Below are 72,089 nucleotides of genomic sequence, written 5' to 3' on the forward strand. Positions count from 1 at the left end.
TTCTTGCGAACATGAAGTCCATGAATGGCTGCAAATGGTCTTCAAGTAACCGAACATAGCCAGTCAATGATCGGTTCAGTTGGACTAGAGGACCTTTCCATTGGATGTAAACACGGCTCACACGTTACAGAGCCACCATTAGCTTGTACAGTGCCTTGTTGACAACTTGGGTCCATGGCTTCGTGGGGTCTGTGCCACACTTGAACGCTACCATCAGCTCTTACCAATTGAAATCGGTACTCATCTGGCCATGCCACGGTTTTACAGTCATCTAGGGTCCGACTGATGCGGTCACGAGCCCAGGATAGGCGCAACAGGCGATGACGTGTTGTTGGCAAAGGCACTCGCGTCGATCGTCTACTACCATAGCCCAGTAATGCCCCCTCGCCGAACTGTCTTAACGGATGTGTTTGTCGTATGTCTAACATTGATTTCTGCGGTTATTTTACACAGTGTTGCTTGTCTGTTAGGGCAGACAACTCCATGAAAACGCCGCTGCTCTCGGTCGTTACGTGAAGGCTATCATCGACTGCATTGTCTATGGTGAGACGTAATGCCTGAAATTTGGTAATTTCGACACACTCTTGACATTGAGAGTAACAGGGAGATGGTGGTGCTGGAACACTTTTGATATCAAATTGATGTGCAAATTAATAAAATTGATCAATTAATTACCCTTAATCACGCCCCCCTTCCCTCACCACCCCCCCCCCCTCAGATGACATTATGTGTTTTCCTCAGCGTGCACTTGGGTCCCCGCACCATCCCCCCTGCCCACCCTACCCGTCCCTCACCGCCACCTGCCCTAGTGGCGAGTATTTCGAATTTTGGAGGAAATTTCGAATTTTGCCGGGAATTTCGAATTTTGGTTGGAATTTCGAATTTTAGGTGGAATTTCGAATTTTGGTGGGAATTTCTTTGTCCCAGGGCTGTGTTAACATCCAGCCCCCCCCCCCCCCCCCTCATCCGGAAACCGGCGGGAAATTAAAAATGGAGATGCCCTTTCCGGGATTCGAACGCTGCTCCTCCTGGAAGGAAAGCCCAAATGAACACCCCTAACACAATTATATCTTCAAAGGCTCCCGAAACTGACAGTACCAATACTAACGCAGCATCCAACCACATCAGAACTATAAGGCAGGCCCAGTAGCTCTGAAACCTCAGTTGCAGTCAGTCAGCATGAAGCGCCAGCCTAGATCGTCCAGAGCCGCCCAGCTGCAGCAGCAACAGAATAGGAGGAAGCAACTGAGGAGTAAGTACCCCCTGCTTAATGTCTATGTTTTCTTTCATGTAAGGAAGATGAAGTCTTTGTGCTTCGGTCATCACTTATAAAAATTTTCTTCGTTGCTCATCAGTGGTGCGACGTCCTCCAGCCTGTCGGGATCTGCATCAGTGACGTGTCCCAGCTTATCAGGCAGTTTCAGTAATTTCTGAGTTTAGTGAGAGAGGTGTCATCGAATAAGTATGTAGACTGTAGGTCGAGAACTGCACAATCCTTTATGCAAAACATACCCTCAAAGATATGTCATGATTAAAGGTTTGGACACCTCTCTGGGGGACACCACCTTGACAAAGCACTGTCCATGTGGGTGGAGAGGCTTCCGTATCCGCGTGAAGCTGAGGGCTATGCTGAAGGTAGAGGACCTACTGTGGGAAAGGCTTCAGCCGATGGATCAGACTAAGAGTGTCCCACAACGTGCCATCTTCCCTTTCCACTCCTAGTCCTACCCAATTCCCTGACCCAACCCAAGGTGTGATGCGATCCGTGCCGAGGGCTGCATCGCACATGGGAAGATGCGTCGCAAACGGAGCCTCAGGGATACTGGGCGACCTCCCTGAGTAAGTAGCCTTACACTGCACAAGGCATTCGTGGTGTGGACCTTGTGGATCCCCAAATCTCGTGGAATCAATATGGATACGATTACAGAAAACATAGAAAAACAAACTGAGACCTCAGATTCCCAAACATTGGGGTCAGTACCAATGGAAGGCACTCCCACTACTGAATCAAGGTCTAGACCAGAACCAAAAGTGGGAACTGTAACCAAGAAGCTAGACCAGATTAAGAGCAAAGGCTTGTCTGGGGCCCAGAGGAGGAAACTGCTCAGGGAACAGAGGAAAAACGAAGGGAAAGCATGGCTTCCCCTAAAGACAAGAGGAGGGGATTAAAGGGAGTTGAACCTAAGACCCCCAGGAAGAAACTGTCTCAGGTTGAAGGGGATAAGCAGACCCCCACTATGTCAAAGACAGGTAGCAAGCGGCTAAGGGAGGAATCAAAGACTCCTTCCTCCCTGGATAAGAGGGTCCATAAAAAACCGAGGCAAGAAATGGGGAAACAGACATATAGTACTGCAGTCTCAATTTTTAGGATGGCAGTTATCCAGGAAGGCTATCCACTGGTGGCCATCACCTCACAGCAGGAGGAATTGGTACAGATGGCTCTCTTTGAAGAGATTAGGGGTGACGCTGGCCCAGGACCCAACTTCAGAGGGTCTATCTAGATCGTACTGCCCTCGTTTTTGTCTGTGAGGGGGTGCACACGGTAGAATGGCTCAAGGACAAGGTGCCCATGATATCCCCGTGGGAAGATGCGAAGCTACTGGTTAAGATGGCAGCGGAGCTTCTTAAGACTACAAAGATATCAATATGGGTACCAAAGATCCTTAAGGAAGTCTCTCCTAAGACACTGTTCGGGAAAATAGGGCCCAGAACCCAAAAGTCTCGACAGAAGATTGGAGAGTGATCAGCCAGAAGGTGGCACCAGAAGGACAAACCCTGGTAGTGGAGCTGGCCGCGGTGGTCTCGCGGTTCTAGGCGCGCAGTCCGGAACCGTGAGACTCCTACGGTCGCAGGTTCGAATCCTGCCTCGGGCATGGATGTGTGTGATGTCCTTAGGTTAGTTAGGTTTAAGTAGTTCTAAGTTCTAATGGACTGATGACCACAGCTGTTAAGTCCCATAGTGCTCAGAGCCATTTGAACCATTTGAACCTGGTAGTGGAGGTCAGAGAGAAGTCCCTGAAGCTGATGCAGGAGCAGGACCTGAAATTGTTTTTAGAGTTCTCGCAGGTCAGCATCAGGGTTCCCAAAGGCCTCAAAGATGGCAGCAAGACGGAGACTGGAGGTGCTGCAGATTAATCTGCAGCACAGCTGGAGACTAGAGGTGCTGCAGATTAATCTGCAGCACAGTAAAGGGGCCTCTGCTGCCCTGAGTCGCTGCCTGGGGAGGCAGGAAGTGGACGCGGCCCTGATACAGGAACCCTATGTATATAAAGGGGGTGTATCGGGCCTTGGTGGCACTGGAGGTAAGCTGATTTATGCTAGAAATCTAAGAAACTCCAGAACATGCATCTATGTCAGAAATGGGATTTCTATCATGCCAATGCCAGATTTCTGCTCTAGGGACTTAGTGACCACCAAATTGCAGCAATGTGTGGAAGGTATCACGAGGGAAATTGTTTTGGCCTCATCATACCTCCCTTATGAAGACAGCTCTCCTCCTCCCTTGCAGGTAATGAGATGTAGAGACTTGCCATTGACAAGGTGACCAACTGCTGGTGTTATGTGACACCGGTGCCCACAACCTAGTGTGGGGCAGCAAGGGCACCAATAGTAGAGGTGAGTACCTTCTAGAATTCTTTTTAGCTAGCAACGTAGAGGTCCTGAATAGGGGCAATGAACCTGCATTCAGGAATAGCAGAAGGCAAGAAATGATTGACATAAACTTTAGTTCCATGGTGATGGGCATCTATATCAAACAGTGGCATGTGGTGTTGGAGCCATCCTCATCGGACCACATGTACTTTAAATTCAAGGTTGAACTGGCAATCAGACAGACCATGACCTACAGATATTCCAAGAAATCGGACTGGGAGACATATAGGAGGGACCTTGATTTAGGCTTATCGGAAATTAAAACCTCAATAAAGAATCCAGTAGAATTTGAGGAAGCAGGAGATGCTGTTACCTCTGCCGTAGTGACCTCATATCAGGACAACTGCACAGTCACGAAGAAGTGCACAAATAGGAGTGTACCTTGGTGGAATAACAACTTAGAAATGCAAAGAAAACAGGTACTGAGACTGTTTAATATTGAGAAACGTAAAGGTCAATTGACTAAATATCATGAGGCCCTTGTCAACTACAATCTTGCAATCAGGCAAGCAAAGAAGGCATCCTGGAAAGTATTCTGTGAGGAAGTGGAGAGAATGGCTGCACAAGCCAGACTTCACAAGATTCTCACTAGAGTACCAACCAATCCAGGAGGTACGTTGAGGAAGGAGGATGGGGAATATACAAAAACAGCACATGAGACGCTGGAACTGCTCCTCAAAACTCACTTTCCTCAATATGCTTTGCTGGACAACACAGTCCAGAATGTGATCCCAGAGAGACAATGGTTCTCAGGGAAGGCGTGTGTGAACTTTAATAAAATCCAATGGGTGATGGGAACATTTCAATCGTTCAAGTCACCTAGCCTAGATGGAATTTTTCCAGCTCTCGTGCAACAGGCAGGAGAGAAGCCCATAAGAGTCCTATGCAGGTTATTCAGGGTTACCCTAGCCATAGGACTCATTCCCAATGCTTGGAGGGCAGTGATGTTTGTCTTCATTCCAAAGCCAGGGAGAGCTGATCATACCAAGGCTAAGGATATGAGGCCAATCAGTCTGTCCTCCTTAATTCTCAAAGCATTGGAAAAACTGGTTAATGTACATGTTGGGGAGAGGAGACGAAGTAGGGCCCCTCTGCATTCAAACCAACATGCATATCAACCATGTAAATCATGTGAGTCATCTCTCTGCCAACTCATTGGGAAGGTGGAGAAAACACTTCACTTCTAAGACATAACCCTCCGCATCTTCCTGGATATCGAGGGGGCCTTCAGTAACACAACCTTAAATTCCATGGTAAGGGCAGCAGAGGTGCATGGGCTGGGGACCGCTATATGCAGGTGGAACAGGGCCATGCTTAGTGAAAGGACAGTAGATGCTACCATGATGAATGAAAAAGATGGCAATTAACAGCACTAGAGGCTCCCCACAAGGAGGAGTTTTGTCCCCTCTATTGTGGAATCTGCTGGTGAACGAACTCATTGAGGAATTAAATTCCAGGCAATGGTTCTGCCATATGCAGATGACCTTGTCATAGTAATACTTGGCAAATTTACTGGCACAGTTAGAAATATGACACAAGGAAGTCTGGACATTGTACAAAATTAGTGCATCAAACAGGATCTGAGGGTTAATCCCAGTAAGACTGTTGCGGTGCCATTTATGAAGAAACATATTGAATACTCAAGTTGGAATCTAAAGCTCTTCGATGAAACTCTACCTGTGAAGGGGATAGTGAAGTATATAGGGGTAATCTTAGATGAGAAGCTAACATGGATCCCTCACATTAAGAGTATCTGCTCCAAGGCAAAAAGTACTCTAGTGGGTACTAGAAGGGCTTGTGGCCAAAACTGGGGTGTAGGCCCCAGGAGTATCCACTGGATATACACCACAGTGGTCAGATCCAGGATTTCCTATAGGGCCGTAGTGTGATGGAAGAAGGTAGAACAGCGGGTTGCAGCTAAGGAGCTTGCAAAGACGCAGAGATTGGCCTGCTTAGCCATAGCAGGCGGAATTAGCAGCACACCAACCGCTGGAATGGAAGCCATGCTGGACATGCCTCCACTACACCTTTGGGTCAAGATGGAGGCAGCAGCTGGGGCGCACAGCCTTAAAACTGGCAAAAACTTGGTCTCACTCGGACATCCAGGATCACACACTAACATAGTGAGTGAGGTCAATATAGGAATGGCTGGGGAAATGCCTGCCGACTATATAATAACTGCCAACCGCTTCGACAAGCCTTACAATATAATAATTTGAAGCAGGGAGCAGTGGGAAAAAACAGTAAGACACCATACCGGGTACATTGTTTGGTTCACTGATGAGTCGAAAATAGACCAATGCATTGGGGCAGGGGAGTACAGGGTTCAGCCAAGACTGGTGGGCGTCATCTCCCTAGAAAACTGGCCTCTGTATTCCAAGCTGAAATTACTGCAATCAGGGCATGAGTGGAGGAGAATATGCATAGCTGCTACAAGGACCATAGCATCTACTTGTGTTGAGACAGCCAGACAGCCCTGAAATCATTGGCAGCAACAAGATCTAAGATTGTCCCAGAATGCCACAGGGCTCTGGTGGAGCTAGGGGGAAGCAATAGGGTAAACCTAGTGTGCGTCCCTGGCCACTCCGGGATCTGTGGAAATGAACAAGCCGACAGATTGGCTAGGATGGGGGCAACAACTCCATTTATTGGACCGGAACCTGTCCTGACAATCGCCAAGGCTATGATCAAATTAGAACTATGGAACTGGCTTAGGAAACAGCACGTAGGATATTGGACCAAGGTCCATAAACAAAAACATGGTAAGGTAATGATGCCCAAGCGATGTTTTAAAAGAAGCTCTCTAATCCTGGGATTGAAAATGAACGAGATCAAACTAATGACTGGACTGATGACCAGTCATGGGAATTTCAAAGAACAGCTACACACAATGGGTATAACGGAAGAGGACCCTAAATGTAGAATCTGTGATGAGGGTGAAGAAATTGCATCACACCGGATCTTCGAATGCATGGCATTGAAGAGCAAAAGATACGGAATCTTCGGGACAACTAGACCTGAAGCAATTGTGTCTTACTTACACTATTTAAGGGCATTGGTTGGCTTTATTAGATATACAGGGAGCGATACTGAACAATAAACTTAGTTTCGGTGCGGGCAGTGGTGGGTTAGACATAAGCTGTTTTAGCTTCCCTGTTAAATCAAATCAAGTCAATCATCAAAAGGTTTGGACAACCTATGGAAGACGGACCTTGTCGACATGAGGGACTATTCGCGTGTGAATAACGGATTCAAATATATTTTAATGTTGATGCTTATTCTAAATATGGGGGAAGATGTCCTGCATGTGTTTGAGGGATTGCTGCAGACAGGGACGAATTGAAGATCAGACAACCTTCAAACAAATCACGGCAGTGAGTTTTGTAATAGATATTTCAAGACTATGATGGAGCGGTGTGGAGTACATCACTACTTGACATTCAACCACCTGAAGGCGAGTATTGTGGAATGTCTGAACAGAACAGTGAAAACCCAAATGTGGATGCGATTCAATCTTCATGGCCCACACAAATGGACCAATATCCTCCCGCAGAGTGCACAGTATAATCAAACCAAACATTACACAATAAAAATTAGACCAATTGATATTCGTGATAATAGACATCTGGATACAGTATACAATCCTGTTAAAATGTTAGATCCGAGTAAACAGCCATTTAATGTAGGTGATTTAGTACGTATTTCAAACACAAGACATCATATGAGAATTCACACATGCAAAACTGTTCAACCGAGATATTTACAATTTCCAAAGTGAAGATAATGAATTCTAGTACTTACTTCTTAAAGGACAGCAGTGGTACTGAAATTGCAGGATGCTTTTTCACAGAACAGTTACAGAAGAGCTCATACCCAGGTGTTTATCTCGTAGAGAGGGTCATACGGCGTCGAGGGAATAGAGCGTTAGTTAAATGGCTTGGTTTTCCCGCATCACAAAATAGCTGCATTTTGTTGCTATGCAACAGGGTGCGCAGACCACAACCACCTCAGTAGCATAACATACGTGATAGGAGACGCATTATAGGAGGAGGCGATATTCTCCTCAATCTACCAGTCGAATTACACATTGCTACATATAACTAATGTGGATCTGGAACAAAATTTCGAAAACGATTGGCACTCGGTGATAAGGGGGTAAATCTGCTCGACGTAGCGTGTATGGAACACAACATCGCATTCGCAGCAAATAAAGATCGTCACACCGCCGATGGAAGTTTAGATGATAAAACTAAGGCAATACGTGCGAGAAGTGATATTGGTACAGGTCAACACACTGCAGAATTTGCAGTTGAAAAAACTCTGCGTGGTAAAGTTAAGTTGGGCTTGGGTGTGAAGAAATTCAGTCAAATTATGGGCCCTGCACATAGGGCGCTAAGGAAGAAGATGACAACCAAAGTCACAAAGGGACAGATTCTGGAAACGGAACGCGGTAAGTTTTACAAATCTGATCACACAGTAGATATTCTCCTAGTAAGTACACTCAGTGTTGAGTGTAACATTGCTACGAACTCATATCTCAACGATATATTGATTCATTCAATTTGCGGATTCTTCCCATCAGTTGGAATCGAGTATACATACTTGAATATTTCTGGTATCTCAACTGCAGATTTTTCAGCGCTCATTTAACTTTAGGACTTTGTATCGCAGAATGAACAAAAATGGACTTGTACCGCTATTGAAATAAGCCCTTCATATACAGGCAATCAAATACACGAAGGACTTACAGATGAAATTATACTAGATAAAGGAATCAGGCTAGGAAACTCATTAAGCCTATGGTGACGATACTCACGACTCCAGAGAGTACCACACCACAATCGATAGCTGCGCTCGAAACACGCACAGCGCAGCAGCTGTACGAGTTGGCAGGACGAACTATACCGAGGTCCGCCGGGGGCCGCACCTGCCAAACCATGTGCACCAAGTGTATAGACAGCGATTAGTCGATGCCTCGTTAAATACCTGAGCACTGAGCTACGGCGGTCAGTTCTCTTTATTTCACCGAGTCGTGTACAGTCTCTAACTACCGCCGAGTCTACAAGCTGCAGTGTTCTTCCGCCGTCTCCGAGACTTGGCTCCGAAGGCATCGTAGACCAGTTCTGGACTCTATATAGGCATCACTCAGAGGCACAGAGACAGGACTTTAATATTTTAAAAGACTTGTAATAATTTCACACGTCTAATTGCACTGGACATTTTACAAGAAGAAGCATCGTTTAAGTTGATTATCTCTTCACATTTAATAAATAACATTTTATTTCATTTTGTTATTTGGAATCTTTCTGACTGAAAATAACCTAAGCCGTCCTCCTGCATTCCCAAGTAAATGGAGCAATCAGCAAAGACCACTCCTGTTCAACTTAACAATGAACCACATCACTGTTGATGCCAGACAGAAACCAGGCTGTAAAATTGGAAAGAAAGTGGTAAATATAATATGTTATGTTCATGATGCAAATAATGAGTATAATTTACAAAAGTTACTACACCAATTTAATAAAATAGCTAAGAGATGTAACGCGCAAATCTCACCTACAAAAAACTAAGAGTATTAGAATGCCGAAAGCACCTATACGATGTAAACTAGAAGCAGATGGCGTGTCAACTGAACAAGTGACGAGCTTTAATTATCTAGGGACTGTTAATACCAGCTATAAAGACTTGATTATGGAAGTGAAAGGTCAAGTGACAAAGGCAATAAAAGTAGCCAGATGCTGCAAAATACTATATAGAGAAAAAAATGTGTGATGATTGAGGAGAAAATGAAAATACATAAAACAATGATGTGTTCTGTTTAGACATGCGCAGCATAAACTAGAGCAGAAACGAAAAAGATGAAACAAAAGTTAATTGCAGTGGACATGAAGGTACTACGACAGGTGGAAGGTGTAACCACGTGGGACAAAAGAACAAATGTGTCGATAAGGGAACAATGTGGAATAAAAAATATAAATAAATGGATGAAGGCAAGAAAAAGAAATTGGGAGGATCATGTGGAAAGGATGGACCCTTCAAGATTAGATAAAATTTGCAGACGTGGACGACTGCAAGAGAAACGACTACGCGGACGACCACGCAAGAGATGGGACAACAGTTGGTCCAGCATAACCACCTTAACAGATGGTTCAGATGTGCTTGAATCCCGAAGACTTGTGACGACAAAGGCTCACTGCACTGCAGGAACTGTGTATTCGCCTGGTACCAGACAGCAAACTACCGAACACAGCGCGCGCGTCGCCTATCTCGCCAATGGTGTTAGCTGTGATGTTGAGGGGACGGTCCAGCAGAAGGCACAATTGTCGACTTAACTTGGCTATGCTGCCTTCTATGGGCAAACCAAGTGTCCCAAGCTCGGACTGGAGCTTGTTTTTAGTCATATAAGGTATCCCCAGCACAGTTCTCCAGTCCAATTTCCCTTATAATAACGTGAAATGAACAAAATAAGCAGTACACTTTGTGAAGAAAAACGTTCTTCATTATCAATATATAGGTTCAGAATCCTGCCACTCTGTCAGAGCCACACTTTGCTACCAGTGAAATGGTAGGGAGCTCGGATCTTGGAGTGCTACAGAGCATAAAGAAAATAGTCCTGTAAACGTATTTCTTTACCACTGAGACCAAGTTTAACATCAACAACAGGCATGAGCAATGCTTATTTGTCACGGAACCCAAATATTAAATTACAGTTTCTATGACAGTACAGAATATTTTAAAACCAAACAAACTTGTTGAACTCAATACATTAATAAATCGCCTCAGAGGCACTTGCTGGGTCCCACAATAGTTTTGGCAAGGTATTTGTAATTCGATCTTACAAACACCACAATGTGTATACACTTTAACCATTCAAAAATCTTTCAAGGTAACAGAATAGGCAAGATAATAGACACTTCTATGCAGACTTCAAAATAAGAAAGTTAGCATTAGCAAACCGATAAGCATAAGCAGTTATTCACAGGAGCAACCAAGGACAAATGGAGTCCAAATAAAGAGGCTGAAACGCATGGGTTATCGAACACATGGTAATCGGCTTGATCTCGGTCCACGACCTGAGCTGTTGTTTGATTCAGTGCAGATTCTAAAGCAAACAAATAGAAAATACATTAAATTTACATAACATATAAATGGCAAATGCCATACAGAGCTTTTAATATTAACTGACAGTGAAAAAGGGAAAGATACCTAAATATGGAAAGTACACTCACCGATAGTGCAGGTAAAGACAGATCTTTCCATATCAGACGTAACTGACAGCAAAAAATTTAGAAGTACCTGAATCTAGAAAGCACGAGCTGCAGTTAAATCTTCCCAGACCGAGATTAACTAACAACAAAAAATTTGAAAGATACCTAAACCTGGAAAATAATTACACCAGTAGTGCAGGAAAAATACTAAAATTTCCATCGCAAGGTTAATAGACGGATCAAGGTTAAACTGAAGCTCTCTTATACTCAAATAAATGTTTAACTCGGGCACGTCCTCATTACTGGGCTGCTGATACACGTCAAGGGCTTCGGCAAAAAGAATGCCCAGGAGTATAAACCATATCAGCTAGCGTCAAGAACATCAGATGAAATTCAGTAGCAAATTTTAAAGGGCTTTTCACTAATCGCGGCAGACGCTTTACCATGCACAAGAAATGGTGCTCACCGATATCCTTCGTCAGGCCAATGAGAATTAAGAACGGTTGTACGTGGTCACACCCAAGCATTACAGAGGCTATTCTTTCCCCTTTTTCAAATCTTCTGCAGTCCATTTTCTACCCATTTGAAGCATAAAAACGGATTAGACTGGACTACAGAATAACCACTTGATTTGATTGAAGAACTATGTGATACATTCTAGGACTTAGCTGCAGTTCCGAGTCATTTCTGCTCCTTACAAAATTCTCAGTAGCCTTTGTAGTCGATAAATCTACAGCATTAGTTTGTTTCGTATTTTTCAAATCTTCTGCGGTCTATTTAACTTGCTCTCTCTTCCTTAAGCATTTTCTAACCATCTGAAACATAAGGAAAATGGATACTATTGAGCTGTGATGGGATGAATGCCATCAGCTCGAATGTATGGTTTTATTCAATAACTGTAAACTGCAAAGTAGGATTTACCATGATGTTGTGTAATCAACAGCATGTTAGCAGAAGCAGTGAAATAGACAATTAATTGTGATCCGTATCATAGGTTCAAATACTCTTACGTGCTTGACACACAAACAAAACCTGGTAGGATAGCTTACACTTTGCCTCTTAATTACAGAAGACAGCTGCTGAGTCTACTTCAGCCAACCCAGCCCTCGTTCAGAACATTGTCGATAAATAGTAGGTAAGCCTGGTGCAACACACCACACAAAGGAATCACATACTCTGACGTCTGAAGAACCTGCACTATAAATGTACACTAAGAGGTTTGAAGACGTGTTAAGAAACGAACTACTGTGGCGTGAAACTTACAATTATAAATAGCAAGCAAATTTAGAAATATCTTACGAATTCTCATATAACTACACTGCATTCACTAACCTTGTACATTCTGTTTAGGCTCTAATCTTGCAAGTTCTGTGTTGCTGATAATCTGTATCCGATCAATCATTTATAATCTAGGCTCTCTTACTCATCGACGACATCGATAGCTCTCCATCGTCCACGATAAAGTTTTGTTAATTAAAATTAGTATTAGTACAGTTGCATACAAACTCTGTCTTCGTCTACAGCTTTTTCTAGTACCATGGAAGTCATTCACTGATGTCTTAGCAGATGTCCTATCATCCTGTCCCTTCTCCTTGTCAGTGTCTTCCACATATTCCAGTAGTTTCGCGCTGGAAAATTTCTTTTGGAAATTTGTGGTAAGTTCCTATGGGACCAGACTGCTGAGGTCATCGGTACCTAGGCTTGCTCACTACTTAATCTAATTTAAACTAACTTACGCTGAAACCTTCCCGTTTCCTCTATATCTCTTTTGTTACGCAATAATCGTCTCCTCTACATCTCATTTGTTACGGAACCTTCCCTTCTACAATAACCTATGAAACCTTCCCTTTGGATTTCTACCTCTTGCTTTATAATAACAAATGAAATCTTCCCTTTGAAATTAATTCTCTTTCTCAATCTTAACATACAAATTTAAATGCTGCTTATTAACAGTTATTTTCTGATTATTTCGACGAAACATAGAATGTGTCGTCTTCGTGGCCCTCAGTCGGTACCTGCAACAACCCAAAACTGTTCCTTACCTTTTTTAGTGTCACTGGATCGCCATCTGACTGCTACATCGAACTGCGACATGAATATACTTACTCTGTTTTACTATACTTTATTAGCTGCTGGTGGGCTGTCATAATAAGTGGTTGTATTTATTACCAAAGCTGACGTTATTCTTTAATAGCAAAGCTGACGTTATTCTTTAATTAATTTGATTGACGTTACGTAATTCATAGTTAAATTTTTTCTTGACAGCAATAAAATTTTGCAAAGTCTTGCGTTGTTGGTTTTTGGGATTGATTATAATCAGTAATGCAATATTGCTGGCAAAAATTAATTATATTCTGAATGAAATGATTTTACAAACTTTCAAATGGTACTTACTTTTTACAATAATCTTACAACTAACATTGGGCAAACATAGCTTCAGTAGTGTTGAGTTTCTCAAAAAAAATAATTCAATAATATTAGTTCCTCTTATGATAATAGTTAGCTGATGTCTCTGTACATCCGTTTACAATTTCTTGTAAATCATAGCTACTGGCTGGCAGGCATACCGCTCCTCTCAACGTCTCACTTCAGACCTGCTACCGACTCGCTTCACATCTCGCTTACTACTGACTTCCTAAAGTGCGGTCTCTCCTGCCAACAATGCTTTCTGGCGCAGGCAATCCCTGCTACCATTACAAAATGTATCAATGCGCGGTCTTGCCCGCTCTTTTCTTAAAATGTATCCATACGCTGTCTCTCCCGCCCTTTTTAAAATTATATCAATGTGCGGTCTCTCTTGCCAACAATACTTCGGTGTAGACATTCCATGCTACCACAATTATTTCCAACATGACAAATATTAATTATTCCTACTTAATCCTATTAATAAAATATAAACATCTTTCATAAATTGTGGTTTGACAATAGACAATAGAAATACACACGTGTTACAACGCTAAGGAGAACACACACACCATGCCCGAGGGAGGACTCGAACCTCCGACGGGGAGAGCCACGCGAACCGTGGACATTCAGTTGGTATCTTCCCGCTTCAGAATTATCGGCTCAACAACCTAGTGCCATGGATCCCCTCCACAGAGTCTACTTTGTTTGTTCGGTCGAAAATTTTCGCACAACGAGTGCGGCGTCTCTGTTATATTCAGACGATTCAGTATTCGATCGAAAATCCTGAACTGTGTTGCAGAATAGATACGATAGTCAGCACGATTTAGAAGAGTTAACTACTGCGAGAATAGCTTGTCTGCGCATTATTTGTTGCTGCGTGTTACTTGCGATATCTGGTGATAGCTGCCTTTTTAAGTCCTAGTGCCAGCTCATGGCATTTGTTAGGGCCTGGCAATATAAAAACATAGTTGTCTAGCGACTGTGCTTCCTGCACGTCATGCAAACTCATACTACCTATCCAGAATAAATTTTCACTCAGCTGAGTGTGCCTTCATTTAAGTGGGTAACCAGGGTGACGCTCGATTTTGAAACCGTACTTGGTGATTTTTTTCAATAAAATAACAAACAAATTACAGAATTGACTACAGACCTCTATTGTGCACACTTAAGATTGAATTGCGTATTTTTCAAGTAAAAACCTTGCACTCAGCGGACACTACACGACGTCGACGCAAGGCTTTCGCGGAGTGGGAGGGCGGTTGGTGGGAGCTCTGAACGCCATGATTTTCAACCTAGAATAAAACTTCAAAATCTGCTATGAAACTGATGGTACTATCTGACGTAGTACGCAGGGATATTTAAAACACTGATTTTCAACAAAATGACGGCACTTTGAAATAAAAGTCGTTAAAAAACGTGCACCAAAAATCTGAAGTAAAATATATCGCAAAAATTGTACGTACTACAGCGGAAAAAATCCCGACTCACAAGTTACAAGAAGGTATACTGCAATTGCATGTATATTTCGTGTGTTGTGGCTCCCACTAACTTGAGAAAGGTTTTTTTGAAAAAACAAGCGTTCAATTTTTCAACTTGTGTTCTTTAATACTGAAATTTAACAATCCCTTAATAGGCATTGTCAGCACCCGTACAGTTGGCTCTTTTCCGCCGATGTCGAAACACTCCCACTACAAGGAAATTATATCACCTATTGCGTTTTTCCACGGTTGGGATTACTTTTCGAACTATTTCTATCCGTATAAATATGTTTGTTTGTCTTTTTCTACTTCGTACTAAAACAAGCGAAATGACAAGTCAAGGAGACGAAAGGGAAGCACGTGCTTTCACACTGTTTACCATGAAGAATCATGCTACGAAGAGAAATCCTGTTGAGAATAGAATTTTAATTGATACTAATGCCCTCTGTAATACTATCCGAAACTAACACGACCCTTATTCCGTTGGTAAGTATTATAGTATTACATCGGTTGCATTCGAGCGCTCGGATGCGTCAGACTCCCACGTTTATTGGCAACGTTACGTAGCGCTCTGTATAAAAATCACTGGCTGTGCTGTGTGCAGTCTGTGGGTAGTTTGCATTGTTGTCTGCCATTGTAGTGTTGGGCAGCTGGATGTGAACAGCGCGTAGTGTTGCGCAGTTGGAGGTGAGCCGCCAGCAGTGGTGGATGTGGGGAGAGAAATGGCGGAGTTTCGAAATTTGTAAGACTGGATGTCATGAACTGCTATATATATTATGACTATTAAGGTAAATACATTGTTTGTTCTCTATTAAAATCTTTCATTTGCTAAGTATGCCTATCAGTAGTTAGTGCCTTCCGTAGTTTGAATCTTTTATTGAGCTGGCAGTAGTGGCGCTTGCTGTATTGCAGTAGTTCGAGTAACCAAGATTTTTGTGAGGTAAGTGATTTGTGAAACGTATAGGTTAATGTTAGTCAGGGCCATTCTTTTGTAGGGATTATTGAAAGTCAATTGCGTTGCGCTAAAAATGTTGTATGTCAGTTTGAGCACTGTCACGTATAAATTTTTCTAAGGGGACGTTTCATATGTCGACCCTTAGCCGAGGATACCTCACTGGAATCTTCTGATTTTTTCTTGTAGTTTGTGTAATTAGTGTAGACTGTGTTTATTGCTAGCGCGTAATTGTAGAGAGAATCTACTTTGTAGTTGCAGTCTTTCATTGTTGTACAGTAAAACAGGTGTGGCACGCATGTAAATTTGCACCAAGTACAGGGTGATTCAAAAAGAATACCACAACTTTAAAAATGTGTATTTAATGAAAGAAACATAATATAACCTTCTGTTATACATCATTACAAAGAGTATTTAAAAAGGTTTTTTTTCACTCAAAAACAAGTTCAGAGATGTTCAATATGGCCCCCTCCAGACACTCGAGCAATATCAACTCGTTCCACACTCTCTGTAGCATATCAGGTGTAACAGTTTGGATAGCTGCTGTTATTTCTCGTTTCAAATCATCAATGGTGGCTGGGAGAGGTGGCCGAAACACCATATCCTTAACATACCCCCACAAGAAAAAATCGCAGGGGGTAAGATCAGGGCTTCTTGGAGGCCAGTGATGAAGTGCTCTGTTACGGGCTGCCTGGCGGCCGATCCATCGCCTCGGGTAGTTGACGTTCAGGTTTCATAACTAACCTTTCTCGTAGGACTCTCCAAACAGTTGATTGTGGAATTTGCAGCTCTCTGCTAGCTCTGCGAGTCGATTTTCCTGGGCTGCGAACAAATGCTTGCTGGATGCGTGCTACATTTTCATCACTCGTTCTCGGCCGTCCAGAACTTTTCCCTTTGCACAAACACCCATTCTCTGTAAACTGTTTATACCAACGTTTAATACACCACCTATCAGGAGGTTTAACACCATACTTCGTTCGAAATGCACGCTGAACAACTGTCGTCGATTCACTTCTGCCGTACTCAATAACACAAAAAGCTTTCTGTTGAGCGGTCGCCATCTTAGCATCAACTGACGCTGACGCCTAGTCAACAGCGCCTCAAGCGAACAAATGTACAACTAAATGAAACTTTATAGCTCCCTTAATTCGCCGACAGATAGTGCTTAGCTCTGCCTTTTGTCGTTGCAGAGTTTTAAATTCCTAAAGTTGTGGTATTCTTTTTGAATCACCCTATATTTCGCAGCTGCGCTTGCAATTAACCAGATATTATTTTCAGTGCTATGTTAATGTGTTTTCTTATTTTTGCTCTTCAAATTGTGCTTTTCTGTGTTGTCGTGTGAAATATTGTGACAATAATGGCGTGTGAAAAACGTAATACTAGGCTCCAAAGTAAACTGAGAAATGACAGTGAAGACGAAAGCAGTGTGTTAGCGCCACCATGTAATGAATTAACTAATGTTCAAAGTAGTAATTTGGTAATTGTGCATAGGGAAATGGAGTGGGCTGCAAATAATGGTGTAGGCAGTGAAACATTTAATGAACAGGGAAGCATTATCGATCGATCGGTCGGCAACAGCTCGCCTCAGTATTCCGAAATGACAGGACACAATCTTGCAAATACTGTAGATTCAGGTTTTGCGTCCTCGGCGTTTTCTCAAATAAATCAAGACACATTTTCTGCTTTTCAAAATGCGAATATTGCCGATTCAAATGCACTGCCGAATAGCACTGAGGAACATGTTTCAGATACCAGTGCACTGTTATTACAGTTAATGTAACAAATGGGACAAAGGCTACAAAAGTTAGACACAACGCTTGGACAAAATCAGAAACAAATGGGACAAAATCTTCAAAAGTTAGACACAATGGAATAAAATCTTCAAAAGTTAGACACGACGGAACAACACCAGAGACAAACACAGCAGCAGTTAGACACAATGGAACAAAATCAGAGACAAACACAGCAAAAGCTTCAAAAGTTAGACACAATGGAACAAAATCTTCGGAAGTTAGACACCACGCTTGAACAAACTCGTGAAGATTTAACTACTGAGTTACATAACATTGAATCGAAATGTCAAAAAGTCTGTAATGACGTAAAAACACAAATTTGTGAGCATTTCCAACCTATTTTTTCGCGTCATGAAAATGCATTACAGAATCGCGAAGCAGCCATAAAAGAACTGCAAACTATTGTTCATGAAAATCGCGATACCTTGCTAGCTAAAATTGACTCAGTTGCATCTACCGATTCGGTTATGTAACTTGCAAAAACTCAGGAAAACTTAAAGGACACCGTAGATTCGATTTCAACACAAATGGACACTCTGAAACTTGGTTCAGAAAAACATACTGAGGAAATGTGTTCACTAACGGAGAAAGCAGCAGAACTTTCAGATCAGTTCACTAACTTATCTACAAAGGTAGATGATGATCTGAATGACACAAGACCCATAGCCTTCACTGACACAGAAGAGTATGAACAAATTAGAAAATTCAAACAAAATCAAAATCAAATTAATACACAGCACCAAATAGAAATCCGGGAAGTACAAGATCAGCTGACACAGGTAATACAAGAATTACGTATTTCAGAGGACACTCTCACTCCAACACGGGAAGAGGAACTTAGAAATACGGAAAAGCCGCAAAATAATAACACAGCGCATTTCGGAAATTATGAAAGAAATTGGCAAGGTGCACAGAATTTTGAAATGGAACCGCCGAAACGACGCAACAATGACCGACATGCGACTCGCCGACATGATGATTTTGACTATAAGCTGTTCATTGCTACACGCAAATTCAAAACATTTAAGAATTCTGGCAACGACATTCATCCACAAGCGTGGCTTCACCAATTCTCTCCCCCCCCCCCCCCCCCCAACTGGTCATTAGAGCACAGATTAGAATTTATGTGTGGCTATTTAGAGAATGAACCAGCAGTAAGAATGCGATCGGTCATTCACGATTGCCACAGTGAAGGAGAGTTTTACCATGCCTTCCTCTCAGCATATTGGTCTCAAGCTACACAAGATCGAGTAAAACATAGCATCATAATGATGAAACTTCGAACAATCTGAATTTTCCAGTCTTATGAAATATTTTGAAGACATGTTGCATAAGAATCAGTATCTTTCAAACCCATACAGCCCTCAGAACTCATCCGCATTTGCTTAATCAAATTACCTGAACATTTACGACATATTATTTTGGCAGGACGTTGCAAAGATGACATTGAAGCTTTTTAGGGACTCTTACAAGAATTAGAAATTGACACTGACAATCGCGGAACGCGAAAACAGGAACACAACAATTACAGGTCACATCCGTCGCAATTCTGCGATGAAAGAAATAATAAGTGGACACGACAAGGCTATTCTCAAAACGCAAATCGTGACCAAAACAGACACCACCCATATGACAACCGTTGGCAGAGTAGTAACAATTACAGAGAAAGATCGCATTTCCATAGTAATGAATATGACAGAGACAATCATAGAAACAGACAATATGGCAACCAGAACTATTATTATCACGGGAGACAGAATAACTTCAGACGCAACAATTCAGCACGCAGTTACGATTCAGGGAGAAATTCTCCACCATGTGACCGACAAGAAAGAAACTGTGGAACCTACCGACATGACGACAAACGATATGATCGTAACGACAGACCTGAATTTTATCAGAACTGGCGGGATTCAAACAGAGCAGGGCACTCTCGACAAGGTGAATTTTGTAGAAGTTAGGTCTCCTAATCCTGATAACGACGCGCGCCAACAAAGAGACAGACAATGACTCGCACAGCAGGCAGCCACGTTCGCCTGCTGGCTCAGCGAAAAATAACATAGACGCTAACCTTGAGAAAAATTTTAGCATTTCTTACCGATGTATACAACATGATAATTACTTTGAAGTTGAAACTCTGCGTACTAGAAAGGGTAAAGGATTGCACTACATTTCACATGTAAAACCGTTTCTTGAGAGATAATCTGCTTTTTAACTTAGCCTCTGCCATAATATTTTTCGCTTCACGTTACTAGTACAATTTGTCACACTGAGAAACTGTTAACATGCAAGAATGTTTTGAAGTTAACTATCCAGTCTAGAACCTAGGGAACATATTTAGATAGTATTTACGAGTGCATTGTTATAGTGAACAGACGACACAGTGTTATTGTATGTGTACATTCTTGCTTGTTAGTTGCACGATTACGTAACGACTATAAGGCTCACATACTTAGAACATTTACCAGTACTGCTAATAAGATTTTAATGGAACATTTTGGTTTACTTGAAAATACATTCTGGTTTTAAAGTACTTTCTGTGAGATCCCAGATGACACAGTGGTTAGTTTATGTGACAGCTATACGATTTTTACATGACGCTACTAATGAGTGACAATTTACAATGTTGCCTTTGCGGTGTTTCTGTTTCATATCTGCACAGTTTTTCTGAATTATTCCCGAAAGTAAAACATGTTTTAGTAGAAACTTTTGTGGTATAGCTACAATATGGCAGCCAGTTTCGTAGCACAACAATACGTTACAGTATAGTACTTTCTTGATCACGGTAATGTACGTAATAACTATGATATCTATACGCATAGCATTTCACTTTCGTTTATCATGAGGTAAGTACATTGACTTCTGCAGAACTTAGCTTTCGGAGGACGATAACTACGACACTTCCACAGAGATTATCTTAAACAAGACGCACAGTTTAGCACTACAGTACACGTATTTGAGTGATTAATTTTGTACTTAAATCATTTATTTTTAAAGATATTTGAAGTACAATGATACAAAGGTTCTCCGTGATACATTTCATTCCATTGCTGTAATCTGTAATGCCTGGGGGTATAATCACGTTAATCCTCATGGGGGTACATGCCTACTTTGTGTACCATGTGTTTGGCAAGCACAAGGAGCCCTAGCGAATATGGTATTTGCTTATACAACTTTACACATCGGTACCATATTTCTCTAACACATAAATTACACAGCTATCTGATCATTTAACTCAGAGAGACATTTATTTTACTACATCAGTGACAGATGTTTACGCAATTACACCATTGGATAACTTCACACTTACGAAATTGTATTTTGTCTGTACTTTGTGAACTGTTCATATTTTTTTGGAACCATTGTGATACTATGAGAGCTTTGAATGATGTATTTGGTATGGGATCATGATTTTTAAAGTACTTTTCAGGTAGATGACACTATTGAAATGAGCAGAGAATTTTTTTTAGGTTTTTAAATTATTCCACAAAGCTACGACATTTTTGAGATTTGGCTGAGGTTTATGACGTTATTTTTATGACGACAATGTGTATTATGCTGTTGAGGTATGTTTATGATCAATAAGATGATGATACCGTATGTGAGGAATTTGATTATGCTACGTATTTCTTATGATGAAATATTGAAGAAGTGTCGACGAATATTTATATGTATAATAAGGTAAGGAATAATGAGTAGTGGTTAGGGACTCTGATTTGTGGAAAAGGATGTTGGAAACCAAGAATCGTACTTTAGAATTATGAAATGTGTGTACATGTGTGAATGTATCACAATGCCACTGAAAATTTTTTGGACACTGTTGTATTTATAGGATTTTGTTTCTACATATTTGTAACGCAAATTCTCGACCTGTGAAATTTTTTATGTGAGACTGCCACTGTAGCGGAAACTGCTGTCGTAAATATTTCAGTAGGAAAGTTAAGTGACCTTCACGTAATGCGTGGTGGGTACCCAGCTGCATGATAGTTGCCTGGGAAAAAGCCGTTAGTGTGTGCCTTTCAGAGGCACAGGTGGAAAAAAAAAGGGAGGCCATTATCCTCGCTATTGACATTCCTTTGTAGAAAGCATCGCAAATATGACACGCTCAAACTTGAAAACATATGATTATACTGTGGAGCTCTTAATTTATGATATTTACTAAAATGCCTAATGAAACGATGAGAAACATTTCACGGCTATTGTCTTGCTAGTTGAGAGAAATGCCGTATGGCTTGCTTTATGTATTTATTTACTCATTTTGTTTAATATCTAGTTTCTAGCTGCACTGCAGCATTGGTTAAAATAAAATTTAATAGATGTACTAATATAGTTATTTTATGCCTACAGATCCAGTCAATAAGAAATTTATGATCTACTTCCAAGAAAACGAGGGCACATAAATAGACATTTCCCTTCAACGGAACTGCATAAATAATTTTTTTACGATTTGGTAACTCATCTGCTAGTGTAAGTTCTCGTGATGCATCACTCTAGTGTTAAGAGCTGACATAGGTATTAAACATGGCCATTTGTACTGTAATATTTTTTCTGCTTGAGCTTTGTCATGTTTAGATAAAAGTTATTGCATTTGCTGCTGCTTGCTTTGCCAATTTCCATTTTTTTTTTGGTCATTGCTGTTTGTGTTAATTTGTTATGTGCTGCTGCATTGCCTCGTCCCTTGGTATATATATCTGAGCTCAGTAGATTTAAGTTAGCTTAAGAGAGGGTAGACTATATAAGAAACTAACTATGATGAATTGGAAGAAATGCATTGAGAAGCTATAAGAAAATGGTTTGGCAAAAAAAGGTTGTGCACAGTGGAGAAAAACTATTTTTGAAAGAAGATGTGAACAAAATACAGAAAGCATGTTTGGATAGGACTTTTTGGAAATAATGAAGAATGAAGGGAGATCTCCAAGAAGTAAAGAAAGTTTTGTCTGCAAAATACTGCAGTAAAACAAACCCTGTCCTTTCCTTGTGTAAACCCACTATGTGTTTGTGTACTCTTGTGTATTTGTCTTTTTCCTGTCTTTATGTGTTTAGCTAATAAGATTTACATTGTAGAATTTTTCTGATGATATGTTATTTTCTTTGTAAAGATGTTTAGACATTATTTATTCTGTTCTGTTTTAATGCTCATATGTGAAGTTGATGTTTCGAAAGTTATTCTGATCTTTTATGTATGTACTCATTATTTTATATATTTACTTATGTCATAATTTTTGTAACACTGATCTGCATGTTTATTTCTATTCTCTTGTAAAGTCGGTGTTACTACAAATGTTATCTGTACTGTTATGTTCTTTAATGATGTATTTTGTACCTTTGTTATTGTATTCTTATGTATAAAATTGGAATTGACACCAGTTCATCAATTTAAGTATCATTTCACTGCACACATTTCCGTTGGTCATAGTATATGGACAATATGTGAGAAGTAGGGACTGATAGTGTTTGCACGTGTGTTAATAATTCAGCAAGGGACTGGATAACAGCATTGCTGGTTCTAAGGATAATTCCAAAAACTTTGTGAGCGCACAAGTGGTGGTTTATGGACTTGCTATATAGTACAAGACTCTTCGATGGTGATTGTACACCTGCACAGTCGCAACAGATGGCTGCTGGCCGTCTCTACATGGACTACAGTTGATCTGCATCTTTGATGGCCCACCAATACCATTATTTCTACAAGGACTGCAGTGGGTCTGCACCTCTGGTGGCCCACCAATACCATAATCTCTACCAGGACTAAAGTGGGTCTGCTCTGTGATGACCTACCTACCAGTATTCTTCAAAACTTCGAATGACTTTGCTGTGGGTTTGCTCTGTTGTGGCCCATTACCTGTCTGCATGTCGAGAGTCAGCACTGTCTTTCCGTTGGAAGGACAACACTACTTCTTCAAGACTGCATGGAAATCCACTACTTCCGTGTGCATTTTCTTTTACTGCTCAGCCTTTGAGAAAAACACTGCAATTTTACTGTGATAAATGATCAGGACTGTCTTTATGGACTGTGAGAAAATTTTTGCTGTTGACCAACATTGTATCAATAAGTGTGTGCATTTGATATCTTTGTTATTGTAATTATGAAAAATTTTATCAAATCATTATTGGCCACTGCCCAAAACAATTTGTAAAATTTTTTGTGGGGAGCATGGGGGCTATGTAAGTAGGCTGTTTATGTTTTCTTATTGGCAACGTTACGTAGCACTCTGTATGAAAATCACTGGCTGTGCTGTGTGCAGTCTGTGGCTAGTTTGCATTGTTGTCTGCCATTGTAGTGTTGGGCAGCTGGATGTGAACAGCGCATAGTGTTGTGCAGTTGGAGGGGAGCCGCCAGCAGTGGTGGATGTGGGGAGAGAAATGGCGGAGTTTTGAAATTTGTAAGACTGGATGTCATGAACTGCTATATATATTATGACTATTAAGGTAAATACATTGTTTGTTCTCTATTAAAATCTTTCATTTGCTAACTATGCCTATCAGTAGTTAGTGCCTTCCGTAGTTTGGATCTTTTATTTAGCTGGCAGTAGCGGCGCTAGCTGTATTGCAGTAGTTCGAGTAACCAAGATTTTTGTGAGGTAAGTGATTTGTGAAACATATAGGTTAATGTTAGTCAGGGCCATTCTTTTGTAGGGATTATTGAAAGTCAGATTGCGTTGCGCTAAAAATATTGTATGTCAGTTTAAGCACAGTCATGCATAATTCTTCTAAGGGGACGTTTCACATTGAAATGGAAAACACCACTCTTCTTATAAGTCTTCCTATTTAAACAAATTCCTCTTGGTGAATAATAATTTTTTTCAGAAATTAAATCTTTCTACTTCCCGTGACGTCCCCTTGAAGACTATCTTATCTAAATGTAAGTGACAGAAAAATATTACTTGCTAAAGGAACTTTTTGCTTACAGTCTTTCTAACAATTAAAATCATTTTGGAAACTGCCTTTTTGGAAAATGCAGAAAAGCAAACCCGAGCATGAGAAGTATCCTTCTCAGAAGACGATTCGTTAAAATGCTGCAAGTAAGTTCATGCTGGTCTTGGACGCTTCGAAGAGTAAGAGGTAGCTCGCGTTCTCCCTTAGCTTATCTTGTTGTGCTGTACTCCGAAATAGGATTTTGTTTTAGCTTCGACTATACCGTGATTAAAAACTGTATGTGGTCCAGGTATGAGTGAGATTTGTTTGCTACTGTGTAGAGCACGAAGTGTCCAAATAACCACACGACGCTGTTGTTTCTGGCTCTTAGGTGCCAGCACCAGTCCGGTTTGGTGACAAGATCTGTTGTAATCAATGAGGGATTCGTGACGACAGTATTAGACACCTCGATGCTTTGGACTGTGCCTTGCATACAAATATGTGGGCCTGGCAGTCAATGATTTGGCATCTGTCACATAAGAATGCTTACGACAAATTAATCCTTTGTTTTATTTAGGGTGGTGCGTTCTTCCATAAGATTGATACACACAATAGATACACATAACAGAGACGTTAGTCGTCAACAACATAGTCTCCTTCACTATTTACAACGATCTGCCAACGCTTTCCAGTGAATGGGTAAATTACGTGGTTTTGACACGAAGAACTCGTAGAGGCATGTTCGGAGCCTACTTCCATCCAGAAAGGAAGTTCCTTGAAGACTGTTCAATAGAGAGCGGAAAAGGTGAAAATCTGAAGTCCCAGGTTCAGGTGAAAAGGTGGGTGTCGAGTGACTTCCCAACCCAACTCCTGTCTAGCAGAATACAGGCAGGCGTTATCGTGGAGAAACATCGCTTCACGCAGTCTTCCTGGTTATTGTTCTTGGATTGTGTGTGCAAGACGTCTCACAATCAGTTGTTGACAGCGAATGTCGGTAGTGTTGATTACATCCCGGGGAAGCAATTCGTAATACACTATGTCGTCAGTGATCCACCAGATGCATAACATTTTCTTTTGTGGGTGCGTGCAGGTTTTTATACGAGGAGTTGTTGCGTCGTGTCGGCTCAGTCATTGGTTTCTTTTCGTTACGACAGCACAAAGGCATCATTTCTCGTCACAAGGAACGATAAAGGGCAGGAATTGTCGGTGTTGTTCAGGAGACAATTGATAACAAGCAAGCTCTATGGACATATGGGCATCTGCTGATTTTTACGATTTTGGCTTAGAACATGCGTTACCCGTACACTCGATTTTTGAACCTTGCCCATTGCAAGCAAATGTCGCATGCTGGTGGAATGATCACAGTTCATAAAATTTACCAGTTCTCGAATACACTGACGTGGAAGTTTATGGATTAATGCGTTTAAACGATCTTCATCAAACCCTGAAAATCTTCTGAAAATCGAGAGTCACTAATGTCAGAACGATTCTTCTCAAAACGAGAAAGCCATTTTCTAGCCTTTCTGTGTCCCACGCCGTTATCCCCACACATAGGATAAATGTTACTGGCTGTCTCAGCCGCTGTAACCCCTCTATTGAACTCAAAAAGAAGAATATATCGGAAATGTTCCGATGTATCCACTTGGCACTCCATTTTATAGGGTCCTCAGCTCCACTCATTATCTCCAAATGACAAAATGACAATATGTAAACTCATATACCAACAGTTAACAACTGTTGTTGTTGTGTCTTCAATCCTGAGACTGGTTAGATGCAGCTCTCCATGCTACTCTATTCTGTGTAAGCTTCTTCATCTCCCAGTACCTACTGCAACCTACATCCTTCTGAATCTGCTTAGTGTATTCATCTCTTGGTCTTCCTCTACGATTTTTACCCTCTACGTTGCCCTCCAATACTAAATTGGTGATCCCTTGATGCCTCAGAACATGTCCTACCAACCGATCCCTTCTTCTAGTCAGTTGTGCCACAAACTTCTCTTCTCCCCAATCCTATTCAATGCTTCCTCATTAGTTATGTGATCTACCCATCTAAACTTCAGCATTTTTCTGTAGCACCACATTTCGAAAGCTTCTATTCTCTTCTTGTCTAAACTATTTATCGTCCACGTTTCACTTCCATACATGGCTACACTCCATACAAATAATTTCAGAAACAACTTCCTGACACTTAAATCTGTACTCGATGTTAACAAATTTCTCTCCTTCAGAAACACTTTCCTTCCCATTGCCAGTCTACATTTTATATCCTCTCTACTCCAACCATCAACAGTTATTTTGCTCCCCAAATATCAAAACTCCTTTACCACTTTAAGTGTCTCATTTCCTAATCTAATTCCCTCAGCGTCACCCGACTTAATTGGACTACATTCCATTATCCTCGTTTTGCTTTTGTTGATGTTCATCTTATATCCTCCTTTCAAGACACTATCCATTCCGTTCAACTGCTCTTCCAAGTCCTTTTCTGTCTCTGACACAATTACAATCTCATCGGCGAACCTCAAAGTTTTTATTTCTTCTCCATGGATTTTAATACCTACTCCGAATTTTTCTTTTGTTTCCTTCACTGCTTGCTCAATATACAGATTGAATAACATCAGGGAGAGGCTACAACCCTGTCTCACTCCCTTCACAACCACTGCTTCCCTTTCATGCCCCTCAACTCTTATAACTACCGTTTCGTTTCTATACAAATTGTAAATAGCCTTTCTCTCCCTTTGTTTTACCCCTGCCACCTTCAGAATTTGAAAGAAAGTATTCCAGTCAACATTGTCAAAAGCTTTCTCTAAGTCTACAAATGCTAGAAACGTAGGTTTGCCTTTCCTTAATCTAGCTTCTAAGATAAGTCGTAGGGTCAGTATTGCCTCACATGTTCCAATATTTCTACGGAATCCAAACTGATCTAGGTCGGCTTCTACTAGTTTTTCCATTTGTCTGTAAAGAATTCGAGTTAGTATTTTGCAGCCGTGACTTATTAAACTGATAGTTCGGTAATTTTCACACCTGTCAACACCTGCTTTCTTTGGGATTGGAATTATTACATTCTTCTTGAAGTCTGAGGGTATTTCGCCTGTCTCATACATCTTGCTCACCAGATGGTAGAGTTTTGTCAGGACTGGCTCACCCAAGGCCGTCAGTAGTTCTAATGGAATGTTGTCTACTCCTGTGGCCTTGTTTCGACTCAGGTCTATCAGTGCTCTGTCAAACTCTTCACGTAATATCATATCTCCCATTTCATCTTCATCTACATTTCCATTTCCATAATATTGTCCTCAAGTACATCGCCTTGGTATAGACCCTCTATATACTCCTTCCACCTTTCTGCTTTCCCTTCTTTGCTTAGAACTGGGTTTCCTTCTGAGCTCTTAATATTCATACAAGTGGTTCTCTTTTCTCCAAAGGTCTCTTTAATTTTCCTGTAGGCAGTATCTATCTTACCCCTAGTGAGATAAGCCTCTACATCCTTACATTTATCCTCTAGCCATGGCTGCTTAGCCATTTTGCACTTCCTGTCGATCTCATTTTTGAGACGTTTGTATTCCTTTTTGCCTGCCTCATTTACTGCATTTTTATATTTTCTCCTTTCATCAATTAAATTCAATATATCTTCTGTTACCCAAGGATTTCTACTAGCCCTCGTCTTTTTACCTAATTGATCCTCTGCTGCCTTCACTACTTCATCCCTCAGAGCTACCCATTCTTCTTCTACTGTATTTCTTTCCCCCATTCCTGCCATTTGTTCCCTTACGCTCTCCTTGAAACTCTGTACAACCTCTGGTTTAGTCAGTTTATCCAGGTCCCATCTCCTTAAATTCCCACCTTTTTGCAGTTTCTTCAGTTTTAATCTACAGTTCATAACCAATGGATTGTGGTCAGAGTCCATATCTGCCCCTGGAAATGTCTTACAGTTTAAAACCTGGTTCCTAAATCTCTGTCTTACCATTATATAATCCATCTGAAATCTGTCAGTATCTCCAGGCTTCTTCCATGTATACAACCTTCTTTTATGATTCTTGAACCAAGTGTTAGCTATGATTAAGTTGTGCTGTGTGCAAAATTCTACCAGACGGCTTCCTCCTTCATTTCTTACCCCCAATCCATATTCACCTACTATGCTTACCCGCATTCCTAATTTTTTATTCATTATTAAACCTACTCCTGCATTACCCCTCTTTGACTTTGTATTTATAATCCTGTATTCGCCTGACCATAAGTCTTGTTCCTCCTGCCACCGAACTTCACTAATTCCCACTATATCTAACTTTAACCTATCCATTTCCCTTTTTAAATTTTCTAACCTACCTGCCCGATTAAGGGGTCTGACAATCCACGCTCCGATCCGTAGAACGCCAGTTTTCTTTCTCCTGATAAAAACGTCCTCCTGAGTAGTCCCCGCCCGGAGATCCGAATGGGGGACTATTTTACCTCCGGAATATTTTACCCAAGAGGACGCCATCATCATTAACCATACAGTAAAGCTGAATGCTCTCGGGAAAAATTACGGCTGTAGCTTCCCCTTGCTTTCAACCGTTCACAGTACCAGCACAGCGAGGCTGTTTTGGTTAGTGTTACAAGGCCAGATCAGTCAATCATCCAGACTGTTGCCCCTGCAACTACTGGAAAGGCTGCTGCCCCTCTTCAGGAACCAAGCGTTTGTCTGGCCTCTCAAGAGATACCCCTCCGTTGTGGTTGCACCTACAGTACGGCTATCTGTATCGCTCAGGCATGCAAGCCTCCCCACCAACGGCAAGGTCCATGGTACATGGGGGTAAGAGTTAACAACTATAAATAAAAAATGACAATCGATAAATAAACTCATAGCAAACAAAAACGTTATGAACTTACGCAGCGACCGAGTAGTTTTACATTAATTGGTAAGATATCATTAAGCACCTCGCTCCAAAAATGCCAACAAACTGTTAATATTGTTCCAGATCTATTTCTTTCAATATGCGAAAAAATTTTTCGATGGTGTTAGGTGGGCTGTTTTTCACGAGTTCCATATAAACGGTTTTCGTGAAGGTTTTAACCGTTGAAACCAGTAGACATTTACACTCCAAATAAAACTGACTTACAGAAAACAGATCACGGTGTATGGGTCAAACAATGACTGTAGGTTTTATTTCTCTGAAGAGGCATTTCGTTATGGCCAGAGGGGCCCGGACCCAACAGAAATTTTGTGATATAATTTTATTTCGCTTATTTTTTCAGTAGTATATGAGACAATTTAAGTATGACATGACTTTGATGTAATACGAATGACACATACCAGAGGTAACTGGGCTCAATTTCCACAGCTCCGTGCAGAGACACGATGTTACTCTGTTCTGCCTCCAGCTGATCCATTCGAACAGCGCCGGGTACCATACATACAAAAGTAACTTTAAATATGTTTAGTCTCAGAAATCATTTGGAATAGGGCATACGTCCATATTCAGTATTTTGCTTCAAGTGATCGTTCCGTCATATTTCTGAATATTGACCGCCGGCCGGAGCGGCCGAGCGGTTCTAGGCGCTACAGTATAGAATCGCGCAACCGCTACAGTCGCAGGTTCGAATCATGCCTCGGGCATGGATGTGTGTGATGTCCTTCGGTTAGTTAGGTTTAAGTAGTTCTAAGTTCTAGGGGACTGATGACCTCAGAAGCTAAGTCCCATAGTGCTCAGAGCCTTTTGAATATTGACCATTCCTCCTGAGACAGTCTCTATACATGGAGTATCATGTATGTTAAAATAACCATTACATTTAGTATCCTATGAACCCAAAGTAATTAAAAGGTAGATAAAGGCTACCAACACACCAACAACAATTACTACAAGTGCAACAGGCATAGAAGGAGACATAATAGGACAGCTAACAAGAACACTCAGACAACAAGAAAACAGAAGTACGACAACACAAGAAGGTGACGATTAGTTCAGAACAAATAATGATATGAAGAATCAGAAGTTGAACTCGGTTGGAGACCTGCTCAGTCATGAAAGTGGGTTGCAAGCTGTTCCACTGTTCTGAGAGCGCAGATAACAGAGTCGTTGTGCGGTCTGCTCCGTGCGATTTCGTCCACGAGAGCTAGTTGCCTTGTTGGGGAGCAGTGAGATAGTTAGCAATCCGCTGATTAAGAGTGGTTGGGAGCAGTGAGCTAGTGAGCTACCTCACAATCTGATCGCTGAGAATGGTGGGGAGCAGTGAGCTAGTGAGACAGCCTACAGTCGGATCGGTGAGATTGGGGGGAGTGCTAATGGAAATGCTGTGTGGCTAGGGCCTCCTGTCGGGTAGACCGTTCGCCTGGTGCAAGTCTTTCGAGTTGACGCCACTTAGGCGACTTGCGTGTCAATGGGGAGGAAATGACGATGATAAGGACAACACAACACCCAGTCCCTGAGGGGAGAAAATCTCCGACCCAGCCGGGAATCGAACCCGGGCCGTTAGGTATAACATTCCGTCGCGCTGACCACTCAACTACCGGGGGCGGATGGGGGAGCGCTGAGTTATTGGGAGAGGATTGATGCCTGGATCACTTTACTACGTGCTCCGACCATGCAGTGGCCACAGACCGCAGCTTTTATGATCGCTGGCAACACGTTATGAGTGTGATGCAGAGTCAAAGGATAAGAAGTAACAACTCGCTCAAAAGCATGTAAACGTTTATTCAGCTTCTGAAATTTAGTATTCTTTTTAAATCAAGAACGGAAACATGCTAGAAGTGTTTTCTGCAATAATGTATCCTTCAGAAGACCTGTACTTCCGTTTCTATCGGTAGGTGCGTGGTCAGCAGGGTGGATTGCAAAGTGAAGGCTCCTAGGTTTGAATGTTGTGCTTACTTTCATGTCGTCATAATTAAGCATTACTATTTATATGGCTGAATGTATACGGTCCAACAGCCAATGAATTGGAAAAAATGAAGCTTTCTTTATTTTCTTTCGTGGACGAGACCACTTTCATGTACTAATAAGGTTTGCAAATCCACATGTGCTCATGGTCTATAACATATTTTTTGTAGCTTGGGAAACATTTTTTTAAGGATGTGACATGGGATGTCACTCCAGCAGCCATGTGCACAATTTTCTTCCCACTCATTACAACCACCAGAAAGTATTTTCTGTCATCAGCTGCCATTCATTTTTTCCGAACCATCCATCATCCACTCTTTGAATCAGTTCAGGAGCAGAGAGCCCATCTCTACTAAAGACCCCCTTCCCCTGCAACCACTGCTGCTCCCCCTCCTGCACCCTCGAGCACACTATGGGGCCAGCCGGCTGGGACCCATAGCCAGAGCCATGCCGAGGTGATCCTGTGCTCCTGGCAGAACTGCCAAAGCTGGATGTCTCCTCCCTTCCCCTCCCCCCCCCCCCCCCCAACCAACCCTCCCAGAAAAACTATGTACCTGCAATTTTTTCTACACAGATATAAGACATTTTGTAGTTTGTTAAAGTACGTTTGAAAAAAGTGAAGCGTTGTTGAAAAATATTAGTTAATTGAGCTACATGACAAAAAATATTTCACACTGCAAATTAAATGTATCAGTGTGAAAAATAAATTACAAATTGTCCAAATTTTCTAAAAGAATTGATAGTAAAATAAAATCTATGTCTTATTGTTTGTGGCAGCTACTGTACATTGATTCTGTGGTGATGTAAATAAAGAACACATTTTATTTGCTCCTGTTAAATTATTAACAATGTGTTGTTGTTGTTGTTGTTGATGTGGTCTTCAGTCCTGAGAGTGGTTTGATGCAGCTCTCGATGCTACCCTATCCTCTGCAAGATTCTTCATCTCCCAGTACTAACTGCAACCTACATCCTTCTGAATCTGCTTAGTGTATTCATCTCTTGGTCTCCCTCTACGATTTTTACCCTCCACGCTGCCCTCCAATGCTAAATTTGTGATCCCTTGATGCCTCAGAACATGTCCTACCAACCGATCCCTTCTTCTTGTCAAGTTGTGCCACAAACTTCTCTTCTCCCCAATTCTATACAATACCTCCTCATTAGTTATGTGATCTACCCATCTAAACTTCTGCATTCTTCTGTAGCACCACATTTCGAAAGCTTCTATTCTCTTCTTGTCCAAACTATTTATCGTCCACGTTTCACTTCCATACATGGCTACACTCCATACAAATTCTTTCAGAAACAACTTCATGACACTTAAATCTATACTAGATGTTAACAAATTTCTCTTCTTCAGAAACGCTTTCCTTGGCATTGCCAGTCTACATTTTATATCCTCTCTACTTCGACCATCATCAGTTATTTTCTCCCCAAATAGCAAAACTAATTTACTACTTTAAGTGTCTCATTTCCTAATCTAATTCCCTCAGCATCACCAGAATTAATTCGATTACATTCCATAATTCTCGTTTTGCTTTTGTTGATGATTATCTTATATCCTCCTTTCAAGACACTGTCCATTCTGTTCAGCTGCTTTTCCTAGTCCTTTGCTGTCTCTGACAGAATTACAATGTCATCGGCGAACCTCAAAGTTTTCATTTCTTCTTCATGGATTTTAATACCTACTCCGAATTTTTCTTTTGTTTCCTTTACTGCTTCTTCAGTATACAGATTGAATAACATCGGGGAGAGGCTACAACCCTCTCTCGCTCCCTTCCCAATCACTGCTTCCCTTTCATGTCCCTCGACTCTTATAACTGCCATCTGGTTTCTGTACAAATTGTAAATAGCCTTTCGCTCCCTGTATTTTACCCCAGCCACCTTCAGAATTTGAGAGTATTCCAGTCAACATTGTCAAAAGCTTTCTCTAAGTCTACAAATGCTAGAAACGTAGGTCTGCCTTTCCTTAATCTATCTTCTAAGATAAGTCGTAGGGTCAGTATTGCCTCACGTGTTCCAATATTTCTACGGAATCCAAACTGATCTTCCCCGAGGTTGGCTTCTACCAGTTTTTCCGTTCGTCTGTAAGGAATTCGTGTTAGTATTTTGCAACTATGACTTATTAAACTGATAGTTCGGTAATTTTCACATCTGTCAACACTTGCTGTCTTTGGGATTGGGATTATTATATCCTTCTTGAAGTCTGAGGGTATTACGCCTATCTCATACATCTTGCTCTCCAGTTGGTAGAGTTTTATCAGGACTGGCTCTCCCAAGGCCGTGAGTAGTTCTGATGGAATGTTGTCTACTCCCGGGGCTTTGTTTCGACTCAGGTCTTTCAGTGCTCTGTCAAACCCTTCACGCAGTATCGTATCTCCCATTTCATCTTCATCTACATCCTCTTACATTTCCATAATATTGTCCTCAAGTTCGTCGCCCTTGTACAGACCCTCTATATACTCCTTCAACCTTTCCGCTTTCCCTTCTTTGCCTGAAACTGGGTTTCCATCTGTGCTCTTGATATTCAAAGGTCTCTTTAATTTTCCTGTAGGCAGTATCTATCTTACCCCCCAGTGAGATTAACAATGTATGAAGCATGAATAGTAAATAAAGAGAAAAAAGGCTATAATTTTGCGATGGAACGCATTCTGCATCAACAATTGTGTTCTTATTACAATTTTAATTTACATTTCATTGCTTTGAGTGCAGCAAACTCTTTGAAAATGTCATTGCAATCAAATCTAGCAGTTGCGTCACATTCCATCGACAAGACAGCTGAATTTGACAGTCTGCTTCACCTACACTCGACCATAAGTAGCTTTTTGTCAACTTTAATTTGGTGAGAGTACGTAGTAATTGTCATAAATACTCTCAATGGTACCTCGATGTTTGCATAAGTATCTCGTAATCCATACGTCGAACACAAAAAATTCAAAATATCCAAACAGCAATCTGTGTTAGTGCTCTTCATCAACTCTTTCTACTGGACTTTGAAAGCAGCTATTTCGTTAATTAGCTCTGCTGTATCGATGTTTCTGTTGTATTTGGCACCAAAATCTGCTGTATATGTCTCAAAATAAGATACAGAGCTGTCATTGAATGATTTCCCGGCAGTAAATTAGAGTGAGATGAAATGATGTGTTCTATGTCAGATCCGTTTCACTTTTTGTGCTATCAAATATTTTAAAGCAGTCTAGCTTAAACAGTTTCGTTCCAGTCCTCCGTTGGCTGAAATTCGCAAAAGTAGGTTGGTTGGTTGGTTGGTTGTTTGGGGAAGGAGACCAGACAGCATGGTCATCGGTCTCATCGAATTAGGGAAGGATGGGGAAGGAAGTCGGCCGTGCCCTTTCAGAGGAACCATCCCGGCATTTGCCTGGAGTGATTTAGGGAAATCACGGAAAACCTAAATCAGGATGGCCGGACGCGGGATTGAACCGTCGTCCTCCCGAATGCGAGTCCAGTGTCGCAAAAGTAGGAAGCCTACCGTTAAACAGCATATTATTTGCTTCACCCTTCGAGATCCTACAATACTGTAGTGAAGTAACAGCAAAAGCTCCATTGCTGAAGTGAGCTAGCTGCGTAGGCAGCAGCTCTATTAATTACGCACACTGTGGACACATAACCGAAGTGACGCCTATTCGGTGGTAGGCCTATAATCCAGCCTCCTATCCCCACCACTACTGCCATTCATCAACGAGAAATGTTGCGAACAGTAAACAGGCCCTTTCTCAATAGTGTTTCGTATTCTAGAGCGTTGCCGTTGAAACTCAAGAAATATTACAGCTCTTGAAAAATGAATAAAGTAATCTGTTTGCTAAAAATGCCCTTTAATTTATAAAGTATGGAAGACAAGCTAGAAGCCAAGTGGCTAGACGCACATCAACCAACTACAATATTACACGCACAACACAAAAAACAAGAACAAAAAATTAAGTTCACCTCTGTATATACTTTATTATTAGCTACAGTTTGGAAAAATTGCCATATTTACTATTTTCCCAGTGTTTTTAAGCGATAAAATATAATTGAAGTTTATATAACAAACAATTCGGAGCAATTCCGTTATAAAGTTTATTGACTTTTTTTCTGGGCTGCACCATCAAAAAAGAGCACCAGTTGCCGCTCGTTAAAACATTATGGTTGTTTTGTTGACTTTTGCAGGTTTCTTTCACGAATAACATAGTTGTTTGCGCTGCAGATTTTTTGCAGCCAGTCCGTCTTCGATTTTTTGTAACAATGTTACGTTTAAGTTAGTTTAAAAATACTGCCGCACCATACGAACCAACCAGTAACACTCTGGATTTTTTGTTGTTATTATTACCGGGCCGAGGGGACGATCGCCGTCAAGTAGGCTTGTTTATTTTGCTGAGTACGTACAAATATGAAAATGAACCGTCCGAAATCTATTCAAAATCCTTTAATTGTGGTCTTGAAATGTTCCCCGTAAAATTCTTAGTTTGTGGTTCCAATTGCTGAGGTATATTTCTTGGGGATTAACAGCGAATTTTAAACCCAACTGCACTTAGTTGTCGTGATACAGTTTGTTTGAAGGTTCTGGTTTTATACTCTAGTTCCATCAAGTGAGTTTCCTAATGATTTATTTTGTTTCCTGATAACTTATTTTAGCTCATGTTGCTCCTGGGTAGTTGTTAAGTAGCTGTCTGGCAGACTGTATTTCAGTCGCGTTGTTAACAATGAAACTGATAGCGTCCGCATGCACCGACTTAGCGGTTTTCATAATAAAAATTTGCAAACATGGCAGTCACGTATGTAATGTTCTAACAAGGGAGCCTCCCCATTGCACCCACCTCATATTTAGTTATAATTTGGCACAGTGGATAGGCCTTGAAAAACTGAACACAGATCAGTCGAAAAAACAGGAAGAAGTTGTGTGGAACTATGAAAAAATAAGCAAAATATACAAACTGAGTAATCCGTGGGCAACATAGGCAACATCAAGGATGGTGTGGGAATAGAAGCGTCGTGGTCCCTTGGTTAGCGTAAGCAGCTACGGAGCGAGAGGTCCGTGGTTTAAGTCTACCCGCGAGTAAAAAGTTTACATACTTTATTTTTACAAGTTATGATCTGTCCGTTCGTTCATTGACGTCTCTGTTCACTGTAATAAGTTTAGTGTCTGTGTTTTGCGACCGCACCGCAAAACCGTGCGATTAGTGGACGAAAGGATGTGCCTCTCCAATGGGAACCGAAAATATTTGATCCAGGAAAACACGTCTGATATATTCTATACGACACTGGTGACGGCATGTGCGTCACATGACAGGAATGTGTTGTCGACCCAGCTGACTTGCACACTTGGCGAATGGGTAAAAAGATTCTTCTACCTTGCCCGATTTAGGTTTTCTTGTAGATGTGATAATCACTCCCAAAAAAGTGATGAAAACATAAGAGTGTGTCACATAAACTGCAACAAATGAATGCAACAGTTTCACAGTCGCACAGTTTTCTCTGTGCTCTGTCAAAACATATGTTTTTAACGTTTTCCAATTTTTCCGTGTGTAGACTGTCAAGTCCTGCATATGTCGAAGCAAATCTGAACATGTCCTGGAATTTAGGAGAGCGAAATTGTTTATGTGTGAGTGCCTGAACTCTAATAATTGTCTGAAAATAAAAATTTGAACTTTTTGCTGGAGTGAAGACTTGAACCAAGGACCTCTTGTTCCGCAGCTGCTCAGGCTAACCACGGGACCACAGCGCTCTTCTGCCGACGTTATCCTCGATGTTACCTATGTTGCCCATGGACTACTCAGTTTGTATATTTTGCTTATTTTTTCATAGTTCCACACAACTTCTTCCTGTTTTCTCGATTGATCTGTGTTCAGTTTTTCAAGGCCTATCCACTGTGCCAAATTATAACTAAATCTGAGGGGGGTGCGATGGGGAGGTTTCCTTGTAAGTAGTGATTCCACTCTTCGGGAGTACTAGGTCGCTGATAACGGGTATCCCTGTCTTAGTGTGCGCCCGATCGAAACGGGAGCTGTTATGCGACCGTTTATATACACTCATGCTCATAAATTAAAGTTAACTGTAGAATTTTGGTGCCACACAACGTGGAACTACACAAAACTGGAGCTAATAGCATAGGCAATTAGGGAACACACACGACACAGATCTGCAAGTCCACGGTATTGGTGATAAGTTGAGAAAACAGTCCCGAAACACATGTGCTACAAAACGCCACTGTTTCCTGTGCATGTACCCCGTCATCAATATCGGATATGATCACCATGCACACGTACACAGGCCGCACAACGGGCTGGCATATTCTGGATCAAGTGGTCGAGCAGCTTTTAACAAGCTAATAATATTAAGTTGTCTCTTCCTCTATGAATAGATGATGAATGCAGTTAGCCGCTAACTTTGTGTAATGTCTTGTCTGTATAGACGTGTATCTGTTGTCTTTAAGACCCTTTCACCTTCACACATAAATCTATACAGTAATGTAAGGGCCTCCCGTGTCTTGGCTGATCCGTGATACGACAGGCGAAAAGTTATACTAATGGAGGGTTATTAATTTTATCTCTATTTTCATTCGCTCTCTCTCTCTTTCTCTCCTTTATCTATCTACAGTTTTTATTATAATATTTTATTACGTGAAATCAGCCAAATAGGATCTTTGGTGGAGTCCTTCGTCTTGGTAATCAGCGGGTGGCTTGCTGTAAAAGATCTTTACATTTATTATTACTGTTAAACACTGTATTCAGTCGGGAGAATCAATCGTGTGGACAATTTGTTCCTTTTACGAAAGATTGCGAATTCCAGATGTGTACGAAGCCTTTTCGGACGATTTAACACAGACTCAGTGATTGCAGGCTCTCTTCGACACAGCTGAAACTTCCCCACTAATTACAGGGCCAACGTGATCATCAAATGGTTCAGAAAAAAACTCATTCGTTCATTCACTCCGGAACAAAAAGTCACAAACCTTATTTATGAAGGAAACTGTGTATTAAATCCATCTCCATTACATGTCCAGATCTCCAGTGATTCCACGTCTTAATTATTTTCCGTTTACACTCTCTTTCTATTCAAACAAACCGCTAGTGGCACACAAGTTAATTCGCTCTATTTAGCGAGAAGAAAAGCAGAATATGTATCTCTCAGAAATACGTCAATCCCTCAATCCCTACTCCAGAAGCTGTCCTAGTTACCACTCTAACAACCATGGAGAATGCATATATGCATTCTGTTATTTCAAAGAATAAACGCGATAGAAAATACTTTGGCGTCGTCTAGCTGTCGCCGCATACGTTACGAGAAAATCAGATCAGATACTTTTCCAAAGTGAATGAATGTGGATGGTTTGATTGACAATGATTAATTGGTGCGTGGTAGAGGGTATTTTCTGTGGGGACGTTACAAGCTGCTGGCGTATAGCCTCCCATTCTTGCTCCAGTGCCTGTCGGAGCTCCTGAAGTGTCGTAGGGGTTTGAAGACATGCGGCGATAGTCGACCAAGAGCACTCCAGACGTGCTCGATGGGGTTTAGGTCTGGAGAACAGGCAGGCCACTCCATTCGCCTGATATCTTCTGTTTCAAGGTACTCCTCCACAATGGCAGCTCGGCGGGGCCGTGCGTCATCATCCATCAGGAGGAAGGTGGGATCCACTACACCCCTGAAAAGGCGGACATACTGGTGCAAAATGACATCCCGATACTCCTGACCTGTTACAGTTCCTCTGTCAAAGACATGCAGGGGTGTACGTGCACCAATCATAATCCCACCACACACCATCAAACCACGACCTCCATACAGGTCCCTTTCAAGAACATTAAGGGGTTGGTATGTGGTTTCTGGTTCACGCCAGATGAAAACCCGGCGAGAATCACTGTTCAGACTATACTTAGACTCGTCCGTGAGCATAAGCTGAGACCACTGTTCCAATGACCATGTACTGTGTTCTTAGCACCAGGCTTTACGGGCTGTCCTGTGACCAGGGGTAAGTGGAATGCACCTTGGAGCTCTCTGGGAGAATAAACCGTGTCTGTTCAGTCGTCTGTAGACTGTGTGTATGGAGACAACTGTCCCAGTGGCTGCAATAATGCCCCGAGCAAGGCTACCTGCAGTACTCCGTGGCCGTCTGCGGGCAATGATGGTGAGATATCGGTCTTCTTGTGGTGTTGTACACAGTGGAAGTCCCGTACTGCAGCGCCTGGACACGTTTCCTATCTGCTGGAATCGTTACCATAATCTTGAGATCACACTTTGTGACACACGGAGGGCCCGTGCTACGATCTGCTGTGTTTGACCAGCCACCAGTCGCTCTAGTATTCTACCCCTCATAACGTCATCAATAAGTGTTCTTTGAGCCATATTCAACTCACATTCTCCATTAGCACGTCTGAAAACGTCTGCACACTAACTCGCTGCACCGTACTCTGACATGCACCGACACACCACTGTGTATGTGGACCGCTGCCAGCGTCACCGTGCGACGACCGCAGGTCAAATGCACCGCATGGGCATACCTCGAGGTGATTTAAACCCACAAACCGCCCACCAGAGCGTTGTTTCACCATGTATCAGCATTATCCTTAATTTATAAGCATGAGTGTACACTCTGGAAGTGGCTCTCAAGAAAAACCACTGATAAACTGTTTCATGAATACTCTCTTTCTCATGTTACTGGCCTAAAATTTACGGATAATCCTATCACAGATTCTGTTGTAGGCAAAAGAATCACGCCCAGGTGATTTGGGCGACTCACAGAGAGATAAGTAATGTCGCTGTATTCGACTAATAAACTTTCCACGCTGCGCCTTGTGGCGGCGTTGGCATTATATGGACCCAATATTTTAATTGAACCATGTTTCAGCCTGGCGTGTAAGACACACGCGTCGGCTTTATAGCCCGATGTTAATAAGGTTATGTGTCGGTAGTTGTTCAGAAAACGTGGTCTATAGTTCTTGGGAATTAAAATCACTAGCCCCTGGCTGAAACTTTCCAACAGGTCAAAATCTATGAGCATTTCCATGTGATTATAATTAAAGTTAAAGTTTCAAAACGCTGCAGAAATAACACCCTTGGTCAGAATGACGTCAAATTGCAACGGAATATTACAGGAGAAGGGAGAAAACGTATGTCAGAAGAAAAAAAAATAGTGTGAAAATACATAAATGAAAACATCTGTCATGCGCACGACCGAATGAAGTTGATATTAACACGCCGGATACACGGATTTTCCTCCTTTCACGTCTGCGACATTCGCCGTGACTGTCTCAATGCAGGATCCCGCTCTACTTGTAACGCTGTATTATAAGAATGATGACTGTTCACACGTCGCTGTGCAGAAATTCCGGACACTGGAGGGTTTGAAAAAAGGCGTTGGTCCGATGACTGCCGTGGGTCTGGAGAAAATGATTCGGAAATTCGAAAAGACGGGTTCTTTTGGTCTGCAACCTAATAGAGGGAGGAAAGAAATTGATTCGACGTCCATGGAAGCAGTGGCCACAGCAATGCAGGAGGAGACGAGAGATAGTGTGCAAACGTGTGATGCACGGAGAATTACCCGAGCCGCGCGGGGTAACGTGCGGCCACGGTTCGCGGAGCTCCCCCTCGTCGGAGGTTCGAATCCTTCCTCGGGCACGGGCGTGTGTGTTGTCCTTAGCGTAAGTTAGATTAAGTAGTGCGTAAGCCTAGGGACCGATGACGTCAGCAGTTTGGTCCCATAGCCCTTAAAAAAAACTACTCCAAGGGCACGAGTTCTTCCTGTTGACCCGCCAGCAAGAAAGACCTTTGCTTTAGAATTTCTTGCTCGCATGGAAGTGGACAATGATTGGATGTGGAAGATTTTGTGAACAGGCGAAGCCCACTTCCATCTGACAGGATATGTCAATACACAGACTTGTCGAATATGAGGAACGGAAAATCCACACCCAAATCAACCAGTGGCACTTCATCCTGAAAAGGCCACTGTGTGGTGCGGGTTTACGGTGTCATTTATCGTAGGGCCGAATTTTTTCGAAGAGACAGGTTCTTCCAGTCCTGTTACCTGTACAGTCACTAATAAGCGATGTGAGTGTCTTTTGTGCAACCACGTCATTCCAGCTCGCCAACAGCGTGGATGTGTGGATAGGATCATTTTTATGCAAGATGGTGCACCTCCGAACATTGCAGATCCAGTTAAGCAGCTGCTGAAGAGCCATTTCGGAAATGCTAGAATTATCAACCGCCATTTCCCTACAGCCTGGCCATCCCGATCACCTGATCTTAATCCGTGTGACTTCTGGCCGTGAGGCTATCTGAAAGATGTGTTCAGTGTTCCGACTGCAAACTTACCTGCATTGAAGGCACGCATTGCGCAACACATTCTGAACATGACCCCAGAAACACTGCGATAACTTGTGGAACATGCTGTTTCTAGATTCATCTTGATGCAGAAAACAGTGAACAGCATACTAAGCATGTTTTACGCCAGTCACAGGGAAATTAATAATCCGATTTGATTTGGACTGATGCTTTTTATGCGGTTTTTGGCCTCAGTACAATTAAAACCGCTGTGATTAACGCTTTTTATTCGTTTTTGGCCTCAGGACAATTAAAAACCGATTCAGGTGATGTTTTTTATGCGGTTTTTGAACTCAGGACAATTAAAACCGATTTTTCGCATCCGTTGTGATATGACCATGCCGTGATGAATGGGCTTACGTAACTAACAGTATCACACCTGTAAACCCATGTAAAATTAATGATAGTTTGTTTATCGTCAAACGTACTCCTTAGGCATTGTTGTATGATTCATTTGTCATTTGTAGTCGACCACTATTAAATTATGATACAACGCCATCTATTGCTACATTTTGTAACTATGTATTTTTCTTCTGACATAAGTTTTCCCTCTTCTCCGATAATATTCCGTCGTAATTTGACGTCATTCTGACCAATGCGTTATTTCTACAGTGGTCTGAAAGTTTAACTGTAATTATAATCATCTCGTACACGTTTGTAAATTCGGTACCTATCGTGTGTCATATTGAAGTGTAGAATTCAAGAGGTAGGTCATTTGTTCGAAGTGCTTAATTTTTTGGAACTGTCTTAATCGTGTCGCTTACCTCTTTTTCGGTGAAAAGAGCAAAGAGCATTTCTTCGGTGTCTGAATCAAACTTATAGTGGACATTTCGAAGGATTTCGCTTTCCTGTTTCGCATTGGCTGTTATCATTGCACACAATAATGAAAAATTTGTTAGTGGAATCCGCGCAGGGTACGGTGGCCGATGCTCAGTGACCAGACGTTGTACAAAACACCGGCCGAGTTCATTTGTTTTTTTGGAAGGGGAGGGCGATGTTGTCTCCCTGCTTTCGGCTAGTCGGCGCTGCGCTCCGAGGACAGAATCGAGGCACACGCCCTTCAATCTTTCCCAAACGATTTTGGTAAAAAAAGAACCTATTTTGCATTACTTGTAGCTTCATGATGACGTGGCCCTCATTTCATTTGTGATCTTAGTTATTGTGATATTTGCATGTAAGTAAGACATTGCACGAAATTCGAAAACATTTGGAAAGAAAAACAGGGGTCGCTAATAGTTTGTAATTAGTGTATATTACATAAGATGTTGCTGCATATTCTTGTTAATTTGCTGACTGAAATGGTCGCCAATTTACTGACTGAAATCTGAATCAGGTTATCAAAAGATTTTGTTTCTGGATCAGCCCTTTATTTTATGATAAATTATAATATCGATACGTGTGGTGTCGTCCAAAGAGAGAGGTGCGGAAGCTTGGTTGGTACCTCGCTACGCAACCACAAGAAAACCGCAATCGACGAATGAGCGGCGCTAGCGTAGCCACGCCCAGAAAGTTTCGCTATTCCGCCACAACGGGCCTTCTAAGACCGTGTCCCTATGTAAGGCCGATATCACACTATCGTATTTCTTTGACAAAGGAATATGATAAAATCTTCGTCAAATTTCTTCGACGAAGATTTTGAACGTGGCTCTAAATTTGGAAATTTGTGGTGAGGTTCTATAGGACCAAACTGCTGAGGTCATCGGTCCCTAGACTTACACACTACTTAATCAAACTTAAACTAACTTACGCTAAGAACAACACACACACCCATGCGCGAGGGAGTACTCGAACCTCCGACGGAGGGAGCTGCGCGAACCGTGACAAGACGCCTTAGATTGCGCGGCGTGGCGCTAAAATGGGGTATTACACTGTCGTCATATTTTTCCTCAAAGTTCAAGATTGAGGACAACAATAACTGGTTATCACGCGTTGCAGTTGCATGGACCACAACTGAATTGTCTATGCATTTGAAAGAGAAGAGGCGGAAACAAGGAAACATACTTCGGTGAACCTGTGGGTCTTATGTCGACATAACAAAAGCATTCATCAAAATTTGCAATAAGCGCTGCAAGTGGAGAACGTCAAGCCTTGTATAGATTACTCACGAATGGAAGAGAGTGCATTTCGGTATTTTTTCAATAACGTGGCTCCTAATAATACAAAGCAGAATACTCAGTTGAGTAATGCTTTATGTACAGAAGACATTTTCACCATAACACTGCGATTTTTTGCCATGGGAGAGACCTACTCCAGCATATTATACAGTACTCGAATATCACAGTGCGCATTAACCAAAATAATTCCAGCGAAAGAGATAAAGCACTTTTATCTTGTGGCATCCAGAGTTCAAAAATAGACAAACTAGAATAGATAGCTTTATTTTAGTGTGTGTCGTCCTCCATTCCGGCTTGCTGAAGAGCTGTAGCTGTGTTTGTGAATTTGAAATCAGCTGCATCATAACCCACCAACACACGATTAATAGCATGTGTTGTGCCCCTTGCTCACTCCCCCACCCCTGTCGAAGCAAGGCTATAACGAGATGAAAGAACATACCAACTAAACTTACAGCCATCTTTACAAACATACTACAGGCGTCGAATAGCTGTAGCGATGTCAGCTCTCCAAGTAATTACATTTCACACTGCAGTGAACAGAAGGCGAACCATTTTTATGATCAAGTCTACGGCAAGGCCATAGATTTGATCATATTTCTCTGATGAGAGGCGAGATCAAAGTTCCCTATTACACTATCAAATGTCTTTGACATAAATATTTGATACATCAGCTTTGAAAAAGAAATAACATAGTGTAAAATCGGCCTAAGCGATGGAAACGACCGATGGCACTAGACACCGTCAGGCAACAAAACACAATTGCAGGTGTAGTTTCGGAAGCGACATGAGCAACATTCGTGTCGCTGCCTGATATCCGCTGCAATCGGCGAGGTTGAGGGATTGCAGGGCACTCTCGCTTCCGATACGGTGCTATGCTGCGTAAGCCGGCCGGAGTGGCCGTGCGGTTCTAGGCGCTACAGTCTGGAACCGAGCGACCGCTGCGGTCGCAGGTTCGAATCCTGCCTCGGGCATGGGTGTGTGTGCTGTCCTTAGGTTAGTTAGGTTTAATAAGTTCTACGTTCTAGGCTACTGATGACCTCAGCAGTTAAGTCACATAGTGCTCAGAGCCATTTGAGCCATATGCTGCGTAATGCTCTTAGGGAAGAAGATCTTTGCTACTTGGTTGCTATACTGGATACGATCTGACTTCATGCATATGCAGAAATGGTTGGCAGTAGTTAACGCTCTTGCTTGTGTGCTTTAGTGAAGGAATAGCGGTAAGCTTTATCTGCATTCAAAGGAAGAGGGTGGCGATTTCAACGACTGCTGTAAAATCGTACAGCGGCTGAGGGCCGAGGGGAGCGTTTCTTCTGCGGAAACTGGGTGAAAACATTTGTGGACTGCCCATTTCCTCAGATTCATTGTGCAGGCATGTTGGATGGCGCCGGTCGGTCGGCGGCCGCGTCCAGGTAGGCTGACTAGCGCCGAGGAGTCGCTGCTGCTATGGGCAGAGCATTGATGACTGGCAATAAAGCAGAAGATGGGCCCTCGTTAAGCAGGAAGCTGATGAGACGACTGTGTGTTTCTGCGAATTTCCGTGGGACAGATCAGTGGCGCCCAGACGTCCAGACTCTGGTACAAAACATATTTGTGAAGGTACGAGTCTTTTAGGGAGTCTATGGCCGTTCTTTGGAAAGTTCGCAATGGACGCAACAGGGAAAGTAACAATCTTTTTATGGAGGGCTGTGGTTCCATCCAGGTCATGCTTTTAGTAAAGACACAGCGTAAATGTGTGGGAAAGTGGCCACGAATCTGAATCTTTTTTTTTTTTTTCCTTTTCTCCCAATTAAGTTTTAAAGTCGCTGGTTGGTCGAAACTTTGTTTCCAGAGCAAGGGGCGGTCTCCAAGCTTCGAATGCCGCACTCCAGCTCATGATTGGCTTGGGCTAAACTGGTTGTAGTCTAAGCACGTAAAAGTGCTATGCTACCGAGCTGGCGAGGAAGCTGAGAGAAAGAGAAGAGGTCACTCTTGTACTGGCGCTTCGCTAGTAAAGAACTGCAGGTCTTTACCTAAACGGCGAGGCTTGTGTCCTTTGCTACTGTGCCACTTAGAGCCTGTGCCAGTCACCATCTGAACCGTCAGATGTACTGCTTCTAGCATCACGCACACAACGAGTGATGCGTGGGTGTACTTATTTGTCTTGAGTCGGCCGTCTAAACATTTTACATATTCCGTCATGCATAGTAGTGGCACAGAGTCAAATTGATTTGGCAGACCAGAAAATGGGTCCACCTGCACATTAAAATCCACCGGGATTTCAGAGACTCACAGGGAAGTACCTGTGTTCCGAATTAGCCAAACGCGAGACCGCATACTTGCATTTTTCAGGCGCGCCATTAATAACAGATTGCTGCCGTCCATGACTCCAGTCGCCGAGCGCATCGTGGTGTGCTGCTCTGACCTGCAGAAGGGTAAAGTATTCGCTGCTATGGCATAGGGCTCCAAAATATGCTTCTCAGCACCCTGTTGTTTGGAACCATATTTTTCTTTATGGAACAGTAGAGTAGAGATGCTTAATAGTAGCGAAGTTTTTGGGCCGTACCACGGATTCACATGTATGAAGTAAGGTAAAGTGATTAGTTCTGGTTAGTGTCGTGTGATGATCCACAGCTGAGCACTTTGTTCACCATAGACCGCATATTAGTGAAAGCATTTGTCAAATAAAAATGTTTGTGTCACGTTTCTTTAGCCATTTTTTAGTCTTGTGATGTTAAGAATGCATAAATCTTTTGTTATTTAGAGCACAACTCCTCCCAGTGTTCTGATTAATCTTACCTTTGCCACTTTTCATTAAAGTCTTCATTGCAATTGAAAGTTGGACGCTTGCAAGGTTTGAATTCAAATTTGTTTGAATCTCGTTGCTTGTAGCACGTGCGGCAGCGACAGGCATTGCCGAAATTATACAGCGTGTTGCGAGACAACATACAGCATGTCAACGGATTTCGCCGAGATTTTAATATCGAAAGTAATAAGCGCCGCTGTATGTGGGATGTAAGGTATAAAAACTATCACAGTAGACATATAACTGTCTAAGAATGGGCAGCTGTGGCCAACGCAGTGAGCTCAACAAATTAGTATTTATTTTTGCTTTTGTAAATACGAATATTCCGATTTGTCACTACCACAAGTGAAGAAAGTTGGTTTTATCGCTTACAATCGTATGCCGATTTCATATCCAACTCACTCGAAGCTATTTTGTTTCTGTTTATGATTTATAGTAGTTAAAAAGCGATTAATTGATTTCTTAAAAACTATGATTAGAACTACTTTTAAGAAGTGCTTTACATCACTATGCACAGTAAAGGAAAACTTCCTTTACTAAGCATAGTAATGTAAAACATTGGGGGGCTGTCATGAAGGTAGAAATTATGATCTTGCACCATTTGCATTTTTCATGCTTTATGTACATAATACGCACAAAAATAACCTTCAGGGAATTGCCTATCATTAAAATACGGCTTTTATGAATAAACGCTACAGTTTTAGCATTTATAACGATATGTCTAGTAAATATGAGGAGTGTAAATGGAGACATTGGGCTCAATATCTAATGCTTTTTTTTCTCATTTTGGATCCATCACTCAAAGATTTTCCTTCACCTGCCCCATTTCTACTTTTTTCCGTATTTTGTAAATGAAATGCAAATAATGTAAGGACTGAAATGGGAAATTTTTGTGCTCTTCAATATTCCTGAACATTCTGGTCTAGTTTGTCGTTTGTAGACTGTAGTAGGCTGCCTCATTGATGTACATATAATAAAACGGCATTTTGTGTTTTCAGTCATGTATCGTGAAGAAGACTAATTTCGCTACTTATTAGTATAATGTTATCTTATGCAGAAATGTTTTGAAATCAAAGTAATATGCAATACCTTCCCTAATGATCTGTTGTGGTAACTCCGATGTATTTGGATTACGTTATTCACTGCAGCTTGTGTTGTAATTATAAATACTGAAACTAGATTATGAATGTGTAAGGCCTTGTAACAGTATTATCGATATTACCTATAATGATCTTATCTAACTTCTTGGTCTGTCTTTTACTTAATGTGACTTCTGATAACCATGCTGTTTGATATAACGTCCATGTTAATGTTTTATTCATTATTAATGGTAATTGTAATAAAACTGTGTACGTAATTTGAAAAGCAATGTGCTGTAAAAGAATGTAGCAATCAAAACTTTAATTGTAATACTGGTTCATGCGTAGAGAAAGTAGGTTTGTAATCGTGTAAAACGGCAGCGGAACGAGGTAAGCGGGAATAAAAAAGGTGGATTTTGTCCATTATCATCCATGTCGAGTCCACTTACTAAATTTTTAGAGCTTCACTATAACTGAAATTTGGGACATATCCTGTTTACGTATTATCCAATTAAAATCTCGCCAACATTGTTCTATGATCGGTACCTGACGGAAGAGCGTTTCTTGTATGCGTAATACTATTCTTATCGCGTTTGTTAGCATGGCTATCTTTCGAACTGAATTCCCTCTTCACGACCTACTGCGAATAATTTGTTTTTCAAAGCCTTTAAGTGTGGGTTTGATGTTACTGAAATGGGCTGTTGATATTTTATTATCTTGCATTTTTTTATTCTGGGAGTAAAACGTATATGTTAGTCAACTAACTGTGCCTCTTAATCTTCGGACTACAAAATTTGTGAGTCCGGCAGTTGAAGATCTGCTGTTTACATTGCCTCATTGGAGGTGGTTGCTGGGGGCATGTTCACCTCACGTCTTGGATCATTTTTCATTGATTCCCTTACTTTTTTATCATCTGAATACACTTTTTCAGTAGTTTCCTGGTACGAACTAGCTTCTGTTTGAGCTCTTGTATTTTTTCCGCTGACTGTTTTCATGCGCTCTTTCTAGTTAGTTGTCTTTCTGCCCAGTGTGTCTGGTATCAGTCCATGTTTATTTCCATAATGTGGAAGTCTGTGGGTTCCCTCTTGTGAACGATCTTAGATTATTGTGGTAACTCTTTATCTTCTGCTACGCTAGAGTTAATGGATATCTCCATTTGTTGTGAAATTTTTAAATTTTTGTGTGCTTATCTGGGGGGGGGGGGGGCGGCTCACTTTTGGAGTTAGGTGGCGTGTCTCATTTTGAAATGGTTTTGCGCTCCTATTCTGATAACATTGCCTCGGTATTCGGTTTGGCACTATTTTTCAGAACCGTGAGGACTGTGTTCAAGTTGTCATGCTTAACCGGTAGCAATACTGCAAGTGTGTTATTCCTCTGTTCGGAATCGTTTGTTTGGTTATTTTCTGGTGGTATGGTATCTTCTCTTGAACAGGAGGGGATTGTTTTGCCCTTGGAGACCTACACTGGTCTTTTGTGCATACGTCTGAAAGGTTTATCTATTTTCGTGTTCCTTATAGCTTCTACTTTGTGAGTTTCCCTGAATTTGCCTGTGAAAACGACATGTTACTTTAAATGTTCCGTAGAACCACGCTTCGCACATGTTCTCGACTGTCCCCCATCGATTAATTCCTCGAAGCCATGTATCGTGATATTCGACGGTATGTGTTGTTCGAGGTCTGTTTTCACCGTCTTTACCATGTTGGTCACATTCAAGTATCTGTATTACTGAACTGTTTCTTTGACTGAAGCTATAACACTGACCCGTTGTGAAAGAACTTGTATTGTTTTGGTGTGTTCTGTTTCAAATTCTCAGACTAATCTCAAGCCTAATCCTGCATGGCAAAGACATTTACCTTCATTACTTCGCCTTTGAATGACCTGAAATCTTCATCCTCATCCTTTGCTTGCACGATTGTGAAATATGTTTGTTCATATTTAATTTGACATAAACCGCGTTCGTTAAAAATTTCTACTGATATCGTGAACTATCGCCTTCTCGTGGGCCTGTTAAACGTAAAGGACTGAAGGGGGAAAGTGTTACATTAATATTAAACCATCGTAAATTTTACTACTCAAAATTTTATTCACAGGAAGTCATACTTTATAGGTTATGTTCTAGTTAAGTACAATCATTAGATCTCCAGTGGTATGTTACATACCGAATAAGCTCAAAATGTCCTTTTTCATACCTTATAATGACAATTTTACTGCTCAAAATGTTATGGGAAAGAAATCATAATTTACACTATGCACTAGTTTCAAATTATAACAATTATTATGACTCTAAGAGCATTTTACATACAAAATGAATAGAGAGAGTTCTGCCTTCTTCCAGATTTGTTCAGGGATTCCTCATCTGATTCTTCATTTGCCGCTTCAAGGTCTGGATTCATGTTACTGCATCTGTACAAACAACATTACCTTCTTAAAGAAAATCTTTCTCTTCACTAAATTCTTCATTGGCTGTGTCTTTATCAGCTTCTTGAAGCAAAGCACCCAATATGTTAGTGTCAAAATAAAACTCTGCAACACCCTTATTGCGCTAACGCTAATTTCAGTAGCGAAGGACGGTATTAGCACCGAAGACGGCCAACACTCTTTTAACTGTGACTGTTTGATATTTCACCTACGATGGCACACAAGCAATAAAACAGGTATGCCGACTATTAGAAAACAGACACACCGTTACTAAACATTCGTATCGTAATACAGAAACGTCTCTATAGAATCGTTTCATTTGACCAATTTTATCTTCTTCCCATCTCATTTGCTGCACCGCTTATCCGCGATGTACTTCTTCAAACTCGCCCAGAAGCACTGCTATAAACTACCTGACGTTTAGATGCAAGCAAGCTGCGCTCTGTATCACAAATCTTATATACTTACATGTATTTCCATTACTCATCCTGCATAATCACACCAATATCTTTAAAATGACATCCTATACTATCATGTTTGCTCCTTTACCTTACCATCTGTGAGAAAGAATGAGAGAGTATGTGTGTCTCTCTGGGTTTATAAGGCAGCTGGCAGACTAGTTGCTTTCCGTCTGCTGAGGGAAGGAGGGGGCGGGCTTCGGGGTAAGCAAACTAGTGTTCCTTTTTACCGGGGCAAAGAGGTCAATCCCCACTGTTCGCGTCTTGTTTGTTATGTTAGTGGCGAAGCAACCCCTCTGCTATTTCCGTTTCACGTGGGTGGTTCAAAAACGGTTCAAATGGCTCTGAGCACTATGGGACTCAACTGCTGAGATCATTAGTCCCCTAGAACTTAGAACTAGTTAAACCTAACTAACCTAAGGACATCACAAACATCCATGCCCGAGGCAGGATTCGAACCTGCGACGTAGCGGTCTTGCGGTTCCAGACTGCAGCGCCTTTAACAGCACGGCCACTTCGGCCGGCCTGGGTGGTTCTCTGGATGCTATCACTAGAGAAGCACTCTATTGCTGACTCTTGTTGAGATCGGTTCAGTCTCTGCTGTTGGCTGTTGGTGACTTCAGTTCGTAGTTATCGTATATGAGCGACAATTTTCACCAGTGGAGTGCATACCCCATACTTTACTAATTTACGACTTATTTACCGTGTGATTACATGATTCGATTTTGTGTAATTTTATTGATTAACTTAAACCTGTGTAACTTTACTTATCCAGTCATACGAAATTTTCCAGTCCAGTCTGTTCCTTAACGTGTAAAGAAGGGTTTAGGCTGGTAGCGCTCTGCAATTCTATAGAAGTTCATACCTCATGTAAGTGGGCAAATGCTAAAACGCATGTTCACTTGCCTCTGCAGTAGTAGGGCATATTACAATGTTTACTGCAAGGGTACCAGTGGCAGAAAACCGCCGGAGTCATATAATAAATAATTCAGCCATTGTCAACAACTACGTTTTCCATTAAGGTACTCAAGAGAACGTGTCCAGACTGGCGGGAACCACGTAAATTTTACAGAGGTTTAGTTAACAAGGGCCGGCCGTTGTGGCCGAGGGGTTCTAGGCGCTACAGTCTGGAACCGCGCGATCGCTAAGTCTCAGGTTCGAATCCTGCCTCGGGCATGGATGTGTGTGTGATGTCCTTAGGTTAGTTAGGCTTAAGTAGTTCTAAGTTCTAGGGGATTCATGACCTCAGATGTTAAGTCCCATATTGCTCAGAGCCATTTGAACCATTTTTTTAGTTAACTAGGATTAAGTCATGCAACCAGTTATCAATCTCAGTTGCTTTAGGCAACGAATATTTCAAAGTGGCTTTCGGTGTTGGTTGTTCCAGCGTGCTGCTTATGAGCGTACTTGCAGTTCACAACAACAACACCTTCCCTCACTGGTGATGTTTACCACGAGTCAAATGGTTCAAATGGCTCTGAGCACTATGGGACTTAACAACTGAGGTCGTCAGTCCCCTAGAACTTAGAACTACTTAAACCTAACTAACCTAAGGACATCACACACATCCATTCCCGACCTCTGTGGCTAAGTCATGCCCCGGCAGTATCGTTACTTCGAGGAGCGTTAGTCCCCTAAGGTACGCAGAAGAACTGTGAAATTTCGACAGTAGCAGATGAGGTACTGGCGAAAGTAAAACTGTGAGGAGGGTAAGTCGTTCTTGGATAGATCAGCCGGTAGAGCACTTACTTGGGAAAGCCAAGGATCCCAGTTTCCAGTACCAGTCCGGCACACACTTTTAATCTGCCAGAAATTCTCATACTGCCTGTATTAACCAATTAACCGCTTATTTTTCGCTCATGTTTAATTGACAAGATGGCACAAAGACAATACATCTCACTAGATGTCATCGCTGAAATAAAATTCATTAATTTAACTTTTGCGTACTAGAAAACGATTTTGCAATCAGGCTACTGCAAAATCTGTTGAGATGGAGACTTGAGAATACAATAAAATATAGTACAACGCCCAAAAAACTCTCTTTTCTTATCCTTGTGTCTATCGTTCAAAGTTTTACGTCCCAGTAAAGATTTGCATAAATTAACGAACGATTTGTTGGATCAGTTGCGTGCTGTATGGTGGGGAGGGGGAGTGAGGCAATGGTGCGCATGCCCCTGAAACAACATTTTTAGGGGGGCAAAAAAATTGAACGATACAATTTTTACCATGAAATAAAATGCGATATTTCATGGCTTACATATAGTTCACCTCATTATTGTTCTCTGTTAATGTTTTAGCAACAGTTATTATTTTATATGTTAGATTGTGGAAGTGGGGGTCGTCTCGCCCTCGAAAAGGTGGGTCGTCATTCGAGATCTCATATTGCTTGGAACGAACTGCTTTCTCTCGTGGTGTATGTTCAAAACAAGTGTTGTCGCTTGCTTCACGTCATCGCTGTTGTGTTTCAGTTCGTAAATAAAGGTTCTCTCCCTCGTAGTCTACATCAGGATTGAAAAGACATCAGAAAAAGTAGCCTTTAAATACAACACATTGATAAATAACATTTCTGTAATATAACATAGTGCCTAAGAAAGATTATTTAGTAATAAATTTATTTTTGAACTGTGGAAATATTTTTTTATTGCTAACATTTACCAGTAACGAAAGCTGCTCTTCTCAAGATAGTTTCAGCGATTTTCCCAAGGGAAGCACTAGCTTAACACTAGTGTACCTGACAGCTGTGTCTATGTTATGCCAAGTAAGATTTTTGTTCATAATTTATTATTTTTTGCAAATAATGGGCTACAATATTTTTTATCTGTCCACCGAAATGTTAGTTAGGAGCCAAAAACGTTTTTTGTAATTTAATGAAAACTGAAAAAATGCAAATATCAAAGAAAGTTTTGCAGCACCTCGGTTCAGAGAGTTCCGGAACCTGTACAGAAAATTGAGATAGAGATCAACATAAACATCATTTCCGCCCTTTTTATTGCTCATGAAAATCACACATTGCATGTTGTACCACCATACAGCGAGACCTTCAGAGGTGGTGGTCCAGATTGCTGCACACCGGTACCTCTAATACCCAGTAGCACGCCCTCTTGAACTGATGCATGCCTGTATTCGTCGTGACAAACTATCCACAAGTTCATCAAGGCACTGTTGGTCCAGATTTTCCCACTCCTCAACGGCGATTCGGCGTAGATCCCTCAGAGTGGTTGGTGGGTCACGTCGTCCATAAACAGCCCTTTTCAGTCTATCCCAGGCATGTTCGACAGGGTTCATGTCTGGAGAACATGCTGGCTATTCTAGTCGAGCGATGTCGTTATCCTGAAGGAAGTGATTCACAAGATGTGCACGATGGGGGCACGAATTGTCGTGCATGAAGACGAGTGCCTCGCCAATATGCTGCCGATATTGTTGCACTGTCGGTCGGAGGATGCCAATCACGTATCGTACAGCCGTTACGGCGTCTTCCATGACCACCAGCGGCGTACATCGGCGCCACATAATGCCACCCCAAAACAGCAGGAAACCTCCACCTTGGTGGGCAGTGTGTCTAAGACGTTCAGCCTGACCGAGTTGCCTCCAAACATATCTCCGACGATTGTGTGGTTGAAGGCATATCGGTGAAGAGAACGTGATGCCAATCCTGAGCAGTCCATTCGGCATGTTGTTGGGTCCATCTGTACCACGCTGCATGGTTTCGTGGTTGCAAAGATGGATCTCGCCATGGACGTCGGGAGTGAAGTTGCGAACCATGCAGCCTATTGCGCACAGTTTGAATCGTAACATTACGTCCTGTGGCTGCACGAAAAGCGTTATTCAACATGGTGGCGTTGCTGTCAGGGTTCCTCCGAGCCATGATCCGTAGGTAACGGTCATCCACTGCAGTAGTAGCCCTTGGGGCCCGAGCGAGGCATGTCATCGGCAGTTCCTGTCTCTCTGTATCCCCTCCATGTCCGAACAACATCGCTTTGGTTCACTCCGAGACGCCTCTTGTTGAGAGCCCTTCCTGTCAAAAACTAACAATGCGGACGCGATCGAACCGCGGTATTGACCGTCTAGGCATGGTTGAACTACAGACAACACGAGCCGCGTACCTCCTTCCTGGTGGAATGACTGGAACTGATCGGCTGTCGGACCCCCTCCGTCTAATAGACGTTTCTCATGCATGGTTGATTACATCTTTGGGCTGGTTTACTGACATCTCTGAACAGTCAAAGGGACTGTGTCTGTTATACAATATCCACAATAAACGTCCATCTTCAGGAGTTCTGGAAACTGGGGTAATGCAAAACTTCTTTTGATGTGTGTAAATGATCTAAAGAAATAAGACGTGGTAGCGTGAATACCTCAATCAGTGTTCCTCTAAACAGCGATACAGGATTTATTCTGATCGTTTAACTTGCACACGTGTACTGCCACGTATTGTAGCCTCGGTTACATTCGTGCTTTCAGTAGTGGCACTATATCGACTAAAAAGCTTCTTCCTCAATCGCGTATTAGTTGTGTTTAACTATTAGCTGTTTATATACATTTTTCAGTTATTTGATATTTTTCAGATTTTTATCACTCCATAACGTCCTTAAGCAAGGAATGCAGGAAAAGACAAGATACAAACAGGAATAGTTTGATAAACTAGCTGGAATTGTGACCGAATCTTTCGTCGCATTTTTAGGCCTATCTATGAGTACAGATTCTCATTTGAACTCATATTGAAATGTTAGTATTTTACATTCACAGAAAAGCGACCAATTTTATGTTTTCGTAGTACAGTCTTTAATATTAACTACGGAAAGGTGACAGTTTATCCGCTTTTGTGCTTATTGACACAGTCATTAATAGGACTGTAGTAAGTGAAGAATTTTCCCTGTCTGGGAGGAAATTGGCATACTCTACTGGCTCGCACAGCCAGCTTCGTCGGTGCATACGGATTTTAAACCCCCGCAGCAGCTGGCCGAACCATCGTCACAAAGAAATTAGCCACCTGCTATATTTATTGAACTTTTGACCGATGATCTTAACATGTTTTCCTAATTTGGATACGACACTTATGGAACACTATGGAACACTTATGGAACTTTATCACCAAAACGCCGAGTTGACTGGTGGTTCGATCCGCGATAGAACAATGCTTTATTCTTCACACGAAATAGGTCACTGCCTACCTGCTGCACTACTTCAGTACGTTGTGATTCCGATCAGTTTCTGCAGCAGCAGATAGTCTCAGTGCTACACCACCTGAGTGACCATCCCCTGAAAATCGAACTAAAACTACAAAGATTGGTCGCCAGTTCTGATGGAGCGAAAGATATCCAACGTTTCTCAAGAAAACGCGAATGTAATGTGAACGTGATTAAAAATTTTTCTTTACTGAAATATTTACGTATTTTACATTAGCTCTCTGCAAACTCAAGATGGATAAACTGATATTAATTTCATTGTAACACACTCGCTACCGATGTATCTCCTCTGCTATAATTTCGATGAGTAACTCAGAAATCCCGACAATGCGGACACCAAGTCCTGTTGCACACATAATTGGTACCTCACTAAAATCAACTTCTCCAAGTTTGAATGGCAAAATCTCTCCGCATAATTCTATTATTGTGCCACATATTTCAAAGCTTTTCTGTTTGACATGAACAACAGTGCTCACTACAGAGAAATAAATGCCCACAATATCACTGCAGGCAGTTTTTGCGATTTCTTCTAGCTAGGAATCTATTTCAAATGAGTTTAGTATAGGAAAATCCTTGTCATTACAATGGAAACATATTTGACAATGGTAGGACTGAGAATGGAAAGTAATGGGGAAACCTATGTTCTACACCACCTTATTAGTGTGGGTTGCTTACATTCAGGGGCAAGTTTGATTGATTTGTGACCCCCTCAGCTTAACCTATTGTTCTCTTTGTTGATTTATGACCCCCTGGGGATAATCCTTCCTTCTGAGAAAACCACCCTCCCCTCTGGAAACCTCTAACCCTCCCCAATACAAGCACACTTTCAGCCCTGAGTTATTTGAACAACTCCCTCCCACTCTATCAATTTTATTGATCAATTGATTAAATCGATACATTAACTAACCACGACTAAATCTTAACCCTCTGGTGAACACCCCAGTTCCATCTCCCCTCACCTTGAAATTGGCAGGAAAAAGACTCAGTCTGTGCTGGAGAGGTAGGATCTAACGACAGGAAATCAAATCAATGATAATTCCATAGTAAACGCTATACTGTTCATCTCTAAAATTCAGTTCTCAGCGGTTGAATTTCTCTTTTATTTGGTGGGAAAATCTCATCATTCTCTACTGTTTCTGAAGATGCAGGTCTTATAAAATACGTTGGAAAGAAGTAATTAAGTAGATCACTTGTTTTCGGACCACACGAGGAATACCATCACGAAACACTTACCACTCGTAATTACTCTATCACAAACCACGCTAAACATACCTGACGAAAAATTCACCCGTTATCGTCACTGAGAGCAGGGTCAATCGCACTGCACCGTGCACACCATCGATCAGGGACCACCGCATCTGCAGGACCGCGCCAATGCTCCGCAAATAAAGTACAAGGTAGCGGCAAAACTTTGAAATTTGATACCAGACTAAGTTCCTGCCTCTCACTCTCTCCCTTGATTTGCCTCTCTCTCTCTCTCTCTCTCTCTCTCTCTCTCTCTATCTATCTATCTATCTATCTATCTATCTCTGTCGCAAGTGATTGCTTGATGTGTGCGTGAACCAACGTACGCAACACACACAGACCAAGATGTCCTCCTCATCTTTTCTCTCTTCCCTTCTCCTCCCCTGCTCCCTCGCCACCCATACAGAGCTGGCATTGGTAGTAGTACATGCCTTTGTTCTCACACTTCCACTACTATGGAAACCTGTAGCGGAAATTTGAAATTTTTAGCTACCTTCAGCGTCATGCACTTACTAGCAAATGACCAAAGTGTGCCACTACCCTCCAGTAGAGGCAAGGGAAAAAAATCCGGTAGGATTTGGAAACCAGCAGTTGGGGGATCGAACCCTACCATATACAGGGTGGTCCACTGATCGTGACCGCGCCAAATATCTCACGAAATAAGCGTCAAACGAGAAAACTACATAGAACGAAACTTGTATAGCTTGAAGGGAGAAACCAGATGGCGCTATGGTTGGCCCGCTAGATAGCGCTGCCATAGGTCAAACGGATATCAGCTGCGTTCTTTTTTAAATAGGAACCCCCATTTTTTATTACATATTCGTGTAGCACGTAAAGAAATATAAATGTTTTAGTTGGACCACTTTTTTCGTTTTGTGATAGATTGGCGCCGTAATAGTCACAAACGTATAAGTACGTGGTATCACGTAACATTCCGCCAGTGCGGACGGTATTTGCTTCCTGATACATTACTCGTGTTAAAATGGACCGTTTACCAAATGCGGAAAAGGTCGATATCGTGTTGATGTATGGCTATTGTGATCAAAATTCCCAACGGGCGTGTGCTATGTATGCTGCTCGGTATCCTGGACGACACTATCCAAGCGTCCGGCCCGTTCGCCGGATAGTTACGTTATTTAAGGAAATAGGAGGTGTTCAGCCACATGTGAAACGTCAACCATGACCTGCAACAAATGATGATGCCCAAATAGGTGTTTCAGTTGTTGTCGCGGCTATTCTGCATATCAGCAGCAGACAAAATGCGCGAGAATCGGGAATCTCAAAAACGTCGGTGTTGAGAATGCTACATAAACATCGATTGCACCCGTACCATATTTCTACGCACCAGGAATTGCATGGCGACGACTTTGAATGTCGTGTACACTTCTGCCACTGGGCACAAGAGGAATTACGGGACGATGACAGATTTTATGCACGCGTTCTATTTAGCGACGAAGCGTCATTCACCAACAGCGGTAACGTAAACCGACATAATATGCAATAATGGGCAACGGAAAATCCACCATGGCTGCGACAAGTGGAACATCAGCGACCTTGGCGGGTTAATGTGTGGTGCGGCATTATGGGAGGAAGGATAATTGGCCCCCATTTTATCGATGGCAATCTAAATGGTGCAATGTATGCTGGTTTCCTACGTAATGTTCTACCGATGTTACTAGAAGATGTTTCACTGCATGACAGAATGGCGATGTACTTCCAACATCGTGGATGTCCGGCACATAGCTCCCGTGCGGTTGAAGCGGTATTGAATTGCTTATTTCGTGACAGATGGATTGGTCGTCGAAGCACCATACCATGGCCCGCACGTTCACCGGATCTGACGTCCCCGCATTTCTTTCTGTGGGGAAAGTTGAAGGATATTTGCTATCCTGATCCACCGACAACGCCTGACAACATGAGTCAGCGCATTGTCGATGCACGTGCGAACATTCCGGAAGGCGAACTACTCGCTGTTGAGAGGAATGTCGTTACACGTATTGCCAAATGCAGTGAGGTTGACGGGCATCATTTTGAGCATTTATTGCATTAATGTGGTATTTACAGGTAATCATGTTGTAACAGCATGCGTTCTCAGAAATGATAAGTTCACAAAGGTACATGTATCACATTGGAACAACCGAAATAAAATGTTCAAACATACCTACGTTCTGTATTTTAATTTAAAAAATCTACCTGTTACCAACTGATCGTCTAAAATTGTGAGCAATGTGTTTGTGACTGTCACAGCGCCATCTATCACAAAGCGAAAAAAGTGGTCCAACTCAAATATTCATATTTCTTTACGTACTACACGAATATGTAATTAAAAATGGGGGTTCCTATTTTTAAAAAACGGAGTTGATTTCCGTTTGACCTACGGCAGCGCTATCTAGCGGACCAACCATAGCGCCATCTGGTTTCCCCCTTCAAGCTAGACAAGTTTCGTTCTTTGTAGTTTTTTCGTTTGACGCTTATTTCGTGAGATATTTGGCCCGGTCACGATCAATGGACCACTCTGTATATGGTGGTTTCGATCCCTCAACTGCTGGTTTCCAAATCCTACTGGATTTTTTCCCTTGCCTCCTACTGAAGGATTGATCTGTGTGCATGCAATACCACTATTGGAAACAATAAATTGATCAATCGGGAATTTGATGTTGCGATCGTGTTTTTAAAGCACTATATAGCCCTGAAGTTGATTCTCTCAGCTACACCAGGACGAAGAAGGAGGAGGAAGGATCTACCGCCGGCTGAGGTGGCCGAGCGGCTCTAGGCGCTACAGTCTGGAACCACGCGACCGCTACGGTCGTAGGTTCGAATCCTGTCTCGGGCATGGATGTGTGTGATGTCCTTAGGTTAGTTAGGTTTAAGTAATTCTAAGTTCTAGGAGACTGATGACCTCAAAAGTTAAGTCCCATAGTGCTCAGAGCCATTTGAACCATTTGAAGGATCTACCACATGATAGGATAGTAACAACAACGAATACCACTCCACCTTCCTGCTGCAAAACAGTGTCCACTGTACTGTACTGAGAAGCAGTAAACAACACGCACTTAAACCACATTTCATTGAGTAGTAGTTGTAGTAACAGTTAGACGTCGGAGATCACTTAAACACTTGTCTATGCCACATGCTCATATGCTGGGGTCCACATACGGAGCACCTGGCCAGAGAGTCGTACAGCGCTATTTGCCGCCGTGAACGCGCTTCTCAGCGATTGCTCCAGGTCGGCAGCTGGACTCTGCCCACCAGAGAGATGTGGCCAGCCGTGATGGGTGTCCAGGATGACTGGTGTGGTAGGAATTCAGTTGATATCAATGTGTCCAGCACTAACAATCGATATTGAATCACTCAATTTTCCACAGAGAATACTAGCAACACACATGATTGCGGACACCTCCCAATGCATACTGAGTATTAGTTCATTATCGAGCTACCCAGAGAGCGCTACAAGAGCTGCTGCGAGGTTTTTTCCACGCTGCTGCAGGCAAGAACCAACTAGCAGTCAGCCAGAACTTTTCTTTGTACATACCACACGCGACAGCGTAAAGCTGGAAATGTCATTTCGTTCTGGTCACCAGTTACCTCCGCCATGCGCGCCGCATGTCAAGCGGTGTCGTCCTAGGAAACCACTCAATTCTTTATCAGTGTAATTACAATTAAATAGTACTACTGCAGTGCCAATCTGGTGACATTCAACCATGAGCGAAGTATCGGAAATAACTCCTAGTGGCCGGCCGCTGTGACGACCTCTACGGTCGCAGGTTCGAATCTTGCATCGGGCATGGATGTGTGATGCCTTAGGTTAGTTAGGTTTAAGTAGTTCTAAGTTCTAAGGGACTTATGACCTCAGATGTTAAGTCCCATAGTGCTCAGAGCCATTTGAACCATTTTGAACCTCCTCGTGATGACTGTGGCTCTGGAGATATCAATCAGGCCTGTAAATTTATTTCTTTCTTATTACTGGACGTAACTTTCCACATAAAATCTTTCACCCCCTTCTGGATATCGATACATTGAAATCACAATTTTTCACATTAAATCCATACCTCCATTATGAGCAGACACAATCATATTCTTTGAATACGTCGGAATACTGGCCACAGTAACTTTACGCCTCAACACACAAACTTTTAAGCCTGCTGGTCACAGCGACTCTATCGCACATCCCCTACTAAGTATAATGCTTCGCCAATAACTGGGTGCCGGTGGTACCAAACAATACTGAGCAAAAATACCTCGATGGGCGGATGTGCTCTGTTTGTTTTCCTTGCAAGTGGTATCAGTGTGTCTTAGGAGGAGAGATATAATCGTCTTATATGCGACCAGCTATTAAAATCGCGATCACAACGACTATGTTACTGAGAGCCTGCATAAAAAGCGGTCTTGGTTCTACAGGCACACACAAGTATCGGTAACAACATTTACGTTAAAAACTACATTTGCTTTCTAAATCAAGGCATAGTATACCTTCCAAGTGAAGTGGTCTTCCACACTGTGGTATCGATAGCTACGATGCCACGGTGTAGGTGCAAGTTCTTAGGTTGGCACTACGACACCGACACCGACGACGGCGCTCGCTAGGCGGCGCTGTGCAGCTCTACGAGCGCCGCTCCAGATTCAGCCCATTTGATTCCGAGTACACGACCAAGCAACATTGTTTCTATTTCATAGTGGGTGAGCCATTACAGATTTTGACTGTGTAACTTCTGTGAGCTTTGATACATCCGTCTTCGCACCTACGTGCTCATCTGTAAGCAAAGTTAAGTAATATCAGTTGTATATGTTCAAACACCAGTGAAAGAGCTTTACCCTATACGCAGTACCGAAGCATATCACCTTTTCCCGCTCCTACTCACTTCCTACCTTCTTCAAGCGGCCAGTGTGGCCGTGCGGTTCTAGGCGCTTCAGTCTCGAACCGCGGGACCGCTACGGTCGCAGGTACGAATCCTGCCTCGGGCATGGATGTGTGTGATGTCCTTAGGTTAGTTAGGTTTAAGTAGTTCTAAGTTCTAGGGGACTGATGACCACAGATGTTAAGTCCCATAGTGCTCAGAGCCATTAGAACCGGTTTTTTCCTACATTCGGTCTACCCTTCAATTTACAAGAGCAGACCCACGCGCCGCCTTCCAGGCGGGATACAAAACACACAAATACCGTGACATTGAGCATAGATGGTGATCGCTGGTGTGTGCATTAACAGACCGAAAGTTGGATGCGCATCACCACCAGTGTAAGCTCGTAATAAAATCCCCCTTCTCACCGAATTTAGAAAGTGATTCAGCTATGGAACGTGGTATTAAGCCGATATTTACAACTCCCTTCTGCAACTGCCAGATATTTCTCACACCAACAAACACTATTTGTAATGCATTCTATCTCAATTCCATGTCGGCTGTGTAACAGAGGTTTTGCGATACATCCAGGGTGTTATAGGTGAGGGTGGGTGATGGTTGACTGGGAATGATGACATACAGTAGATGGTGTGCTACGTTAGCAATCACTCAAAATTGCAATGCTAGATTGAAGTTGTACGAAATGAACAAAATTCTGTGCTGAATACACTGGTTTTTTATTTCTATAGTGTTACGCTTTCTGGTAGGAATTCTGTGTGCAATTTGGAATCAAGTCACTCCATTCAACACACACTTGCGTCGGATCCTATGGAGAAGGGAGATGCCTTTTACTGATTACAGCCACTGTTCAATCATATTCATGACACTCTCATATCTGTAAACAAGTCATCTTTTCCAATCTATCTGCCAAGGATTCCATCCAGAAAAACTCCAGAGTGGTTCTAGACAGTCTAACTGTATGTTTTAACTATTCCTCAGTCTCTGCCTCACACTTCCTGCAGCTTCGTCCATGTAATCGTTCCAAATTAAGACGGAACTGAGCGTTAGTGAGATATTGCCATATCTGCCACCTTCTACATCCTGTGGAGAAAGAGGGAAAGACGAGTTCTTGTGACAGGATCACGTTTTGACGGCACGGTGCAAGTAGGAACATGTCGTCATAGCTCCACGAACTGTGTACAATGTGTGAGGCTAGTGTCAAACGAAGCTTTCTCCTGCAACACAAGGTAGTAGAAAAGAGTGCATGAGCAGTTATGGTGGTGTCTCATTGGAAAAATTAGGAAGACTTTACATCATAGGGCAACTGGAAGAAAGACTAGGATCTTGGTACTGCATTGTAGTGCAGTTTCAAATTACATACAGGTACTGCAGTCCAAAGGAGATCTGCATCCCTCAGGGTGCATCCATCTCTGTCACCCACACATTCTCTCTCTCCTCATTATATTGTACCATCTGACAGAGACAAACAATGATCTATAGCAACATCGCTAATATCACCCAGTAGAGAGCTCGGTAAAATATTACTGAATGCCTCTCTTCTGATACATCGAAAACAAATGCCGTCTGCATGCTGACATCAAGTAGATGTGCAAACATTTTAAATATACAGGTAAAGGTCCACTGTAGCAGGTGCCCAGTGATAGAAGTCGCTTGCACAGACCAGTGTAAAGTTTCGTCGCACTTGCTGTAGGAGGATCATATCCACACAGACTGTCGATAGCAAGAGAGGCTTTCTGTGATGTACTTTCACAAGCACATTGATACATTGTTTTTCTGCTGTAACACATCCAAGCAATATATGACTACAGCTTTGTACACCGCCATAAATTTTGTTTTTCCACCATGACTTCGAGGTCAGCGTCAGGTGCTAAACCGACATTAACACTTTTCAATCCATTGGCTCTCACAGAAAGCTGGACATCACACGGCTTAAACTATGCTGCTCCCACAACACACAACATAGTTGGACTAAAAGACAGAGGTGGTGTTTCTTATTGACAAAAATGTGGAGGACATCATAACATATGGAAACTGGAAGAGTTTGTGGCCTTGTGATTCATTTGCAAACAGCTGTTCAAAAAGGTGATCATTCCTACATTTAATCTAATCTTCCACAGGACAGGGTAGCCGTTGTCTGTGTTGCAAAGCGGCCGTGAGCATTGACTCATCATATTTGTGATGCATATTGCACCCAGGTATATTATGATCGCTGTTTCAATGTACTATGTGGTAGTCATCCTAACCTACAAATGTTTGGATACAGCGTCATCCTTCTTTATTACTTACAGTGCTTAACTACATGTGAAATAAAGGACATTCTGCAGGACTTAAACCTATACAGCATGGATAGTATGCACCATCAGTTACCTATCACACTGGTGGAGGGAAGGAATGATTTTGATACATTCAGGCGAGCACGTAAGCACCCTCATCCCTCCACATTTTCTGCCATATTTTCATCAGTTTTATGCATTTTCCATCAATTTTCGTAATTTTACCAGGTTTTCCGTAATTTCAAAGCATTTTATTCAATTATTCGAAGTCCAAACCACCACTCTCGACAAGTTGTCACCTCAACAAAACGTCTCATCATGTCGATCTCGTGATGGTATCGGCCAATCACATTACAGCATGGTTTTTAATTTCTGTATCATTTCTAAACCACCCCTTCCATTACTCTGCGAGGGTCATACTCATGTGGCCATATCGCGAACCCTGTTACACAGCCTACATCACATGACACAAATACTGTTTCTTAGTATTGGAAATAGCCATCAGCAGAGAGGAGGTGCAAAAATCACGCTCCTTAGCCGAAACACTTCATAAATTCAGTGAGATTTTATTACGATTTGGCATCGCCCCCTATTTGGATAGAGTCGCGAAGTGTTCTCGAATTCATGGGATAAAGTCGGAGATTCAAAGCTCTAGCACCCAGCTCTCTGTTTCAAAAAGAACTACCCTATCGTTGGACCTCTAGACTAAGCACCTGAGTAAAACTGTATATGACGTCTCTCTATGCATCTCGTAGCTGATCCTCTGTCTTTAACCAACACTGTGTCCGATTCGATTTAAAACTGATGGGAAGTGGGAGGACAATATTCGCACTACATTCGACATCTCGTGATCGAACAGAACGAGCTGAGTTCCATACATCAAACATGTACTGACAGACACTAAAGATATAGTCCAGTTTCCCCATTCCAGTATTGTAACTGCCATTCTGCAAAGACTGTTCCACACCAATCTTACGCATGTAATCTACCCAGTTCCACATGAGCTCTCTAGATACTAGCATGCTGAAGAAGTTAGCACTCCTTATTGGTGTATAGCAGATATGAGCATGATACATTTCAAAGTGTTTTGGCGATATAACACGCACTTAAGAAGAAGAAGAAATGTTTGATTAATGCGTTATGGAGCTCCAGACAGAAGGAGATTGAAACATTTTATGCAAATCACTTGTTGTATCAGTTCTGTAGAGTCTGTGTAGTGTCTGAATTCCATACCCTGACGATTCTGGGAATAGAAAAATGACTTTAGAACATAAACACAAATGCATAAGAGCGGTACCACTTCCACACACACACTTGTCAAGAAATGTATACACAGTAACTGCAGTAACTCACAGACACCTGTCACTAATATAGAATCACTGTAGTTATGAAACTGAAAACTCGACTTATGACCATGATGTGGCAGAGAAATGGAGTACTTCATACACATCTTCGTTCAGCTAGTGGAGATTGCAGAAGTAGGTTCTCCATCGATGGACATGATTTATCACGCATATGTTGGAAGTCCTCTCACCCATGAACCATGGACCTTGCCGTTGGTGGGGAGGCTTGCGTGCCTCAGCGATACAGATAGCCGTACCGTAGGTGCAACCACAACGGAGGGGTATCTGTTGAGAGGCCAGACAAACGTGTGGTTCCTGAAGAGGGGCAGCAGCCTTTTCAGTAGTTGCAAGGGCAACAGTCTGGATGATTGACTGATCTGGCCTTGTAACAATAACCAAAACGGCCTTGTTGTGCTGGTACTGCGAACGGCTGAAAGCAAGGGGAAACTACAGCCGTAATTTTTCCCGAGGGCATGCAGCTTTACTGTATGATTACATGATGATGGCGTCCTCTTGGGTAAAATATTCCGGAGGTAAAATAGTCCCCCATTCGGATCTCCGGGCGGGGACTACTCAAGAGGATGTCGTTATCAGGAGAAAGAAAACTGGCGTTCTACGGATCGGAGCCTGGAATGTCAGATCCCTTAATCGGGCAGGTAGGTTAGAAAATTTAAAAAGGGAAATGGATAGGTTGAAGTTAGATATAGTGGGAATTAGTGAAGTTCGGTGGCAGGAGGAACAAGACTTCTGGTCAGGTGACTACAGGGTTATAAACACAAAATCAAATAGGGGTAATGCAGGGGTAGGCTTAATAATGAATAGGTAAATAGGAATGCGGGTAAGCTACTACAAACAGCATAGTGAACGCATTATTGTGGCCAAGATAGATACGAAGCCCACACCTACTACAGTAGTACAAGTTTATATGCCAACTAGCTCTGCAGATGACGAAGAAATTGAAGAAATGTATGATGAAATAAAAGAAATTATTCAGATTGTGAAGGGAGACGAAAATTTAATAGTCAAGGGTGACTGGAATTCGAGTGTAGGAAAAGGGAGAGAAGGAAACATAGTAGGTGAATATGGATTGGGGGACAGAAATGGAAGAGGAAGCCGCCTGGTAGAATTTTGCACAGAGCACAACATAATCATAGCTAACACTTGGTTTAAGAATCATGAAAGAAGGTTGTATACATGGAAGAACCTTGGAGATACTAAAAGGTATCAGATAGATTATATAATGGTAAGACAGAGATTTAGGAACCAGGTTTTAAATTGTAAGACATTTCCAGGGGCAGATGTGGACTCTGACCACAATCTATTGGTTATGACCTGTAGATTAAAACTGAAAAAACTGCAAAAAGGTGGGAATTTGAGGAGATGGGACCTGGATAAACTAAAAGAAACAGAGGTTGTACAGAGATTCAGGGAGAGCATAAGGGAACAATTGACAGGAATGGGGGAAAGAAATACAGTAGAAGAAGAATGGGTAGCTCTGAGCGATGAAGTAGTGTAGGCAGCAGAGGATCAAGTAGGTAAAAAGACGAGGTCTAGTAGAAATCCTTGGGTAACAGAAGAAATAATGAATTTAATTGATGAAAGGAGAAAATATAAAAATGCAGTAAATGAAGCAGGCAAAAAGGAATACAAACGTCTCAAAAATGAGATCGACAGGAAGTGCAAAATGGCTAAGCAGGGATGGCTAGAGGACAAATGTAAGGATGTAGAGGCTTATCTCACTAGGGGTAAGATAGATACTGCCTACAGGAAAATTAAAGAGACCTTTAGAGAAAAGAGAGCCACTTCTATGAATATCAAGAGCTCAGATTGAAACCCAGTTCTAAGCAAAGAAGGGTAAGCAGAAAGGTGGAAGGAGTATATAGAGGGTCTACACAAAGGCGATGTTCTTGAGGACAATGTTATGGAAATGGAAGAGGATGTAGATGAAGATGAAATGGGAGATATGATACTGCGTGAAGAGTTTGACAGAGCACTGAAAGACCTGACTCGCAACAAAGCTCCGGGAGTAGACAACATTCCATTAGAACTACTGACAGCCTTGGGAGAGCCAGTCCTGACAAAACTCTACCATCTGGTGAGCAAGATGTATGAGACAGGCGAAATACCCTCAGACTTCAAGAAGAATATAATAGTCCCAATCCCAAAGAAAGCAGGTGTTGACAGATGTGAAAATTACCGAAGTATCAGTTTAATAAGTCACGGCTGCAAAATACTAACACGAATTCTTTACAGACGAATGAAAAAACCAGTAGAAGCCGACCTTGGGGAAGGTCAGTTTGGATTCCGTAGAAGTATTGGAACACTTGAGGCAATACTGACCCTACGACTTATCTTAGAAGCTAGATTAAGGAAAGGAAAACCTACATTTCTAGCATTTGTAGACTTAGAGAAAGCTTTTGACGATGTTGACTGGAATACTCTCTTTCAAATTCTGAAGGTGGCTGCGGTAAAATGCAGGGAGCGAAAAGCTATCTACAATTTGTACAGAAACCAGATGGCAGTTATAAGAGTCGAGGGACATCAAAGGGAAGCAGTGGTTGGGAAGGGAGTGAGACAGGGTTGTAGCCTATCCCCGATGCTGTTCAATCTGTATATTGAACAAGCAGTAAAGGAAATAAAAGAAAAATTCGGAGTAGGTATTAAAATCCATGGAGAAGAAATAAAAACTTTAAGGTTCGCCGATGTCATTGTAATTCTGTCAGAGACAGCAAAGGACTTGGAAGAGCAGTTGAACGGAATGGATAGTGTCTTGAAAGGAGGATATAAGATGAACATCAACAAAAGCGAAACAAGGATAATGGAATGTAGTCGAATTAAGTCGGGTGATGCTGAGGGAATTAGATTAGGAAATGAGACACTTAAAGTAGTAAAGGAGTTCTGCTATTTGGGGAGCAAAATAACAGATAATGGTTGAAATAGAGAGGATATAAAATGTAGACTGGCAATGGCAAGGAAGGCATTTCTGAAGAAGAGAAATTTGTTAACATTGAGTATAGGTTTAAGTGTCAGGAAGTCGTTTCTGAAATTATTTGTATGGAGTGTAGCCATGTATGGAAGCGAAACATGGACGATAAATAGTTTGGACAAGAAGAGAATAGAAGCTTTCGAAATGTGGTGCTACAGAAGAATGCTGAAGATTAGATGGGTAGATCACATAACTAATGAGGAAGTATTGAATAGGATTGGGGAGAAGAGAAGTTTGTGGCACAACTTGACCAGAAGAAGGGATCGGTTGGTAGGACATGTTCTGAGGCATCAAGGGATCACCAATTTAGTATTGGAGGGCAGCGTGGAGGGTAAAAATCGTAGAGAGAGACCAAGAGATGAATACACTAAGCAGATTCAGAAGGATGTAGGTTGTAGTAGGTACTGGGAGATGAAGACGCTTGCACAGGATAGAGTAGCATGGAGAGCTGCATCAAACCAGGTTCGGGACTGATGAGCACAACAACAACATTTCTCTACATTTGGTGGTCATCGACGTTAAACAATCTATTCCAGACTGTTATTGTTGTCCACAAAAAATTACTGTTTCCCTGGTTCCCAGTGCTTCCATGTAAACTTTTTCTCATATTCCTCTTGCTGTGACATACTCGTTCCTACATACAAGACTTTCTGTGCACCAAGTAGAAGACATGCAACTACCCCTCTCATTCCCTCTCAATTTCCCGACATTTGGGCATACTTTCCCTCAATTTAAACGTGCTTTCCGTCAGTTTTCGTAATTTTATTGATTTTATGTCACAACTGCCCATGCAGTCCTGACATCACTTCTCATTACGTATTCTCAAATTGCTTGTAAATGTACTACAGTTGCCAACACCTAGCGCAAATGCACTATTTTTCTGTATGTGTGCGCCTGCATTGGTTTCACATAAAGGCACGCATGGCACAGGGTAAGGGGCTGAGGGAGAATCCAGCACCCGTTATGGCTGCAGATAGGGTTCGCAGGTGGATCCACCACAAATTATGACTGGGATAGTGTTCGAAAGTGGATCCACTACTCGTTATGGCGGGATACGGTTCGATGGTGGATCCACCATGCATTATGGCCATGAATATGGTTCAGAGGTGGGTCCACCACGCGTTATGGCCAAGACATGGTTTGAAGGTGACTCCACTTCGTATATGTCCAGGGCGGTTTCTGAATGTGAATTCACAGCCAGTAGCTTCTGAGTCAGGTCTGAGGGGAGAGCGCCACCTGAAACTAATACAGGCACATACATACAGAAAAACAGTGCACTTGCCCTACGTGTTGACAACTGTACTACATTTACAAGCAATTTTATAATACGTGGCGAGAAGTGATATCATGATTCCATGGACAGAAGCAACATAAAATCGATAAAATTACGAAAATTGTCGGAAAACACGTATAAATTGAGGAAAAATACACCAAAATGCAGGGAAACTGAAGGGGAATGAGCAGTATGTGCATGTCTTCTGCGTGGTGCAGAAAAATTCTTGTACATGAAAATGAGTATGTGACAGCAAGAGGAATAGGAGAAAAAGTTAACATGGCAGCACTGGGAACCAGGCTACCGTCATTTTACGTGGACAACAATAATATGGCTGGAATAGATTCTTTAGCGTCGATGACCACCAAATGAAGAATAATAAATTTATGTACGACTTGTCACAAGATAGTTCTGTTCAGTGACTTATTACAGCATGGAATGTAATTTCATGTATAAAACATTGCTGCTATGCGTTTGTGTTTATCTTCCATGGTCATTTCTCTATTCCCAGAATCGTGAGGGTATGGAATTCAGACACTACACAGACTCTACAGAACTGATACAACAAGTGATTTGCATAAAATGTTTCAATCTCCTTCTGTCTGGAGCTCCATAACGCATTAATCAAACATTTCTTCTTCTTCTTAAGTGCGTGTTATATCACCAAAACACTTTGAAATGTATCATGCTCAATCTGCTATACACCAATAAGGAGTGCTAACTTCTTCAGCATGCTAGTATCTAGAGAGCTCATGTGGAACTGGGTAGATTACATGCGTAAGATTGGTGTGGAACAGTCTTTGCAGAATGGCAGTTACAATACTGGAATGGGGAAACTGGACTATATCTTTAGTGTCTGTCAGTACATGTTTGGAAGAGGTGTTATACTCATTGTGAAAGGAAAATATGAAAGTGCATTAAATGTATGGAACTCAGCTCGTTCTGTTCGATCACGAGATCTCGAATGTAGTGCGAATATTATCCTCCCACTTCCCATCAGTTTTAAATCGAATCGGACACAGTGTTGGTTAAAGACAGAGGATCAGCTACGAGATGCATGGAGAGACGCCATATACAGTTTTACTCAGGGTGCTTAGTCTAGAGGTCCAACGATAGGGTAGTTCTTTTTGAAACAGAGAGCTGGGTGCTAGAGCTTTGAATCTCCGACTTTATCCCATGAATTCGAGAACACTTCGCGACTCTATCCAAATAGGGGGCGATGCCAAATCGTAATAAAATCTCACCGAATTTATGAAGTGTTTCGGCTAAGGAGCGTGATTTTTGCACCTCCTCTCTGCTGATGGCTATTTCCAATACTAAGAAACAGTATTTGCGTCATGTGATGTAGGATGTGTAACAGGGTTCGCGATATGGCCACATGAGTATGACCCTCGCAGAGCAATGGAAGGGGTGGTTTAGAAATGATACAGAAATTAAAAACCATGCTGTAATGTGATTGGCCGATACCATCACGAGATCGACATGATGAGACGTTTTGTTGAGGTGACAACTTGTCGAGAGTGGTGGTTTGGACTTCGAATAATTGAATAAAATGCTTTGAAATTACGGAAAACCTGGTAAAATTACGAAAATTGATGGAAAATGCATAAAACTGATGAAAATATGGCAGAAAATGTGGAGGGATGAGGGTACTTACGTGCTTGCCTGGATGTATCAAAATTATTCCTTCCCTCCACCAGTGTGATAGGTAACTGATGGTGCATACTATCCATGCTGTATAGGTTTAAGTCCTGCAGAATTTCCTTTATTCCACTTGTAGTTAAGCACTGTAAGTTATAAAAAAGGATGACGCTGTATCCAAACATTTGTAGGTTAGGATGACTACCACATAGTACATTGAAACAGCGATCATAATATACCTGGGTGCAATATGCATCACAGATATGATGAGTCAATGCTCACGGCCTCTTTGCAACACAGACATCTGCTACCCTGTCCTGTGGAAGATTAGATTAAATGTAGGAATGATCACCTTTTTGAACAGCTGTTTGCAAATGCACCACAAGGCCACAAACTCTTCCAGTTACCATATGTTATGACGTCCTCCACATTTTTGTCAATAAGAAACACCACCTCTGTCTTTTAGTCCAACTACGTTGTGTGTTGTGGGAGCAGCATAGTTTAAGCCGTGTGATGTCCAGCTTTCTGTGAGAGCCAATGGATTGACAAGTGTTAAAGTCGGTTTAGCACCTGACGCTGACCTCGAAGTCATGGTGGAAAAACAAAATTTATGGCGGTGTACAAAGCTGTAGTCATATACTGCTTGGATGTGTTACAGCAGAAAAACAATGTATCAATGTGCTTGCGAAAAAACATCAAAGAAAGCCTCTCTTGCTATCGACAGTCTGTGTGGATATGATCCTCCTACAAGTGCGACGAAACTTTACACTGGTCTGTGGAAGCGATTTCGATCACTGGGTACCTGCTTCAGTGGACCAATATCTGTGTATTTCATAGGGTCGCCACACATGATTGATGTCAGTATGCACATCTAAGATTGAGAGCATGTTATGCTTTCCGTCCAGTCACATGAGATGAGTACTGCCTGGGTTTTAGCACA

The sequence above is a fragment of the Schistocerca serialis genome, chromosome 2 (assembly GCF_023864345.2).
Source record: "Schistocerca serialis cubense isolate TAMUIC-IGC-003099 chromosome 2, iqSchSeri2.2, whole genome shotgun sequence".
NCBI classification, from domain to species: domain Eukaryota; kingdom Metazoa; phylum Arthropoda; class Insecta; order Orthoptera; family Acrididae; genus Schistocerca; species Schistocerca serialis.